General features: G+C 38.5%; 1 protein-coding gene across 3 annotated transcripts; it reads left to right on the top strand.

Annotated features, from left to right (window-relative positions):
- Nucleotides 1-17,799: 17,799 nt before the first annotated feature.
- On the top strand, nucleotides 17,800-50,039 carry Depdc1 (DEP domain containing 1). Of its 3 annotated transcripts, XM_004671378.3 has the most exons (12): nucleotides 17,800-17,925; nucleotides 20,367-20,632; nucleotides 26,706-26,862; nucleotides 27,778-27,896; nucleotides 28,305-28,435; nucleotides 29,656-29,703; nucleotides 42,461-42,601; nucleotides 43,852-44,673; nucleotides 45,079-45,251; nucleotides 47,544-47,720; nucleotides 48,754-48,939; nucleotides 49,648-50,039. In XM_004671378.3, the coding sequence occupies exons 1-12, from the start codon at nucleotides 17,878-17,880 to the stop codon at nucleotides 49,786-49,788; spliced, it is 2,409 nt and encodes an 802-aa protein (XP_004671435.1). In that variant the 5' UTR covers nucleotides 17,800-17,877; the 3' UTR covers nucleotides 49,789-50,039. The 3 variants fall into 3 exon arrangements, with proteins under 3 accessions (XP_004671435.1, XP_004671437.1, XP_044994675.1); XM_004671380.2 differs by lacking the exon at nucleotides 43,852-44,673; XM_045138740.1 differs by lacking the exon at nucleotides 47,544-47,720.
- The last annotated feature ends 22,050 nt before the right edge of the window (nucleotides 50,040-72,089 follow it).

The following is a 72,089-nucleotide window of genomic DNA, read 5'->3' as shown; positions in this document are numbered from 1 at the left end:
CTACAGGGAACTTCATTGGAACTGGGCTACTGGCATAAGGGCTGGCTACGTCCTGCTGCCCAGGCCCAAAAAGAGTTTAATCAAGGTTAAATTTGTAATAGACTGATATGCTTTGCTAGAGATATTGGATTACAAAATTAAAGATTTGTTTTTTCTTTGTTTTGGTTTTTCGAGGTAGGATTTCACTCTAGCCCAGGCTGACCTGGAATACCCTAAGAAGCCTCAGGGTGGCCTAAAACTCATGGTAATCCTCCTACCTCTGCCTCCCAAGTGCTGGGATTAAAGGCATACACCACCACGCCCGGCTGAGACGCAAGATTTTAAGCTAAAAAAAAACCTCAAACAAGTTAAAATTACAAGCACTGAGACAAATTTTAGGTTATGATGGTTCAATTTACATTGTTTTAGTCTCTCCTTGCTATTCCTTATACCAGTTAAAAATGTTTACTCTGTGCCTTTATATATTAGAAATGTTTAACTTGCTTAATTTTACAAATCTCAATATCTTAAATTGGTCAAGACTGTGGAGACCTTTAAAATTAAACTAAGTACAGTTTATAATATATGATAGTTATAAATCTATTGGGAGCCAGGGGCGAAATTTGGTAATTTAAATAGATGGCCCCCCTCCTGGCAGCTTGTGCCCGACCTCCCCTACTGGAAAAGGGTGGGCAATCCACCTTCTGGGAGACTTCCACATGACCCCCTTGGACTGACCCAGATGGGGACAGGGGAGATGTCCGCCATCTCGTGGTGACTGGGCTCGCTGACCTTTTCCCGCACCTACTGGACATTGGCACATGCCAGAAAAAAAAAATCTAAACATGCCATTAGTTATATGCTTCAATGTTTTGCCACTCTTGGGCTGCTTGATCAAATTAAAGCAAATAATGGCCCCTACTTCATAAGCAAGGCCTTTGTAGATTTTCTCCAGACCTGAAAAATCTCACATTCCACAGGCATCCCTTACAACCCCTGGCTATTATTAAAAGATATAATCATGGGCTTGAGAGATGGCACAGCAGTTAAAGCGCTTGCCTATGAAGCCTAAGGACCCAGGTTCGAGGCTCGACTCCCCAGGACCCACATTAGCCAAATACACAAGGGGGCGCATGTGTCTGGAATTCATTTGCAGTGGCTAAAGGCCCTGACATGCCTATTCTCTCTCCCTCTCTCTATCTGCCTCTCTCTCTGTCACTCTCAAATAAATAAATAAAAATATTTTTTAAAAAAGATGTAATCAAACTCTCAAGTCTCAATTACAAAAACAAAAGGGGGAATCCATACCCCCACACAACCAACTAAAAAGGGCCTTATTTACCCTAAATATTTTAATTTTTTCTAACAATTTATAATGTGTGATGGTTATAAATCTATTGGGCTCCAGGGGCACAATATGATAATTTAAATAAATGGCCCCAAGTATATTCAATTGTTTATCTTAAGGTGTGATGGTGGGTTTCAGATTTCAATCTAAAGATATACAAAGTGTGCCTAACAGGAGTTCCTAAAGTGTGCTGTGGCTTTAGGCTTGTACTTTTAATGTCTAACTATCCTTCATACTCACAGCTTTAAAGTAGTTCCTGAGAAAGTTCAAACTGTGCCTCCCTTTAAGATCTTGGGCTTGATCCTTACCAAAGATATATACATAGATACCTGTTAGATACTCTATATACTAGGGTTAAAAGTTAAAAGTCGTTTGGAGTGTCATGTAGATTTTCAATGGATTTGTGTTACTCCTAAAAAATATAACAACAACTAACAGCATTGGGAAAAAACATTTAAGAGATATTTGGCACAACGATAATATTTCCTTAGCTCTAATTCAGTTACATTCAGATTTTTTTTTTTTTTTTTCGAGGTAGAGTCTCACTCTAGCTCAGGCTGACCTGGAATTCACTATGTAGTCTCAGGGTGGCCTCGAACTCATGGCGATCCTCCTACCTCTACCTCCTGAGGGCTGGGATTAAAGGCGTGTGCCACCACACCTGGCCCAGATATTTTGTCTTTACAAAATAATCAGCTTATTTTTGATACAGCTAAAGCTTCTGATGACTTAATATCTGCTTTTAAGTCTGCCTTGCCTAGATGGAATTCTCTCACTTCTTAGATAGAAAGCTTTACTACTACAGGTGTTTGTCTTTTACTCATTCTGTGTCTATTGCCCATACTCGTTAAATGCCTTTTGAGATCCATTATGGATATCTGTGCAGAAATACATGGGATACAGCTACAGACCCAACCTCAGTTTCCTGAAACATTATCTTAAAGCCCCTGCAGAGGCTGGTAGTCAAAGACGGGTAAGATTCTCTTGAGTTAGGTCAACCTAAGACAGGGCATGAATGATGGAATTCATGTACCGATGACGAGTAAGGCCTAAATATCGTAGAGAACAACCTAAGACAGACATAGTCTTTCTGCACCGAGGCCTGGAGGGGCCCGGTTCATAAAAAAAATAAATTAATTAAAAAGGGGGAATTGTCAGGAGCCATTTTGGCTGGACTTGTATCCATAGCTCTGAGCTTTCAGCAGCAACACTTTAGCAAAACTATAGCACCTACAGTAAGCAAGATTATATATATTCAGTGTCAGGAAGCCGTTCTGGCAGCAAGACATTAGCAACTACATGTAAGCAAGATTATGTATATTCAGAGTCGAAGCCATTTGGGTGGCCTTAATAGTCTTTTATACTGAGAAGTAATTAAAGTACAAAAACTCTGTAACAGAAAGGAGTTTTTTGATAGAAACTTATGTGTAGCTCATAAAATTTTTGTCCATGGGCAAACTTTGTAAAAAGAAAAAGACCCATTTGGGTACCAGCGAGAGACCTAAAATATTTGTCCCAACAAGGGGACACTGACAATCACTTCTCTAGGGAGTGTCCCGCCCCTGAGGACTGTTCCTAAAATGGTCCTTTACCCTGCTAAATTAAATAACTCCCTCCCTTGCAGAGGCTTGCTGGCTTTGCCTCTGATCTGGGCCTCTCTGGCTAATTACAGTACCATTGCCTTAAAAAACTGCTCAGCCACCTTCCCCCTCCCCGTCCAGCTTTTCCCAATGTTTCCTCTGGGCATTTGGGCCCTGCCTTCCCCTAATAATTCCAGTATAGATGTGAGATACATTCATCCTTCCTTCTGTACTTTTAACACAACTGAGCCCAATGCGCAACACTGCCCGCCTTCTGGAATGGTTTATGTTTGAGGAGGCAAAATGGCCTATAACTTTCTGCCCAGCAATTGGACGGGCCTTTGTGCCCCAGCCACCTTAATCCCAGATGTAGATGTCATTTCTGGAAGCTAGATTCCCTGGCTAAGGTAGTCCTACAAAACAGGAGAGGACTAGACCTACTAACAGCCGAAAAGGGAGGCGTATGTTTGTTTTTACAGGAAAAATGCTGCTTTTATGCCAATAAATCGGGAATCGGCCAGGACAAGATTAAGAGGCTCCAGGAAGACATGGAGAGGAGGTGACGGGATCCCCCAGGACAACCTGCTGCGGATGGGCTTACATGACTTCTTACCCTACCTCCTCCCTCTACCTGGACCCCTCCCCCTGCTCCTCCTTCTCCTTATCCTCACTGTCGGGCCTTGTGTAATTAACAAAATTACACAATTTATTCACCAGCGGCTAGAGGCAGTAAAACTTCATCAGGTCGAGATATCATAGGCTGACAACTCAGGAATTAAGTTTCTCAGATGACCCACTGCCACCTACCCTGCCCTCCATGTGACCAATGACGGGTAAGATCCCCAGAGGGGGATGACCTAAGACAGGGGCCACGGTAACTAATGTTCTTACAAAAACAAAAGGGGGAGATGTTATGCCCTGAAAGGCCCAGGCGTGAGGCCTAGTGGAACTTCCTGAACCTAGCTAAAGTTTGGCGACCTGTCTCTGGCCAGCTATGACTCAGCAAGATGCCTAATGGCTTCTGGCCTGCTACCTCTGCATGGCAATTGTAATTACCATTTCAATAGTTACAGTTTACTATTGGCCCTTACCTCTTCCCCCATCCTAACATCCCCGCCTTCATCCCCAATATGATATAGGCAACTGCTCAGAGTAATAAAGCGAGTTGTTTCTGCATGGAAAAGGCTCCCAACTCAGTGTGGTTTTTCTCTGGTGGCCAGGAGAGGTTTCTGAGTTGTCCGACACTCATCATCCTCCTCAAACCCTAGGGAGGAACCAACAGGCCTGGTCCTTCCCTTGGCACTACCTGAGCGGGAAGGAGCCCCACACAAGTATGCTTGCTTCTTATCAGTCCATTAACATACATTTTGTAATGCTCAGAAGAGGCCTCTATTGCTGCTACTCTGGCTGAAATCTGAAATTCATTGGCCAAAAAGAAAAACAAAAGATACATAAGAACACAATCCCAGAACTGTCTTGTGCATGAATACAAAAACAGAATTAATCTATTTTACACTCACTTCATTTATTCATCCACTTTTCACAGCCAAACAATACTTGTTTTCTCTTACTATGATGTGCAAAAATATGGAGAAGCTAATGGTATGGCTTAAATATGAAGTGTTATCAAAAGGCTCATGGATTGAAGGGTTGTCCTCCAATGCAGTGTCCTGAAAATGATGACCTAGTCAATGGACAAATCCATCAATGGTTTCATACTTGAATAAACTATTGGAAGGGGTAGCGACTTTGGCAGCTGGGACTTGTTTGGGGAAAGTGGGTCTCTGTGGGTATAGCTTCAAAGGGACTATCTTATTCCTAGGCTCTTCTTCCTCTCTCTTCTCTCTCTCCCTCCCGCACTCCTTCTCCTCTCCTTTGCCCTTCCTTGTTTTTCTCTGTACCCTCCTCCTTCATTTTCCCTCTCTTTTTTTACATGCCCACATGACATGACCCATCACAGTGGAATATTATTGCTAAAGCAATAAGCCAAAATAAATATTTTCTCCTTTAAATTGATTAGCTCAGATATGTCATTACAGTGACAAAAACAAATTAATAAACCCAGAAATAAAACCTCCAATAGCAAGAAGAAGGGACAAAGCAAAATTTAGTAACAAACAAGTAGGACATTAAATTCATAATATGATACATGGCAGATACTTAGATCAAAACATTGCATGCTGCCTCATAAATATGGACATTTTCTGTTTCAAATAACAATTAATTTTTGTCTTGTCTGGAAAGTGAAGATAACATGAGTAATTACTAGCAAAAATGGGATTAATAAAGGGTAGGATAATCCATAATATGTGAGAAATACGAGCATTATCTGAGCATAAAATTTTAGGGCAAGCAAATAGATGAGTGGAGTCTGCAGTTAGGTCAGACAACATGAGGGACAGCTGCAATCACTTGCTTAGAAGATGGTGTGTGAATACAATAATGCATAATTGTATTAAATTTTATGATCAATTGTTTTCATTCACATGCATCTGATCATAATAGTACATTAATGAGGTCCTTGATAGTATGTGGAGTAGAAAAAAATCTAAACTTTCCCAGGCACTCTGAAATGGATCAATCAGCCATCACTATTTATAAGCCCTAGGTCTCAGGACCCCTTTCTCAGAGCGTCTCATAGGTCCAACAGAGTTTCCATCCCTTCTTCACTGGGGTAATCTGCACTTGGCCTTCAGTATTATCTAAGCTTTCTAAGTCATATGTCCTTCCTATGTATTCCCATAAACCTTAACATCTATCACAGTACTGAGGAAAATTTATAGTTAGATGTCACTCCTGTGCACTTCCACAAACCTTACATCTGTGACAACACTAAGTAGAAGTATTAGCTCATAATCCCTTCTAGCTTCAGTCCATGAAAGTGTTTCTATTATGATTGTTCTAGGTCTGGAAAAGGCCCTAGAAGGCAGTCAACAAATATTTTCTGAAACAGTGAATGGATGCTTAGATAGGAATGATAACATACCCCAAACTTAAAGAAAAAAAAATCTAGTCTAAAAGAAACGTGTTACTTGCTGATAGATATTCCTGAAGAATGTTAGAGGATTAATGGCCTTATGTTCCTTTCCATTTAATAATAGGTAACATATGTCCAGAGTAGTAGTTGTTCAGCTTTAAATAATTTCATTTAATATAAGGTCAGAAATGATCTTTACTCCCTCTATTTAACTATATAAAATTTCATTTTATATCTATGATAATTTATATGGATTTCCAACTTGACAGGACCTAGTACAAGATTATGTACATTAGGCTAGTCTCTGGACTTGTCTGTGAGGGACTATCTCAATTAGGTTAATTGAGTAAGGAAGATTAACTTTAACTGTGGGCCACACCATTTCATCGGGGTAGATCTTAAAAAAGTAGAAACTGAAGGTCAGCCTGGGCTAGAGTGAGACCCTACCTCAAAAAACAACAACAAAAAAAAAAATAAAATAAAAATGAAAAGTAGAAACTGAGGCTAGAGTGAGACCCTACCTTGAAAAACCACCAAAAAAAAAAAAAAAAAAAGTAGAAGCTGAGCTGAGCACCAATTTGTCACTCTGCTTCCTCACCGTGGAATGAATGTGGCCAGATGTTTCAAGCTTCTACCACCATGTCTTCCCCTGCCATCAGCAACTATAACCTAGAATTTTAAACTGAAATAATCCCTTCTACCCTGAAACTAATTTTTGTCAATTATTTTGTCCCAGCAACAAGATGCCTAATACAATATCATTTTATTTTTAAAGTTATTTTTTAAATTATAGGATAAACCTTGCACCTTTAAGCATGAAACGCTACAGGAGCTAGACGGTGTCCTTGGCTACAGAGACAGGTAGGAGAAAGGCCACCTTCCCCCTTCTCTTCTCTCCCTCCTTCTTCTCCTTCACCTTCTTCTTCTTCTTCTTCTTCCTGGCCTGGGCTAGACTGGCTTTTTAGGTTTCCTGGAACCTACAAAGTACTGGATGAATCAAGAACCAACAAGCACCTTCAACTTCATTTAAGTTCACTTGGTATGGGCAGGCAGGTATGAGTAGCATGCATTCTCCCATTCAATAAAAATTCAGTTCCCATTGGGACTGAATTTCCCAGCTGTGGAAATCCCCTCCTCCCAAAGGAACCTGCTTTTTCTGCTTTCTTTCCCTCTCACTCTGTAATAAACTTTATTCTTTTAAACACTTTCTTGCTTTTTAATTCTTTAGTTGGCAGAGAAAACAAACCCAACATCCCTAAAACAGCATCAAGGAGGAAAGGAGTATCATAAAAAATAAAATCACATATTACATTTAACATCTTAAACATAAAGTTAATGCAGAAATTGTTAGGGCTATTTGATTGAGAAACTCTCCATATTGGGTAGGATATTTTGTTTTGTGGTAGTTGGTTGCACATAATTCAACACTATTTCATTAGCTATACCAAAGCTTTCACATTGCTTTAACTAATAAGAACATAAAGATACAGAAATGATAATGTATACTTTTAGAGAATAAACTGAAGCAGCACACAAAACAGAACTTTTTAAAAAATAAATCAGTTACATATGAAGTCTTCTACAAATACTCTAAGGAGTGAAGAGCAATGTGAAGATTGTTATTCTATTGTGGACAACAAAGGACAATCCACTTACTGTCTGCAAGAGTATTTTATAAGAGAAAGTAATTTCCCTCATGAAGTAAGTTATTTTCAAAGCATAATTCATTCAGTAATGCTTAGGCTGGTAGTGGTAGCATACACCTGTAATCACAGCAATTGGAAAGCTAAGGCAAGAGGATTGTAAGTTCAAGAACTTGCCTGGGTTACATAAGGAGACTGTCTCAGGAAATAAACAAACAAAAAATACACTTAATTTTAGAAGCTGTGATAAACTCTGACCCATCATCAATCAACCATTTATTACTAGCTTACCACTGTACTATCACAGAGATAAATCTGAACAGAATGCATAGGCCAGCTGTTCCAGTGCTCTGAAAAGTGAATCATAAAGAGACTGGGGAAAACAACCAGAAGTCAAATTATCAATGCAATAGTGTGGTGGTTTGATTCAGATGTCCCCATAAACTGAGGTGTTCTGAATGTTAGGTTTCCAGCTGATGGAGATTTGGGAATTAACACCTTCTAGGGGCAGTGTATTCCTGGGGGCGGGCTTATGAGTGTTATAGCCAGCTCCCCACTTGCTAGCATTTAGCACACTCTCCTGTTGCTACTGTCCACTTTATGTTGGCCAGGGAGTGATGTCCACCCTCTGCTCATGCCGTCGTTTTCCCTTCCATCATGGAGCTTCCCCCTCGACCAAAATAAACCTCCTTTTTCCGATAAACTGCTCTTTGTTGGGTGATTTCTATTGGCAATGCGAACCTGACACCTGACTGTGTGGCTTTGGCCTTTTGGAGTTGATTTTCAAGAGGAATGTGGAAGGATTTGAAACCTTGGCCTAAGAGATGCCTTGCAGTGTTGTAAGTACAGCTTGATGGACTATTCTGGTCAGAGTTGAAATACCTGAATGCAGAAAGAACTATGGACTGTGAGGTTTGGCTTATGAGGGTAAGAAAGATCTTTGCTTGTACTGGGCTAGCAGTTTATGTGAGAAGCTTGCTGTTATGCCCGTTTCCTGAGAAATTCTGCAGAGTTGCTTTGCGTAGAAATGAAGTGGTGTGAGCAGAGGGGTATGGCGCAGAAAAAAAAAAATGTTTGGGTGAACTGCTGCCTATTCAGCTGCAATTAACAGATTATTGAGATTAGGCCAACTGACCTGTACTGGAGGGAGGGGGGCAACAGGAAGAATGTAGACTCTTTTGAATGGGCTTGAGTGTTCAAGGAATGTTCTGTCCTTCACAGTCAGCTTTAGTCCCCTATGGATTAACAAATGGCACTCTACCTGGTGTTGTGGAGTATAAGAAATACAGGAAATAGAGGATCATTGAGTTTGCAACATGGTCTTGTAGTTTGGAAATGGCCATGGGCAGTGTGAAGCAGGTTTGCTGAATGCCTGCATGGAGACCCCTTGGGGCCATGAGAATGAACCATGGGTTGCAGTGGAGACCCATTGGAGTTGCTGGGACTATGAGATGGCTTCCAAGGAGAGTTACTGGCCCTGGATGAAGTTTTCTAGGACTCTGAGTAGTCTAGCTGGAGGGGCAGAATTGGAATACCAGAGACTTGTTGCTGGTCAGAATTATTGAACTTGGAGATTTGTCACTGACTAGAGTTATTGGGCTTGAAGCTACAGTTTGTTTTTCCTGATTGTTTAAAATCTTGTATTGGCTGAATATTTCTTAGCTAAGCCCAGTGCCATTTTTTGCAGTGTGAATGTTTATTCTGTGCCATTATGGTTTTTTTTTGGGGGGGGGATTTTTGGTATTATGGTTCAGTTAAAAGATGTTGAATTATGGAGATGTTTGAATATCATTAAGATAAAAACTATGGGAACTTTTAAAGATTATGGGGGCCAGGGGCAGAATGTGGTGGTTTGATTCAGGTGTCCCCCATAAACTTAGGTGTTCTGAATGTTAGGTTCCCAACTGATAGAGATTTGAGAATTAACACCGCCTGGAGGCACTGTATTATTGGGGGCAGGTGCGGTTTATGGATGTTATAGCCAGCTCCCCCCTTGCTAGTGTTTGGCACACTCTCCTGTTGCTATGTCTACTTTATTTTGGCCAGGGAGTGATGTCCACCCTTTGCTCATGCCATCGTTTCTCCTGCCAATCATGGAGCTTCCCCCTGGAACCTGTAAGCCAAAATAAACCTTTTTATCCCAAAAGCTACTCTTGGTTGGGTGATTTCTACCAGGAATGCAAACCTGACTGCAACAAATGGCAAGGAGTTTAAACTTTTATTTGGCATCTCCTGACCTAGGCTGAATTCATCCTAAATCTAAGGGTAGGATTTGGCTTTGAAGTGAAAGCAGCAAGAACATTCCTCAAATTTGGGCTTAAGAAGCTCAATTTGTGGGAATAGGGTTTCCCAGAATCTAAGAGTATAAGAATTCTGATTTTCTTGCTTTTCTCCAATCTTTCATGCCTCTGTTTCATGTAACTGAAAGATGGATTGGTGACCATAGCTAATATAGCAAGGAGAGGACCTAAATGTAAAACTTTATCTTCATCCAGAGGAGCTGTGGTTCAAAGTCAACTAAACAACTTCTTCCTGTCTCTCCTGTGGTCTTGGTGCTTTTTGACCAAATTTGTATAGACTGGCACAAGAGTGAGGCACAGTGAAGTAAATATCCAGATTTCTAACCAAAAGACTAAAAAGTAAGACCCCAGTAAACAAGAGAATATAGGAAACATTGCAGGGAGTAAGGAGGTGGGGAAGCCACAATATACATTATTTATGAATGTTTGTGATCTGTAGCTGTGTTTTTGTGTATTTGACTCTGCACAACATATCAAATACCATAACAGACTCTTGTTTTAACTGCTGCCTGGATCCCACACTGGCCACAGTGAATAGTCCACAAAAACAGTCTGTGTGCTGAAAAACCTCACTTAGGAAGCAGAACTGACACTGAAACCACAGCCTGCCCAAGGCTATGGGTATTTATAGCCTAAACCCAACTTGATCAACTGGCTGCTGGAAAAAAAAAATATTAGTATTTTTCATAAAATTTTTGTTATTTTTTCTTTATTAGCACATAAGGGTGCATCTGTGTGAGTATTGCCAGGGTCTCCTACTGCTACAAATAAACACATGTACTACCTTTTTCATCTGGCTTTGCATGAGTGGCAGGGCAATTGAACCAGGCCAGCAGGCTTTGAAAGCAAGTGCTTTTAACCACTGAGCCATCTCTCCAGCCCCATTTCCCAGGATTTAAATAAGACCTCACATGTCATACTGCAAATGGCTCCCAACCTCCAGTGTTGTAAAAGCAAACTGACACATTCAGTCAAAACTAGTCTTAGAGTTTAAACTTGTAATATTTTCCCAGGATAGCAATGTTCAGTTTGTTAATGTCTTGTGGTATAGGGCAACAATGCTCAGTCACAGTCCCCAGTGAGTCACACAATCATGAAGACAAACAACAGATCCTCTAACTGCATACTGTGAAAAACAATGATACCTTGTAGGTTAGGTTTATTAAGTGTGTGCTATGGTTCCCATGAGTAATCCCCATAGCTCTTTATGTAAAGGTTTGGTCCTTTCACAAAATACTGGGGGGTACTATAGGCCTTTAGCAAGGAGATCCTTATAGGAGGTCCTTAGATCATTGGACCATACCTTCAAAGGGGGATATAGAACTATTTCTCTCTCTCTCCTTTCTGGTTTCAAGGGTATTAAGTACTCATTCTGACACACACTCCCACCATGAAGGGCTGCTGTCTCAGTGATCTAAATCAAGGGAGCCAAGAACCACCAGAGTCGTGAGGCAAAATAAATCTCTCCTTTCATCATGAGTAGCATGCATCATGAATTTATTACACTTAGGGAAATCTAACTAACTCAATATATTTGTAATTATTTTCAACTTAAGATGGGTTTATGGGGACATAGCCCCATTGTGAAGTTGAGTAGCATCTCTATTCAGAATGTCTAATGCATAATGTAAAATTATTTACTATAAAATGAACCAGAGAAATTACAACATAAGTGCAGAAGCAAACAGCATAAGCTTGTGCTTAAATGTTACCAATGTAATAATTGGTTAAGGCATTAAATCATCTTTAACAAAAATGTTCCATGCCAGACATGTATGGTGGCACACACCTTTAATCCCTGCACTTGAGAGGTTGAGGTAGGAGGATCACTGTGAGTTCAAGGCCAGCCTAAGACTGCATAGTGAATTCCAGGTCAGCCTGATCTAGAGTGAAACCCTACCTCAAAAAACCAAAAACAAAACAAAAATAGTTTCAATAAGTCAGGAAAAATAATCATGATGTAAAGGTAAAGATAGAAGAAACTGACATAAAACAGAATATGAGCCAGGCATGGTGGCACATGCCCTTAATTCCAGCACTTGGGAGGCAGAAGTAGGAAGATCACCATCAGTTGGAGGACACCCAGAGAATACAGAGTGAATTCCATGTTAGCCTGGGCCAGAGTGAGACCCTATCTCAAAAAACAAATACAAAACAAAACAAAAGAAAACAGAATATGTAAAGATGAACTAAATAGTAATTTTATAATTGAAAAATATGGTAACAAATTAAAATATATTAGATGAGATCAATACCATAATAAAAATAATAAAGAAAAGAGTGCAAACTCAATAAAATAATAGCCACCATGGAATGGTTAATCTTAATTGCCAACTTGAAAGGACTTACAATAACCATCTCGTAACCTACATCTTTGGGAATGTCTGTGGGGGTGTCTCCAAAGAAGCTTAACTAAATAAGGAAAATCTTCCCTGAATATGGGCAACACCATTTTATGGGCTAGAATCCTAGACTGAATAAAAGGGACAAAGTGAGCTGAACACCAACATTCGTCTCTGTCTGCTAACTGACTATAGTTTGACCAGCCAGCTTATGTTCCCATCATCATGCTCTCTTAACCATTATGTACATTTTGTTCAAACTGTGAGCCAAAATAAATCTTTCCTTAAGTTGTTTCTGTCAAGTATTTTGTCACAGCAATGAGAAAAGTAACTAATACAACTGAGTTGACCAGAAATAAAAAGATTTAACATTTCAATAGGGCCTCATGAATGTCAGGATTAATATTTGTGTTATTCAAGTCTCAAATATGAGATAAGACAAAACAGACTGATTTAAAAAAAAAAATAGTTAATAGCTAGGCATGGTGGCACACACTTTTAATCCCAGCACTGGGGAGGCAGAGGTAGGAGGAAGGCTTCAAGTTTGAGGCCAGCCTGAGACTACATAGTGAATTGTGAATTCTAAGTCAGCCTGGGTTAGAGTAAGACCTTACCTTGGAAAACCAAACCAAAGGAACAAAAAAAAAAAAAAAAAGAAAGAAAGAAAGAAAGACAGAAAGAAAGAGAAAAAAACTAAAGTAATCCTCCAGATTTTTGGAGAAAGTACATAAAGTTTTAGAAAAGCTGCAAACCCAAACAAGAGAAAATGTCTATATTCAGAGTTACCATAATCTAACCACTGAAAACTATAGACAAGTAAATATCAAGGCAGCTAGAGACAAAGGATGCATCTCTTCTAGGAAACATTTATTCAAATGACTACAGCTGTCTCATTGAAGCTAGAAGTAGAAAAAAAAAAAAAAAAATATATATATATATATATATATGGTGCTTATAGAAAAGCAACTTTCAACCCAGAATTCCATATTCATAAAATATCTTTTATGAATGAAGATGAAATATTCTCAAATAGGGACAAACTAAGAGAACTTGCTTTCAGCAGACTTGTTCTAAAATAATAGTGAACATACTTTTCCAGACAGAAGAAATAATAACTAAAGTGACCTGTAGAGTTCAGAATGAAAGAACTAAGTAGAAATAGAAAAGACCCTTTAGAGATTAAATTATTGTTGCCCTGTACAATTCTGTAAAGTACGTTTGATCTTTGAAATCAAGAATCATAGTATTGGCTGGAGAAATGGCTTAGCGGTTAAGCACTTGCCTGTGAAGCCTAAGGATCCTGGTTCAAGTCTCAATTCCCCAGGACCCACATTAGCCAGATGCACAAGGGGGCGCACATGTCTGAAGTTCATTTGCAGTGGCTGGAGGCCCTGGCACGCCCCTTCTCTCTCTCTCTCTCTATCTGCCTCTTTCTCTCTCTCTATCACTCTCAAATAAATAAAAAAGAAAAAAAAGAATGAAGAAAAGCAAGAGTGGTGGGAGGGGATTATGATCATGGTATATTGTGTATGTCTATAGAAGTTGTCAATAAAAAGTTAAAAAATAAAGTTTTCTATGAAAGGAAGATAATTGAATTATATCATCTAGTTTTTCTCTTACTGATAAGAAAAAAATCATCTAGTCACCAAATATTTATTAAAATATTACTATGTGACATACTACAGTAATGAGCATAGTAGATACATTTTCTGTCCTAGAGCTGACATTCTAATAGGTATAAATGAAATTCCATGGGCAGAGAAATCCAACAAGAATAATCTTCTAATTAGAAAATGCTATGCCTACTTATATTTAAGTGATGATAAGTTAATCTTACTTTATTTTGTGATAAGCATTATCAGTTAGTACTGGGTTCACTTATAAGAGTAAGTCAACAAAGACATAGTTCCTATGTAAGTCTACAGTAAGACAGTCTATGAGCATGATGGAAGGTCGACGCTATAACATCTTCAGAGAACCAGGCTTCTCCATCCTGTAGCCTGGATTTTCCCTTCCAAGCCCTCCCCCACACCACACACACATCATCATTACACCACCACCCCACTAACCAAAAATCTTTGTAAGATTAGTCCAGTGATCTTATACAAGTAGTTTGGAACCAGTTCTGAAAAATCCTAATGTAGGGTAATGAAAAACAGAACAGGTGACAAAAAACATGTGATCATGAGGGAAACAAAATTAAACATCACAACAATCAATATGGGTTTTTGTTTTTTTAAAGGATTTACATTTATTTTTGGATCAACACATGCCTGTAGATTGATAGAAAGTAAAATAGGATTTCAACTTAACAGGCAGAAACCTCTGCAGTGCTGATATTTTGGTAGGATTTAGACTAGTTAAGTGCAGTAGTGAGAAGGGGGAAAGTGTAGAACAAGGAGTTCAATCTGTAACTGACTGTGAACAATCAATTGAGATAACTCACTACCTTCGGATCAACCTTTTATATTTTTATTTATTTATTTGAGAGCAAAAGAGAGAGAAAGTACACCAGGGCCTCCTGCCACTGTAAACAAACTCCAGACACATGCACCACTTTGTGCATCTGGCTTTATATAGGTACTGGGTAACCATAGGAACTGGGAAATTGAACCTGGGACATCAGGCTTTGTAAGCAAACACCTTTAACTGTTGAGCTGTCTTGCCAGTCCTCAACATGTAATTTAAAACAATAATTTATTTACTTGAGAGAGAGAAGAGAGAGGGAGAGAAACAGACACAGAGAAAGAGAGAGAACAGGTACACCAGTCTCTAGCCACTGCAAATGAATTCCAGATGCATGCACCACCTTCTGCATCTGGGTTTACATAGGTACTGGAGAATTGAACCTGGGTCCTTATGCTTTGCAGGCAAGTGCCTTAACCACTAAGCCATCTCTCCAGCCCATCAATATTTATTTTTTTATATTTTATTTATTTATTTGTTTATTTTTGACAGAGAAAGAGGGAGAAAGAGAATGGGCATGCCAGGGCCTCCAGCCACTGCAAATGAACTCCAGATGCATTTACCCCCCCACCTTGTGCATCTGGCTAACGTGGGTCCTGGGGAATTGAACCTGGGTCCTTAAGCTTCACAGACATGTTCCTTAAACCACTAAGCCATCTCTCCAGCCCCCATCAATATTTAATTTTTTTATTTAATTTTTTTAAGAACAGAGATATGCAGTCAAATAGAAACCAAAACCAATTGACTTAAAAAAGGGAATTTGTGGGCTGGAGAGATGGCTTAGTGGTTAAGCGCTTGCCTATGAAGCCTAAGGACCCCAGTTCGAGGCTCGGTTCCCCAGGTCCCACGTTAGCCAGATGCACAAGTGGGCGCACGCGTCTGGAGTTCGTTTGCAGTGGCTGGAAGCCCTGGCGTGCCCATCCTCTCTCTCTCCCTCTATCTGTCTTTCTCCCTGTGTCTGTCACTCTCAAATAAATAAATAAAAAATGAACAAAAAAATATATTTTAAAAATAAGGGAATTTGTTTTTAACATACTTTATAGAAACTGCTAATGTGATAGTGATGATGCACAGTAACTCAGAAAGAGGGGAAGCACCTAAAAGTAGCTTTAGAAATTTTCCTGACAGGTGACTCTATATCTTACATGCCTTTTAAGGGCTCCTCCAGTCTTCTTTTTTTTAAAAAAAGAAAAAGTCAGTTTAGTTATTTACAGAGGAAGCGGGGGTGGGCAGGAATGCCAGAGACAACTCCAGATGCAAACACCATCTAGTTTTACATGAGTATTAGGGAATCAAACCACAGAGCATCAGGCTTTGCAAACAGGTACCTTTAACCACTGAGCCATCTCTCTAGTCCCATCCAGTCTTTTGTAAAAGTATAAAAGTTTGGACTTACTTTTAGTGTCAACCTTTAAAAGCCTCATAAAATACTAATTTTTAATTGATTATGTTTTTTTTTTTCCAGGTAGGGTAATTATGTTTTTATCAGGGTCATCTTAAGAGCACAGATAATATTAAGTTACTTATAAAGACTATGTGAGCAAGGCATGGTGGCACATGCCTTTAATCTCAGCACTTGGAAGGCAGATTTAGGAGGAATAATGCCATGAATTCCAGGCCACCCTGAGACTACATAGTGAATTCCAGATCAGCCTGAGCTAGAGTGAGACCTTACCTTGAAAAACAAAACAAAACAAACAAAAAACTTAGTGAGATATTCTATTTAGATGATTTTTAATTCTGGGAGGTAGATTAAAAAATATACAATAGATTATCACTCTTAAATTCTCATTACCACTTCATTCGGAAACGAAAATGACTGCAAAAGACAAGAAAAATCCTAAAACAATAATAAAGCCAGATTTTTAAAAAATGGGAAGCAGTACTTTGTAACATTGAGCATTCTACTACTTTTCCTTATCATGAACATAAAATAGATTGTTCATGTTTACCAAGCACTTTTTTGAAAATTCCAATACTTCTGCTTAGAAAATAAATATATCTCCACCTATCTTATACAGGTGGGAAAATTAAGGAACATTTCGTAGGCTGGTGCCTTGCCCCCTTCCTGGGACATTTTCCTGTATTTCTTCTTTTTTTTATGTCCTACCTATGTGGATAATTTCCAGATGTATTCTATGGTACCCTCTCAGCGACTGTGCTGAGATTTTATCACCAAACGGTTACAGATAGGTAAGTAAAGTAACAGAGAGGGTGTTCAAGTATGAAGCCTAAGCTCTGAATGAGATGTGACACTTGGGGTGAATTCCCCTCAATCGCAGGGCAGTACTTATTTTTTGCGTGGTGGTTGTTTGTTTTTTCGAGGTAGGGTCTCATTCTAGCCCAGGCTGACCTGGAATTAACTATGCAATCTCAGGGTGGCCTCCAACGCACAGTTATCCTCCTACCTCTGATTCCTGGGTACTGGGAATAAAGGCATGCGCCACCACGCCCGGCCTCCTTAGTTTTTGTCTTTTGAAAAATGATATTTGTTGCAGATTTTCAAGATTCCAGTGATATCTTAAATGTATGGTCATGATTTAAACGTAACAGGAGTAGTATGACGTTGTGGTGGTACACTTTCTTAAGAAAGCACCTGGGCCAAGCGTGGTGGCGCACGCCTTTAATCCCAGCACTTGGGAGGCAGAGGTAGGAGGATCGCCGTGAGATCAAGGCCACCCTGAGACTCCATAGTGAATTTCAGGTCAGCCTGGGCCAGAATGAGACACTACCTAGAAACCCCCCCCCCCCAAAAAAAAGTCACCTCGGCCCGTTTCATGCCTTTCCCAAGTCGCACACCACGCGCTGAGGCTCCATGCCAGGACTCGGAGAGCCTAGAAACGATTTTCCTTTCCACTGAGAACCGACCGCTGCTCCTGCTCAGGCGCAGAGCCCGGGCCTTGGAGCCAGGCACCCAGCAAGTTTATGTCCGCAACGCTGAGGTGCTGAGAGTCAGGAAAGAAGACGGTTTCTCGTCGCTGCTCCACCTCCAATCGCAACTCCCTCTGCCGGAGTCCACAGCGCAACCTGGCGCTGGGCGCACAGCCCCAAACACCTCCCGGCAGCGCCCGCCACAGCAGCCGTCGCGACCTCCTCCACCCTCGGTGACCAGGGCGCCGTCACGTGGTGCGGAGCGCGGCCAATCGGCGCCAAGTGCAGCTATTCAAATTAGCGGCCGCGGCAGTTGTGCGAAGTGAAGCGGCCGACCCTTCCCTCATGGAGTTCGCTGGGCGCTGACAAACATGGAGGGTCGAGGTGCGCCTCTCGGGCCTTACCGGGCCACCAAGCTGGTAAGAGTACGCGCAGGGACACGGCCGAGCGTCGACGCTGGGCATGGGTGAATCAGGGGCCTGGGTTGCCTGAGGGACGCGCCGCAGGGACCGGCAGCCTGCTTCACCCGACCCAGCGCACCGGCCTGAGAGGGGCTGAGGGCACCAGGGACCCGGCGTCATGAAGAGGAAGCCGAGGCAAGCTGCTGCTGCTTTTACCTGCTCCTCCACTCAGCTCTCTGCTTTTCAGAACCAAAGGACGCCTGCCAGGGCTGCATCACCCGGTGGCTTTGTGTGACCGCTCCTCTGTCTGGTGTCCTTGAGCCCTCAGAGGATCAGAAAAGCCATTTTTCATCTGTCATTTGCTGCACCTCAAATTTAGACAGTTATAAATGAGCTTCATATCTTGGTAAAATCACATGAGAGGCAAGCCCAGATAAGTCATTTTGGTTTATTGGACCTGTAAAACAAGTGTAGAATATGCTGGCCTCAATTCCAGTAAGAGCTACTTCAAACTCAAGCCACTTTTTAAGTACTTATCAGTAACCACTGTGCAAGGTCGCTGGATCGGTTTGTACTCATACAGTATTCTGTGCGTAGATTAGCAGTTCTATAGAACACTATGCTACTAGTTGTGTGACATTATGTGAAGAGATTTACTTAGCATCTATGAGCCTAAGTTTCCACATTGGTAAATTAGATCTATAACATATGACTACTTTAAGAGGTTTTTAAAGAAGATAATGTGTATGAAAATGTATGGAGGTCTGTAGAATAGATAAACAAGTTACAGCCCTAAATGCCTTTATTTACCAGTGTGGAAACTGAGGCTCAAAAGTTAACCATCTCAGCCGGGCATGGTAGCGCACGCCTTTAATCCCAGCACTCGGGAGGCAGAGGTAGGTGGATCTCTGTGAGTTCAAGGCCACCCTGAGACTGCATAGTGAGTTCCAGGTCAGGCTGGACTAGAGTGGGTCTCACTCTAAAAAAAAAAAAAAAAAAAAAAAAAGTTAACCATCTGTCTTAAAGTCACATCAACAATAAATGGAAGAACTAGAAAATGCAACTCTTCCTGGTAGGGTAATCTTGACATACTTTCTACTATTCAACAAGCAACTGGTGGTTATATTTACCATTATAAAGAATAGAATTTAGGACCAGAAAGAAATTAATGAGGTAGTCTTTTTATATTAAAAATTATAAAATTTTTTAAAAAGCTACACCATAATGTCTTGGAGTGCAGAGACACTTGGTACTTTGCTACTATGTATCCAGGCTAGTACACAGAGGTCAACTCAATGTAAATTTCATGAATAAATATAAGTAGTGGCGAGTGGGAAGAAATGAATAATCACATAAATTGGGTTGCAGATTAAATTTCTAATGTACGATTTTTTTCAGTAAAAAGTGATAAATATTTTTATTTAGTTGAAAGACAGACAATGAGGCAGAGAGTATGAGCAAATAAACTCCAGACATATGGGCCACTTTGTGCATCTGTCTTTAAATGGGTACTAGGGAATCAAACCTGGACTGTCAGACTTTGCAAGCAAATCTCCAGCCCTTGCTCCAGCCCTGTCACCACCACTTCTGTGTTCCAGTGTTAGAGCTGTCATAAAGCCAGAAATGTGGTTGATTTGAAGCTAATTTAGAAAATATCAGGATTTTTTTTAATTGTAGGTATGTCACAGGGTCATGAACTAACATGCAGTTTATTAATTTACCCTATCTGTTTTCACTACAGGAATTTTTATTTAAAAGATACTATAGTAAATTCCTCCTAAATACTTAGTATTAAAAATACTACTATTATGACTACTGCTGCCTGGAGTGCTTTGGGTTTTTTTTGGGGGGGGGTCAGTACAGTGATTGAAAGTACAGATTCTATAGTCAGTTACCCACCGGTTCTGTTGTTTTGTTGATTAGTTTTTGTTATTTTTGATGTTGGTATTGAATCTAGAGCCTTGTGCATGGATAGCAAACAATCTTGCCTTTTTTTCCACTTTAAAAAAAATATTTATTTATTTATTGGATAGAAAAAGAGGCAGATAGAATAGGCATGCCAAGGGCTCCAGCCACTGCTAATGAATTCCAGACATATGTGTCACCATGTACATCTGGCTTACATGGGTCCTGAGAAATTGAACCTGGTCCTTAGGCACGTGCTAAGCCATGTCTCCAGTCCTTTTTCCACTTTTTTTTTTTTTTGAGACAGGATCTCTCAAAGCTGGCCATGAACTTGGTTCCCTTCTTGGTTTTATTGAGATGGGGGTCCATATAGGCTATCCTCAAACTTGTTATGAAGCCAAAGATACCTTGAACTCCTGATCCACCTGCCTCTACCTCCCAGGTCCTGGGATTACAGATGTGTACCACCATACCCAGCTGTCTAGTGTATTTCAACTCAATAAGAGATTCCATTTTTTGCTTAATTTTTTAAAATATCATTCTTCTTTTCACAGTGGAATGAAGTCACCACATCTTTTCAAGCAGGAATGCCTCTAAGAAAACATAGGCAACACTTTAAAAAATATGACAATTGTTTCACAGCAACAGAAGCAGTGGATTGGCTTTACAACCTACTGAGAAGTGATAGCAATTTTGGTCCTGAAGTTACAAGACAACAGACTGTTCAACTGTTGAGAAAATTTCTTAAGAACCATGTAATTGAAGATATCAAAGGCAGATGGGGATCAGAGAATCTTGATGACAATAATCAGCTATTCAGGTACTAAACAGATATATCACTATGAGACAAAATTACTCTGAAGTTCTAGCTCACTTTTATTATGCTTTTAATACAATTGTAGTTCATTAAGAGTCTGACTGCCTCAGGCTGTCATAATTGCTTTTATTCTTATACAATCAGAATTATTTGTGATATGTCCATTAACTTAGGTCATTAGATTCTAATGTCTATGATTTTTTTTATTACATTAATCCTTTTTAAAAGTTATTTATTCATTTATATTACTCATATGTTTATGTATAAATATGTGAGTCCATGTGTGTGTGCATGTATATGGAGGCCCAAGGATAACCTTGGGTGTTGCTGTCTTCCTATTTATTTATTATCAAGAGAGCAAGAGAATGGATAAATATGGGTACCCCAGGGCTTCTTGCTACTGCAAATGAACTCCAGTCACATGCTACACTTTGTGCATCTGGCTTTACAAGAGTACTGGTGAATTGAACCTGGGCCAGCAGACTTTGCAAGCAAATACCTTTAACCAGTGAGCTCTCTCTCTTAACACATACATTAGTACTTTTCAAATGAATGCATTAGAAATTGATTCTAACAAAATAACCTAAGATTGGTAAATTATAAAAGAAAGTTTATTTTTGATGTATGTTTCTAGGCAGCCACTTCTAGAAAGGACATTGTGCAGCATTATAGCATGGCAGAAAAGTAGTCAGGTGGCAAGCACATGCAAAAGCCGCAAAATATTAAAGGTGCTCATGTTTTGGTGATTATTAATCCAGAGCTAGAATTTCCTGGAAACATTAATCCAGCTCAATGACCTCATCGCCTTCTGGTCCCACTACTTTCCTAGGGTATGGTGGTTTGATTCAGGTGTCCCCCATAAACTTAGGTGCTCTGAATGCTAGGTTTCCATCTGATAGAGATTTGGGAATCAGCACCTCCTAGAGGCAGTGTATTGTTGGAGGCTGGCTTATCGTTGTTATAGCCAGCTCCTGCTTGCCAGTGTTTGGTACACTCTCCTGTTCCTGTTGTCCACCTGATGTTGGCCAGGGGGTGATGTCCACCCTCTGCTCATGCCATCATTTTCCTTGCCATCATGGAGCTTCCACCTCGATCCTATAAGCCAAAATAAATCTCTTTTTTCTCACAAGCTGCTCATGGTTGGGTGATTTCTGCCAGCAACACAAACCTGACTGCAACAGTAAAATTAATACTGAGAGTGGTGTTGCTGCTGGACGCTTGATTGTGTGGCATTGGCCTTTTGGAGCTGATTTTTAAGAGAAATGTGAAAGGGTTTAAAACCTTAGCCTAAGAGATGCCTTGCAGTACTGTAAGTACAGCTTGACAGACTATTCTGGTCAGAGTTGAAAGACCTGAATGCAGTAAGAACAATGGACTGTGAAGTTTGGCTTATGAGAGTTAGAGCTTTGCCTGGACCTGGCTAGCAGTTTGTGTGAGAAGCTTGCTGTTATGCCCGTTTCCTGAGAAATTCTGTAGAGTTGCTTTGCGTAGAAATGAACTGGGGTGAGCAGAGGGATATGGCACAGAAAAAAATCTCTGGGTGAACTGCTGCCTGTTCAGCTGCAATTCAGAGATTACAACCTTTGAGATTGGGCTAACTGGCCTACACTGGGGCAACAGGAAGATGTAGTGCTCAAGGAGTTCTTCAAAGTCTGCTTTCTCCCCCATGGATTAACAAATTTGCACCTTCCCTGGTATTGTGGAGTATAAGAAATGCAGGAAAGAGAGGTTCATTGAGTTTGCAACATGGTCTTGTGTTTTGGAAATAGCCATGGGCAGTGTGAAGCAGGTTTGCTAGATGCCTGTGTAGAGACCCTATGGGGCCATGAGAATGAACCATGGATTGCAGTGTAGACCCAGTGTAAATGCCAGAACCATGAGATGGCTGGTGAAGACAGTTGCCAGCCTCAGATGAAGTTTTCCAGGGCTGTGAATAGCCTAGCTGGAAGGGCAGAATTGGAACTTCAGAGACTTGTCACTGGCTAGAGTTGCTGTACTTGGAGCTATAGAGTTTGGTGTTTAAATCATGTTTTGCTTGAGGATTTCTGTGCTATGCCCAATGTCATCTTTTGCAGTGTGAATATTTATTCTGTGCCATCATGGTTTTTTGTTTTTTTTTTTACAAATTTTTTAAATTTATTTATTTGAGAGCGACAGACACAGAGAGAAAGACAGATAGAGGGAGAGAGAGAGAATGGGTGCTCCAGGGCTTCCAGCCTCTGCAAACGAACTCCAGACGCGTGCGCCCCCTTGTGCATCTGGCTAACGTGGGACCTGGGGAACTGAGCCTCGAACCGGGGTCCTTAGGCTTCACAGGCAAGCGCTTAAACACTAAGCCATCTCTCCAGCCCCCATCATGGTTTTTTTGAGGTTTTTTTTTTTTTTTTTTTTGGTATTATGGCTCAGTTAAAAGATCTTGGAGTATGGGGATGTATGAACATCATTGGAATTGATAAAAACTATGGGGAATCTTAAAGTTGGATGAATGCATTGCATTTTATATCATGTATGGTTATCAGTTTATGGAGTCTAGGGGTGGAATGTGGTGGTTTGATTCAAGTGTCCCCCCCATAAACCTGGATGTTCGGAATGCTAGTTTCCCAGCTAATGGAGATTTGGGAATTAATGCCTCCAAGAAGCAATGTATTGTTGGGGGTGGGCTTATGGGTGTTATAGCCAGCTCATCCTTGCCAGTGTTTAGCACATTCTCCTGTTTCTGTTGTCCACTTGATGTTGGCCAGGGGGTGATATCCACCCTCTGCTCAGGCCATCGTTTTCCCTGCCATCATGGAGCTTCCCCATTGAGCCTGTAAGCCAAAATAAACCTCTTTTTCCCAAAGCTGATCATGGTTGGATGATTTCTACCAACAATGCAAACCTGACTGCAACATAGGGAATAAAATTTCAACATAAATTTTAGATGGAATAAAGCATAGTACCTTTGTACCGAAGGTAATTTGCATTATATGAGTAAATTTCAATAAAGATAGTCCATTTTGTATTAACACTCTACTAGTCTTTACCCTGTAATTACGTCTCAGTTACATTTATGGGCTCCTTTGTAGCACTCGACCTTTCACTGGTACTTATCTACAAGTCTGGGGCCTTGTCCTCACTTTAGCTTGCTCCTTAGATGATTACATACCTTGCCTTCAGTTGCTTTTCCTATGACTTTCAGACTTCCAATAAATTTCTCTTTGATAGTTGCTTTGATTTATTCCTTCTCCCCTTTAAAAATCATTTAATTGTTAAACCATATACTTCCTAGTAGTTCTCTGATCTGTACACTTCTCATCAGTTTTATTATCCTTTCTTACCTGGATTTCTGCATTACTCCTCAACTAGTCTGTATCCCTCGAGTCTTTTATAATGGGAAAAGGAAAAGTGCCTGCAAGTGAAATTTACTAAAAATATGAAAAAAATCTTTCTAGACAAAATTAAAATAAATAAAACTGTTATTGAGGGGCTGGAGGGATGGCTTAGCAGTTAAGGCATTTGCCTGCAAAGCCAAAGGACCCAGGTTCAATTCCCCAGGACCCATATTAGCCAGATGCACAAGGGGGTGCATGCATCTGGAGTCATCTGCATTGGCTGGAGGACCTGGCATGCCCATTCTCTCCCTCTTTCTCTGTCAAATAAAAACTAAAATACCCTGTTCATAAATAAGATTTAGTGTTATGTATATAACAGTTATTCCCAAACTGATATATAAATTCAATGCATTTTCATTCAAAAGCCCAATATATTCTTTTAGAATTTGACAAGCAGATTCTAATGTTCATCTGGTAAAGGGCCATAGCAGTTCTGAAGGACAAGGAAAAGAGAATTTCCTTACTTGGCATCTGGCCTAAAAATAATTAAGTGCTGAGAAAAGAAGTCCATGCAGATGGGAATTCCATAGAAGTTATACATGGCCAAGCATTGTAGCATGCATCTGTAATCCTAGCACTTGGGAGATACAGTGAAGAAGACAAGGGAGTCCAACAGTTTAAATACCTCAATATGAAAAATAAAACTCTTGAGAGACTATAAGAAAGAACTTACATTATAGCAAAGAAGAGCTTCTAATATCACTAAAAAGCATAAATTTAATGCCAGATAAAAAGATACCAAGAAGTAAAAATACACTAGACTACATACTGTTTACACATATACTTATTAAAAGCATAATAAGAAAAAATAACACTGCTGGAGAGATGGCTTGGCAGTTAAGGTGCTTGCCTGCAAAGCCTAACAACCATAGTTCTATTCCCCAGTACCCACATGTATCTGGAGTCCATTTGTAGTGGCTAGAACGCCTTTCTTTCTGTCTGTCTCTCTTCTATCCCTCTCTGCTTGCAAATCAATCAATAAATAACTTTTTACATTTGAAAATAAAAGAATAACACTATAGATCTATGATTTCCCCTAAGGGACTGGGGGTGCTAAAAAATTAAATAAATAAGTTCTTTTACTTAATAATGAAAGGGCCGGGCATGGTGGTGCATGCCTTTAGTCTTAGCACCTGGGAGGCTGAGGTAGGAGGATCACTGTGAGTACAAGCTAGCCTGAGACTACATAGTGAATTCCAGGTCAGCCTGGGCTAGAGCAACACCCTACCTTGAAAAACCAAAAAGACAAAACAAAAACAAGAAGAATTAATTCGGGCTGGAGAGATGGCCCAGGAGTTAGGTACTTGCCTGCAATGCTGAAGGTTCTGGGTTTGATTCCCTAGTAACCATGTAAAAACAGATGCACAAAGTGCTTGCACGCATCTGTAGTTCATTCGCAGTGGCTAGAAGCCCTGGCACACCCATTCATTCTCTATCTCTACCTCTTTCTCTGTCTGTCAAATAAATAAATGAATGAAATATTTTAAGACTATATAAAAATTGAACTTTTAGGCAAATATCAGCAATTACATTACTTAATGTTTATGCACATAGATGTTACTACAATTAGAACAAACACTCATAAGGTAGGAAATATATTTAACTAGATGATTTGTCAATGGATTTATAAAACAGCATTTTAGACCTGTTTGTGTGAAAGGAAATTGATCCATAGCAAACCTGTTATCCATAACTAAAACTAAATTATTCAGGGCTGGAGAGAAAACTTAGTAGTTAAGACACATGCCTATGAAGCCTAAGGACCTGGGTTCAATTCTCTAGGTCCCATGTAAGCCTGATGCACATGGTCGCACATGCATCTGGAGTTCGTTTGCAGTGTCTAGAGGCCCTGGAGTGCCCATTCTCACTCACTCTTTCTGTCTCTCTCTTTCTCTCTGTCTCTAATAAATAAATAATAAAAATAAAATCTTTTAAAAAAAACCTATTCAGGGCTGGAGAGATGGCTTAGCAGTTAAGCACTTGCCTGTGACGCCTAAGGACCCTGGTTCAAGACTCAATTCCCCTGGACCCATGTAAGCCAGATGCACAAGGTGGCACATGCATCTGGAGTTTGTTTGCAGTGGCTGGAGGCCCTGGTGTGCCAATTCTCTCTCAAATAAATAAATAAAATAAGCAATAAATAAATAAATAAAAGGCCAGGCGTGGTGGCACAATCCTTTAATCTCAGCACTGAAGAGGCAGAGGTAGGAGGATTGCCGAGAGTTCGAGGCCACCCTGAGAATACATAGTGAATTCCAGGTCAACCCTGAGCCAGAGTGAGACCCTACCTCTAAAAAAAAACTTATTTAAAATATAGTAAAGAAAGCAAAAACCTTAAAATGTTGTAAAGGCTTAATGGCAATATTGATTTATATAGAATCTTCACTACCTGGTAATATAAGTAAGTCAGACTCTGATTTTTAAAAAATATTTTTATTTGTTTATTTATTTGCAACCAGAGTGAGATAGAAAGAATGGGCATGCCAGGGCCTTTAGGTGCTGCATATAAACTACAGATGCATGTGCCACTTTGTGCATCTAGCTTTATGTGAGTTCTAGTGAATCAAACCAGGGTCGTTAGGCTCTTCAGTCAAGTGCCTTAACCACTGATCCATCTCTCCAGCCCCAGACTCTGGTTTTTAATATAGCTTATATTTGAGTTATTTATTCTCATGTTACTTAATTACATATTTCTTTTCAACCAGATTTCCTACAACTTCTCCACTTAAAATACTTCCAAAAAGATATTCAGAACTGAGAAAAAACAGCATAGATAACTTTTCCAAAGATAAAGATGGTATTTTTAAATTACGAAACTTATCTCATAGAACTCCTAAGAAACATGGATTGCATTTCTTCCAGGTAAAATGTCCTTTTGTTAACCACTAATTTAAATATCATTACTATATATATGATATCATTAAAAGTAAGTGGTTCTGATCCTGGTGATGTGGCCTAGTGGTAGATCACTTGCATAGTTGGCACAAGCCCTGGGGTCAATTCCCAGCACTCAAAGAAAAAGAAAGGTAAATCATTCTTTATTATTTGAAGCCAATACTGATATATCTTCGCCTACATTAAATCTGAAATATTTGTGGTAATGATATTTTTGTAATTGAATTCTTTTGTCAGGTTATTCTTTTTCTATTGGGTTAGTCAGCTTTCAAAGCAGAAAAGTCAAACTTTAACTTTTCAAAGAGGTGTTACTCCATATTCATTTGGCTCTATTGCTTTTGGGACTGTGGAGGGCATTGTCATGATAGGAAAATGTGAAAGAGAAAACTACTTACCCTATGCCATCTGGAAAGTAAAAGACAGAGGAAGGGACTGGGACCAAGAAACTGTCCCTCTTCTGAGGCCATACTGCCAATATTTTAACTCCTTCCCTCCTCCTAGAATTCTTCAGCTCCTACTAGCTCCACAGGTGAGAGACCAAGAATAAGTATTAAAAGTAATATCCGGGCTGGAGAGATGGCTTAGCGGTTAAGCGCTTGCCTGTGAAGCCTAAGGACCCCGGTTCGAGGCTCGGTTCCCCAGGTCCCACGTTAGCCAGATGCACAAGGGGGCGCACGTGTCTGGAGTTCGTTTGCAGTGGCTGGAAGCCCTGGCGTGCCCATTCTCTCTCTCTCCCTCCATCTGTCTTTCTCTCTATGTCTGTCGTTCTCAAATAAATAAATAAATAATGAACCAAAAAAAAAAATTAAAAAAAAAAAGTAATATCCTAAATTTGAGTATAACAGATTAAATCAAAATAATTTTCTTTTTTCCCCCACCCAGGAAAATACAGAGAAAGTAAATCATGAATCTTTCTATGAAGATGAAGAAAATTCAGCTGACAATAGAGAAATAAGCCAGGAAGATGTTGAAGAAGTTTGGAGATACACTATTATGACCTAGTAAGATGAAACTGAGCTATAATCAAGTTCCTGAGACATTCAGATAATTAGGTGTTTTCACCCAAATGCAAAGGAATAAAATCATTAATTTTTAAAGCTTAGAACTTAGTCTATATCTATGTTTAGTAAATGCCCTTGCCATAGATCTAGTGCAATAGAAATAGAATGATTTTGGCTTTCTCCTTGAATTAAAGTTATAGTTTGGGATCTACATTGGAGTCCTTTGAATGGTGTTGGGACAGGTATATTTAAAAGCTGATAGTAGATAAAATACTTGGGAATTTGTTTTAAGACAAAATACTCTCATGGGTTGCAAGTCATATTCATTTACAGTCTTTTCCTTTTACTTTGTGGGGAAAAAAGTTTATATTCTTTCTTCTATTTAGCTATATTCTTTCTTCTGTTAAGCTTGCAAACCATTTTAGGTGTGACATCCCTAGAAGAACTCATAAATCCAAACCAAGTTATTCCTCAATATATAATGTACAACATGGCCAATACAAGTAAGCATGGAGTAGTTATACTACAAAATAAATCAGGTAGGTATTCGAGAATGGAATGTTTTCAAACATGATTACCAAGGTTATAACTATAGAGAAACACAGAAACAAGATGTAGAAAGTAGAACTCTTTGATTGAAGCTCATTGTTTTATCATCATAGGGATTTTCTTAATAACAATGTAATAATATTAGACAAATTTTATTCATGCTATTATAAGAAATTATTTAGCTGTAAATTGGATTAATGTTTTTTTAATTATGTAAATATCCAAAAGATAGGCAAACAAAAACTACTGAGAGCCTACAATATGCCAGATATTTGGTTGAAGATTTACTGATGAGCAAGGTAGAAATAGTGGCAGTTAAAAGGTTATTAGCAGGCTTCAAATATAAAATATTCTAATATTCAATATGGTGCATTTCAATCATAGGTCTCATGCAAATCAGTAATATTCAAGTAGCATAGCAATAGACAAAACTCAAGCAGGAATAATAGAAGATATTGGGGTAAAATTAAGCATTAGGAATTTATATCCAAGCATCCTCTCCCTCCAAAATAATTCAGTCTTGATTTTGAGATAGATAACTGGTTTTTTTTTAAGATTTATTTTTATTGATTTATTTATTAGAGACACCGGCGGTGGAGAGAGAGAGAATGGGTGTGCCAGGGCCTCTAGCCACTGTAAACAAACTCCAGACGCATGCACCACCATGTGCATCTGGCTTACATGGGAACTGGAGATTCGAACCTGGGTCCTTAAGTTTCTCAGGCATGCGCCTTGACCACTAAGCCATCTCTCCAGCCCTGATAATTGTTTTCTTGGTTTGGTTTGGTTTGGCTTTTCAAGGTAGAGTCTTGCTTTAGCTCAGGCTGTTCTAGAATTCACTATGTAGTCCCAGGGTGGCCTCCAACTCACAGTAGTCCTCCTACCTCTGCCTGCTGAGTGTTGGGATCAAAGGCATGTGCCACCACACCTGGCTAGATAACTGTTTTTATGTATGGTAGACATAGTCAAGCTCAAGGTATTTATAAATTTTTTTATAATTTTTGTATCTTAAAATATTGACCCTAAAGTTCACTGTATTCTAATTTTTCATCCTAGTATTACATACACACCCCTATATGTACATGTGTACATATGTATGTATATGTGTGTATGTATACATATGCATACATATAATTATATACAAGTGAAATGTTTTAAAATACTATTACAAAACTGATTTATTATACATTGTTTACATTTTTATATCTAGATGACCTTCCACACTGGGTATTATCTGCCATGAAGTGCCTAGCAAATTGTAAGTTAAAATATATGTGTGTGTGTATATATTATATTGATAATATATTTTAAATTTTTTCATTAGTTATATATACAGTGTGTATACAGCCATGTTGGTACCATCATTAGCCTCCTCCCTTTCCTCCCCCCTCCAAAGGGGCCCTCCTAGTTGGGGAATATGGGTCATGCATTTGGGGTTAGTCATCAGTTATGAGGAGGAGGCAATGCCTCTGTGCATAATGTTCCAACATGTGACTCTAACAATCTTCCTGCCTCCTCTTCTGCGAATTTCCCTGAGACATGTTGGGTACATTTTAGGTCTACTTCAGTGATGAAGTTATGGGAGCCTCTGTGTCTCTGGATATCTGGTTTGGTAGGACTTGAGTGTTCTCTGTGTCTATCTCCTTTACCCCTGTACTAGTACCAGGTTCCCCAAGATAGCAGCACTCTTGCTCATTTCCCCAGTTACTCTATGGTTTCAACTGGGGCCCTAATGAGGTACAATGGGCTGATTCTCTCCTCAGGTTCTGTGTCCATCTGAAAAAGAGAAGAAAATTCTCCAATTGAGAGTGAAGTCAGCACCAGATAAATAGGATAACCATTATTATTTTAGAGATAATTTGATAGGTGTAGGCCCTCTTGTAGCAATGATTGGTAAGAACTTGATAATGGAGAGCAGGCTCGCTTTTGGATATGGTTCTGACTTGTTTCCCAGATGCAGCTATGGGTTCCATTCCATTGAGCAGATCCGTTAGCCAAATCAAATGCAGTTGGTTACCCACCATGGCTGTGTGCCACTATTGCACTTGTGTGAGCATCACGTCAGGTTGTTTGCTGCTGAGTAGCTTAGACCATGAGTTGCTTGGACAGATGTTGGTCATTTTCCCCCAGTCACTCATATAGCACCTTCTGGCAGTAGACAAGCTAACTCTGGGGACTGACTCTCTTCCAGATTTCAGCCAGGTCACTACATGTTCAGTACCAACAGCATATGGTGACTTCAGCAGTAGGGTCTTAACATTAATCTTTTGAGGGTTATCAAGCACTCTGACAGAAATCTGTCTTTTGGGAAACCTTGTAGATCTCTTTGATCAACAGTTCATTGTGGATGATAACTGTATGCTGATACTGGGAGTTACAGGCCAACTCCAAGGGAAAAGAAGGAAGAAAAAGATAGGTAATGTAAAAGAGAGAGACAGAAACAGGAGAAGATTAAGGTTAGTCTTTGTCATACCCTCTCCAGGGCTCTGTGATTCAAGTGTTCCCTCTAAGGACCTGATGAAGGTTCAACCATTTAGTCTGTCTTTTAGAATATAGAATTTTATGGTACCATTGCCTTTTGGGTCCAGTTTTGTCCCTCCCCTCATCCTTACCTTCCCCTCCCCACCACCCTCCTTATTGTATGGTCTTGAGATGCTTATTAGGTATGTCAGCATCTCAGGCAGATTCAGGTTAGGAGCCACAGATGAGTGAGACCATGCTACAATTATCTTTCTGTGATTGGGTGAGTTTGCTGAGAATGTTCTGTTCAAAGTTCATCCATTTTTCTTCAAATTTCATTGTATCATTTTTCCTTACTGCTGTTTAGAATTCCATCATGTAGACATACCACATGTTGGTTATCCATTTATGTAATGATGGACATGTGGGTTGATTAGCTATAATGAATTGAGCAGCTGTAAACATGATTGAGTAAATCTCTCTGAACTGAGGCAAGGAACTTTTGGGGTGAATGCCCAGTAAGGGAATAACTAGGTCTGTTGGTACCTCTGTAGTCATTCTTTTCAGGAGTCTCCAAATTGATTTCCACAGTGGTTGTACCAGTTTACATTCCCACCAACAGTGAGTGAGGGTTCCTATTTCTCCACATTCTCACCAGCATTTGTTTTCATTTGATTTTTTAATGTTTGCTATCCTTAGAGGGGTAAGGTAGAATCTCACAGTTGTTTTAATTTGCATTTCCCTGATGATTAGGGATAATGAACATTTTCTTAAGTCTGTGTTTTTCATTTCTATTTCTTCCTCTGAGAACTCCCTGTACAGTTCTCTGCCCAATTTATGAATGGGTTGTTGGACTTTTTATTGTTTAGGTTTTTGAATTCTTTGTAGATTCTAGAAATTAGGCCTCCATCAGTGTATAGCTGACAAAAATTTTCTCCCATTCTGTGGATGATCTATTGACTCTTCTTATTGTATGTTTGCCTGTGAAGAAACCTTTCAGCTTCATGAGATTCCAATGATTGAGGGATTGTTTAAGTTCCTGAGCTACTGGGGCTTTCAGGAAGTCTTTTCCAATTCTTATATCATGGAAAGTTCCTCCTGTTTTTTCTTCCAGTAGTAGCAGAGTTCCCAGTTTCATATTGAGATCTTTGATCCATTTGTACTTGATTTTTGTGCATGGAGAGATGTGTGGATTAAGGTTCATTTTCTTGCATATAGTTATCCAGTTTGTCCAGCACCATTTGTTGAGGATGCTGTCTTTTTTCCAACCTACATTGTTAGGGCCTTTGTCAAATATCAAGTAGCTTGACTCAATTTACTTGACCCAAAGTCCAGTTCCTCGACTCTGTTCCATTGGTCTATAATTCTTTTTTATGCCAATACCATGTTGTTTGTATTACTATGGCTTTGTAATATAGCTTTAGATCAGGTATGGTGATGCCTCCAGAGGTATTTCTTTTACTAAGGATATGCTTGGATATACAAGGCCTTCTGCCATCTCATATGAATTTTGAGTCATTTTTTTCTATCTCTATGAAGAAAAATGTTGGCATTTTTATTGGTATTGCATTAAATCTGTATATTGCCTTTGCTAAGATTGTGATTGTTACAGTGTTAATTCTGCCTATCCAGGAGTGTAGGAGGTCTTTCCACTTTCTCAAGTCCTCCTCAATTTCTTTCTTGAGTATTTTTATGTTTTCATTGTATAGGTCTTTCACATCCTTGTTAATGTTATTCCAAGGTAATTTTTTGTTGTTGGTGGTGGTGTTGCTATTGAAAATGGGACAATGTCGCTTATTTCTTTCTCTGTATCTTTGTCTTTTGCATATAGAAAGGCTACTAATTTTTGTACATTGATTTTGTATCCTGCTACTTTGCTGAAGGAGTTAATCACCTCTTTAAGAGTTTTGAGATGGAGGTTCTCAGGTCTTTTATTTATATAATCATGTCATCCGCAAAGAGGGATAACTTAACTTCTTCCTTTCCAATTTGTATCCCTTTTATTTCTTTCTCCTATCTTATTGCTTGAGCTAGGACTTCTAGTACTATGCTGAAGAGCAGAGGTGAGAGTGGACACTCCTGCCTTGTTCCTGATCTCAATGGTAATTCCTTCAGTCTCTCCCCATTAAGTATTATTTGGGTTTTAGGAGCTTTATGTATATAGCCTTTACTATGCTGAAATGTAGACCATCCATGCCTATTCTTTCCAGTGTTTTGATCATGAAGTGATGTTGTATATTGCCAATGGCCTTTTCTGCATCTTTTGAAATGATCATGTCATTTTTGTGTTAAAACTTATTTATGTGGTGTATTACATTAACAGATTTCTGTATGTTGAACCACCCCTGTATTCCTGGGATGAAGCCTACTTGTTCAAGTTGAGTAATGCTTTTGATGTGTTGTTGAATTCGGTTTGCAAGGATTTTGTGTAGGATCTTTGCATCTAAGTTCATCAGGGAAATAGGCCTATAGTTTTCTTTTCTTGTGGCATCTCTGCCTGGCTTTAGTATTAGGGTGATACTAGCTTCATAGAAGGAAAAGGTGATACTAGCTTTCCCTGTTCTCTCATTGTGTGGCACAGTTTGAGAAAAATTTGTTTCAGTTCTTCCACAAAAGTTTAACAGAATTCAGCTGAGAAGCCATGTGGACTCTTCTTTTTGGAGAATTTTTTTGATTACCTATTCAGTCTTGATGGTTGTGTTAGGTTTGTTTACGAAATTAATCTGCTCTCAGTTTAGCTTTAGTAGGTGTTATGTGTCCAGGAATTCATCCATTTTCTTCATATTACCCTGTTTTGTGGAATAGAGGTTTTTGAAATAAGTCCTGATGATTCTCCCAATTTCATTTATATCTGTTGTGATTTCTCCTTTTTCATTTTTAATTTTGTTAATTTGAAACATCTCTTTTCTTTTTCATTTTTAATTTTGTTAATTTGAAGTATCTCTTTTTGCTTGATCAGATTGGCCAGGGGTTCGTCAATCTTGTTTTTTTTTCCCCAAAGAACCAGCTCTTTGTTTCGTCAATTTTTTTTTTTCTTTTTCAAGGTAGGGTCTCACTCTGGTCCAGGCTGACCTGGAACTAACTATGTAGTCTCAGGGTGGCCTCGAACTCATGGCAGTCCTCCTACCTCAGCCTCCGGGTGCTGGGATTAAAGGCGTGCGCCACCACACCCAGCTGTTTCATCAATTTTAATTGTTTTCTTAGTTTCCAATTTGTGGATTTCTGATCTGATCTTATTTCTTTCTGTATGGAACTTTTTGGGTTGGATTCTTCTTGTTTTTCCAGTGCTTTTAGGTGGATGGTTAGGTTATTGATTGGTGATCTCTCTGTCTTTGTTATGAAGGTATATAGTGAAATGAATTTTCCCCAGAGGACCTCCTTCATTTTGTCCCATAAGTTTTGGTACATTGTGTTCTCTAGAAATGTTGCAATTTCATTATTTATTTATTTATTTGAGAGCGACAGACACAGAGAGAAAGACAGATAGAGGGAGAGAGAGAGAATGGGCGCGCCAGGGCTTCCAGCCTCTGCAAACTAACTCCAGACGCATGCGCCCCCTTGTGCATCTGGCTAACGTGGGACCTGGGGAGAACCGAGCCTCGAACCGGGGTCCTTAGGCTTCATAGGCAAGCGCTTAACTGCTAAGCCATCTCTCCAGCCCAATTTCATTTTTTATTTCATCCACTACGCATTTATTGTTGAAAAGTGTGTTTTTTAGTTTCTAGGAACCAATAGGATTCCTGGAGCATCTTTTGTTGTTAATTTCTAGCAATACAGCATTGTGATCTGATATTGTGCAGGAAATTATGTCAGTCTTTCTTAATATATGGAGGCAGGCTTTATGGCTCAGTATATGATCTATTTTAGAGAAGGTTTCACTGGCTGCTGAGAAGAATGTGTAATCTGTGCATTTGGGGTAGAACATTCTGTAGATGTCCATTAGGTCTAATTGATCTATGGTTTTGTTGAACTCTCTTACCTCCCTTTTAATTTTCTGTTTGGATGATCTCTCCATTGCTGATAGTGGAGTATTGCAGCTATGATGGCATTGGTGGTTATTTCTGTTTTGTTGTCAAGTAGACTTTGTATTATGAATTGTGGCGCACCTATGATTGGTGCATAAAGATTGATGATTGTGATATCCTCTTACAGGATCATTCACTTGATAAGTAAGAAGTGGCCTTCTTTTTCATTTTGATTACTTTTGGATTGAAGTCTATATTATATCTGATATTAGTATAGCTATGCCTGCTTTTTTTTTTTTTTTCTGAGGTAGGATGTCATGCTAACTCAGGCTGACTATGTAGTCTCAGGGTGGCCTCAAAATCACAGCAATCCTCCTACCTCTGCCACCCCAGTGCTGGGATTAAATACATGCCCCACCACACCCAGCTTGTTTCTTCTTTTTTTTTTTTTAAGAGTTTATTTTTCTTTATTTATTAGAGTCAGACAGAGAGAGTGAGAATGGGCACACCATGGCTTCCACCCACTGCAAATGAACTCCAGACACATGTACCACCATGTGCATCTGGCTTAAAGCGGGACCTGGGAAATCAAACCTGGGTCCTTGGGCTTTGCAGACATGCGCCTTAAGTGCTAATCCATCTCTCCAGCCCATTGTTTCTTATTTCTATTTGCTTGGAATGTTGTTTTCCACCCTTTCACCCTGAGACTGTGTCTATCTTTAGTGGTGAGGTGGGTTTCTTGAAGACAGCAGATTGAGGGGTCTAATTTTCTGATTCACCATCTTAGCTTCTGTCTCTTGATGGGTGAATTAAGGCCATTAATATTTAGGGTAAGCTGGGCATGATGGCACACACCTTTAATCCCAGCACTCAGGAGGCAGAGGTAGGAGGATTGCCATGAGTTTGAGGCCACTCTGAGACTCCATAGTGAATTCCAGGTCATCCTGAGCTAGAGTGAGACCCTACCTCAAAAAAAAAAAAAAAAAAAATAGGGTAATAATAGCTAATCTCTGCCATATTGTGGTGGTGTATGTGGTTTATTGTTTTCTTGGACTTTGTAATTTTTGTGACTTTTCTGAGGTTGGTTATTTGATTCTTCTGCGTGGAGAATTCCCTGAAGTACTCTCTGCAGGCTTAGTTTTGTGTTCATATAGTTGTAAAGCTGAGTTTTATTGTGGAACATTTTTCTTTCACCATCTATTATGAGGGACACTTTTGCTGGGTAGAGTAGTTTGGGTTGGAAGCCTTAAGTTCTTAGACTTTGCAGTGTTCCACTCCAGGCCTTTCTGGCTTTCAGGGTTTCCATTGAGAAATCTGAAGTAATTCTGATGGGAATACCTTTATGTGTAATGTGTTGTTTCTTCCTAGCTGCTTTTAAGACTTTCTCTTTGTTATCAATGTTTAGGGTCTTAATGATAATGTCTTGGAGAATTTCTCCTTTGGTGTAGTCTGGTTGGACTTCTGTTAGCTTCTTGTAACTTTGTGGGACTTTCTTTTGAGAGAGGGGGAAAGGTTTCTTCGATAATTTTGTTGAATAAGTTATCCATGTCTTTGGTCTGAATTTCTTCCCCTTCTGGTATTCCTGTGGTCCAAATGTTAGGATGTTTAAGGGTATCCCATGGTTTCTTCATGTTATCTTCACACACAAAAAAAATTAAACTTATTGAAACTTTTGGACCCACAAACTGTTTCTTCTGTTTTGTCTTCCAGTTCTGAGTTTCTATCCTCCACATGGCTTATTCTGTTCTTGAGAGCTTCTATTGAGTTTTAGGCTTGTTTAATTTGTTTTATATTTTCTACTGCTTTTTTTTAAAAGATTTTATTTTTATTTATTTATTACAGACAGAGAGAAGGAGAGAGTGTGTGTGTGAGAATGGGCATGCCAGGGCCTCTAGTCACTGCAGACGAACTCCAGATGCATGTGCCACCATGTGCATGTGGCTTACATGGGACCTGGAGAATTAAACCGGGATCCTTAGGCTTCACAGGCATATGCCTTAACCGCTAAGCCATCACTCCAGCCCTCTACTGCTTTTTTTATGTATAGTTTCCATTCCTCTGTTAAGTTCCTTTTTCATGTCATTTTCTGATTTTCTTAATGCTTCTTGGAATTCATCCTTGCATTTACTTATGTCTTCTTTGAGCTTAGCCAGCTGGTTATTGAGGTCCTTTTTTTCCCCACTCTCTTTCAGATCACTTAACTGCCTTGGAACCCTTCCTGGTTCTTTTCTATTAGGTCTAATCTAGCAAGGATAGCATTCATACAATTATTGGCCCTTTGTTGATTTTCTGAAAATTCTGCTATTTGCTTAACCAGGGTTGCATTGCTTATATCTTCATTATGGGGTTCTGATCCTATTGTGTCTTCTATGTTTTGATTAGAGATATCCATTGTGGGACTGGGCAATCTTGTTGGGATTTACTTGCTTTTTATTTTTCATGTTATTCTTTTTGCACTGTAGTCTGCCCATCACAGTGTAGGATTTTTATTTAATTTAGGAGGAAGCTATAGTCTACCCTTGATGTATCTTCAATGATTCTTCCCTTTTATGTCTGCTTTGACTAGGCTTCTGATGGTAATGGGGCCTGCCTGCTCAGAGGGAAGGAGCTTGTGAGGCTCTGGTGGGGGTCCAGAGGCCTGATGAAAGGTCTTGTTTGATGATTCAGGGTATGAAACTCATGGTCAGGTGGCCCAAAGGGACAGGGTTAGGGCTAGGATTATAGGGCAAAGGGACAAAGCAGACTGGTGTTGTGGCTGGGCTGCTGAGTGGGGGAGGATGGGAATGCATGGTGGTTCTGCAAGGCTGTGGGGTGAGGAGATGGGACAGCAGTTTCCTTGGGGCCCTGTAGCAGGGGGTGGATGGGACTGCTGGGTCCTGGGACAAGGCAGGGCTGGGATGTGGGACTGCTGAGGATCAGGTGATACCCCACCAGGTGATTGGGGGGGGGTGAAGGTCCCCTGTGGTGGGAAAACCTAGGGAGCCTATAAAAGGGAAAGCATAGGGAGGGGGAAACACTAGCCTGCTGGCTTGGGTCTGCACAAGGGGGAAAGGGGGTCTGTGGAGAGAGGAGCAGTGTTCTGCCATTGAGGTTCCCTAGGGAAACACTAGCCTGTTGGCCTGGGTCTACACATGGGTTTGGGGGCCGGGGGGGGGGGGGGGGGGGGTGGGGTGGTGAGTGGGACAGCATTCAGGGGTGGAGTGCCACAGTGACAGGACCGCCCAGGGCAGGAGTGGAGGGACCCCTACTCTGCTGGACTGGATCAGCACACTGGGGGTGGGGGTTGGATGGCATTCACTTGGGGAGCTCTGCTTGCCTGCTGGTCTGGGTCCGTTAGCCTGCAGTTCATGCACTGCGGTGCGTGCAGGAGGAGCCTGGGGCTGGGGTTGCTCCTCCCATGGCTGTTTGAGGGAATTGGGGGACTGGTGGGCTACCTGAGAGCCTGGGAATCAGCCAATTCCCTACTTTGGTCCTTCATGCCCACCCAGTGGTCTACTAGAATCTGGAAACCCCTAAAAAACCCATTGAACCCTAAAGGTCTTACCTTTCCTTCCCTGGGAGGTGAGGCATGGTTAGGCAGATGCTATATTGACCAGAAGTCCTTATATTGATAATATTTAACAAGAATCAAGAAAATGTTTTAAATTCCTGACAGTCCTAATAAAATTAAAGTGTATTACTTCTTTTGATGTTTAAGTGATATTCAGATAGAATTGATTATATTATGAACCTTTAATGTTTTCTCTGCAGAGATTTTGTGATTAAAGCCCGTCATTTATTACTTAGTTGACATAAATCATACAGGACTTTGAGATAAAATCTAGACTACAGTAATTGCCACATCGAAGTCCAGAGGACTAAAGGAATAGCTTGGAAATAAAGCAGGATATGGGGCTGGAGGGATGGCTTAGCAGTTAAGCACTTGCCTGTGAAGCCTAAAGACCCCAGTTTGAGGCTCAATTCCCCAGGACCCACGTTAGCCAGATGCACAAGGGGGCGCATGCATCTGGAGTTCATTTGCAGTGGCTGGAAGCTCTGGCGCACCCATTCTCTCTCTCTCTCTCTCTCTCTCTCTCTGCCTCCTTCTCTCTGTCGCTCTCAAATAAATAAATAAAAATAAACAAAAATTAAAAAAAAATAATGCAGGATGAGTGGATTAGGTTAAATCAGGAATGAAACCCACTTCTATCCTTTTGCTACCTTTTCCTTTTCATATTCAGTTACTATATAGAAAATATTGATAGGAAAAGATATATTTGTCCACATGTCATTTTTTAGCATTTTATCAGTCAATCTGAGTATAATTTAATACAAACCCTAATTGCTTTCAAAATAAATAAATATATATGTATATATATATATGTATATATGTATACATATATATATAATTTTTTTTTTTAACCTGCAAGCAGAGAGAGAAAATGGGTGCACCAGGGCCTCCTGTCACTACAGACCAACTCCAAATGCATGTACCACTTTGTGCATCTGACTTTATGTGGGAACTGGGAAATCTAACCCAGGCAGTTAGGCTTGGCAAGCAGTATCTTTAACTGTTGAGCCATCTTTACAGCCCCCTAAAATAAATTTTAAACATTTTCAAAGGTATATGTAAGTCATCAAAAGTTAACTTGAGCCGGGCATGGTAGCAGATAACTTTAGTCTCAGCACTTGGGAGGCCAAGATAGGAGTATCCCTGTGAGTTCGAGGCCAGCCTGAGACTACATAGTGAATTCCAGGTCAGCCTGGGCTAGGGCAAGATCATACTTCATAAAACCAAAATAAATAGTTTCATTTTATTTTAACAATTCTAGTGCCAGATGGCATTTTCTAGTTTTTATGCAAAATTAGTATTTTTTTTTAAATTTTCCTAGGATTCTATAAATGTTCAGGATTATTATCCTTTGTTATACATTGGTAGCAAGATGACCAAAAGTAACTAGAATATATAGCAGTGAAGTCACAGAAACATTTTGCTTATGAAGTTAAAGATTCTGCCTTATCATAAGCATAAGACTTTTGAATTTCTTTTCTCCCCCTAATGTGTGTAAGGTATATGTGTGTACACACACACACAGGTACATAATACTCTGTGTGCACATGTGCAGAAGCCAGAGAAAGCTATTTTGTCTACCCTCCTTTATCACTTTTCCATCTTATTTCCCTGAGACAGTCTCACTGACCCTGCAGCACCCCATTTTTTTTTTTTTTTTTTGGTTCAATTTTTCACTAAGCTCCAGTGATTCTTGTGTTTCTGCCCCAAATACTGTGGTTACAGGCATGTGCAAGCATGCCTGGCTTTTTAATATGGGTGCTGGGGATCCAACTCAGGTCATTATGCTTATTCAATAAATGTTCCTACCCACTGAGCCATCGCCTAAACCCTGTTACGCAACTACCCTGTTCTGTCAGTCCTTGGCTCTAATTAAAAACACAGATAAGCATAGTAATAGGTTATTTCCTATCCCTCTTCAAGGACTTGTGTTTTTTCCTCTCCTCCCAGTCCATGTTATCATATCTAAATGATAGCCAACTTATATTTTTCTGGATTTTACTGAATAAATGTATTTAACCTCAGGCCCTACTAAGAGTAAAATCCTATGAAATACAGGATACCGTACCTAATTTTTTGGTTGTTGTTGTTTTTGTTTTTGTTTTTTTTCCAGAGAAGAAAATCTAGATCTCTGAGCCTTCTGTTAATGTGAAGAAGCTAGAACTCAAACTTAAATTTTCTAGCTATAAATTCATTTCTAGCAAACCTATATTTTCTATCTTGGAAAACTTCCTAATGACTTTTTAAAATATTTTATTCTGTATATTATAACTATTTCTTATGCCTACCTTACAAAAATATCTACTCTGGGCTGGAGGAATGGCATAGCAGTAAGGCGTTTGACCCAGGTTCAATTCCCCAGGACACACGTTAGCCAGATGCACAAGGGGGCACACACGTCTGGAGTTTGTCTGCCATGGCTAGAGGCCCTGGTGTGCCCATTCTCTCTCCCTCTTTCTCTGTTAAATAAATAAATAAATAAAAAGAAAAATATCTACTCTACATAAAATCAGTATTAGCTGCTAAACTATTGTGTATGTATACTTTGCTTTTTCTTTAATCATTTTGCATATACATAAGCATACACTTGTATAGTCATATAAAAGCTTGTAAGCAGAGAGGCAAAATACTTTATTTGGGTTTAAGAAAGGGGATTTTTTTAGCTTGACAGATAGTGACAGATATGATCTGAAGTACATATTGTACCAGGAAGACTCTGCAGAGATTCCAATTTGATTGAGCCTTCTTTTGTGAGTTATGACCCAGAAGACTTACAAGGAAGATTCCCAAGCCAGTGTTTAGAAACCTGAAGTTAAACAACCTGAAGCAAACATTTCTATGATATAAATTCCTAATTCCTGCTTGGTGGATTCTAGGAATTTATAATCTTTGTAAGTTAGTTTGATGATTCTGGTACATGTAATCTATGGACCATGAATTAAATATAGATAAAACTAAAAATCCTAGCCTTTGCTTTGGCATTAGATTGTTCTAAGTTCTAACTTCTAGCTTAGCTTTTTCATCTTGGCAATTACTCTGAGCCTCAGTTTTCTTAACTATAAAATAAGATCAGATTAAACTTTTGAGCAAAAAATAAATAATTATTATTGCTTTAAAAATAGTGTCAAGCTTAAGAAATGACAGTTTCAAGACACTATTTAAATTTATTAAGTATTCTTCATTATTTGCATCATCTAAATATCTTTGCTTTGCAAAATAAATTGGATTAAAATAGACCCCCTAGACTGGAGAAATGGCTCAGTGGTTAAAGGTGCTTGTTTGTAAAGCATGATGGCCCAGTTTCAATTCCCCAGTACCCATGTAAAGCCAAATGCACAAAGTGGCACATGCATCTGGAGTTTATTTGCAGTGACAAGAGACTCTGGTGTGCCCATTCATTCATTCCCTTTCTCTTTTTCTGTCTGTCTGTCTCTCACACACACTGTGTGTGTGTGTGTGTGTGTGTGTGTGTGTGTGTGTCTTTCTCTCCTTGAAAACAAATAAGTAATTTTAAAAATCAACCTCCCTAATGCTTTTTTTATTTTTTTATTTTTTTGTCCATTTTTTATTTATTTATTTGAGAGTGACAGACACAGAGAGAAAGACAGATAGAGGGAGAGAGAGAGAGAATGGCGCGCCAGGGCTTCCGGCCACTGCAAGCGAACTCCAGACGCGTGCGCCCCCTTGTGCATCTGGCTAACGTGGGACCTGGGGAACTGAGCCTCGAACCAGTGTCCTTAGGCTCTTAGGCAAGCGCTTAACCGCTAAGCCATCTCTCCAGCCCCCTAATGCTTTTTAAATGTATTAAATTTTTTCTTTATAGTGTTTCAAGTATTAAAATTTTAAAAACTGATAATTACCATTAAGCACTTCCAGTAAAAATATCATGCACAACACTTTCAGCTTTTAGATTGGGGCAGAATTTATTGTTAATTACAGCTCCTCCATTAAATACAGTTTAAACTTCTTAAGTGTATTTTCTAAATTATATTTAAATTAAAATATATTTTTTTCTTTTTCTTTTGCCTCCCACTTCTTAGGGCCAAGAAATAATGATATGAATAATCCAACTTATGTTGGATTTGAGCGTGATGTATTCAGAACAATTGCAGATCATTTTCTAGATCTCCCTGAACCTCTGCTTACATTTGAATACTATGAATTATTTATAAACATATTGAGTATGTATGGATTACTTATTATTTTGATTATTTTCATTCTATTAAAATTTTTTAGGTTTTCTAAAAAGGCTTGAAAGCACAGTAAATATAAAGGTGATATTGTGATTGTTGTTGGGTTGTCTACTGATTCAAATACGTTCTACAATTCAGTGTAGTTCTGATTCAACTCCCAAGAGTTAGCTCAAGGATAGAGGACTATCCTCACTCCTTATACCATCTACTGTTGAAGTCCCTTGGTCAGCACAGTTCTGCCAAGCCAACTACCAACTTAGAAGTTTATTCCAAACTCTCTCTAGGTCAGTAATTCACTAAACTTATAAAATTCAGCCTGTATTTGTCAGTTTGTTATAGAAGACAAAACTCCATAGTCCAGAGGAGGAGATGCATGTGGAGGGGTAGAAGTGCATGGAACCTTTATGCCCTTGGCAAAAAGACACCCAACATATTGGCATGTTTGCCCACCCAAAGCTGCCTTGGCTCCATTGTCAGAATTGAAGGTTTTATCTAGGTATAACTGAGTAAATTACCAGCATTTACTGATTGAACTTAATGTTCATCCCCCTTTTCTTCCCATGAGGTTATAAGTGAGGCTTATACCTTGGCAGCCACTTTAACACAAACTCAAGTATGTTCAAATAGGTGCTTCATGAGTAACAAGAATTTCATCAGTCATGAAATTTCAAGAATTTTAGGAGTTCCATGCCAGGAACCAAGCACATAAATATAGATACAGTTAGTTTCCACATCCTTGGATTCAAACAGCCCAAAATGAAAGTTATTTTAAAAAGAAAAACATGTAGCTGTACTGAACATATACAGAATTTCTTCCCTTGTCGTTGTTCTCTTAACAACTCAATAACTTTACATGTTTCACATTATATTGGATATTAAAGTAATCTAGAATGATTTAAAATATATGAGAAGATATGCTTAGATTATATGAACATATACAACCGTTGTCTTATAATTAAGAGGTTTCTAGTGCTTGTAAAATGAAAGCAGTTAGATTAAGTATGAATTGGCTGTTAAAATATTTTGCATTATTTATATCATAAATGAGAATGCCACTCGTCAGTCTTGCATGTTTATAATTGAACGCTGCATGTATCCTAATGAAGTGACCTCTTAAACAATTGCTGTTGGTACTCTGCTGTTTGTATACCTTATGTTTTAACTTTACTATTGTTTTTGTTTTATTTTTGTCCACTGTCATGCAGTTGCATCTTAATTTTTGTTTCATTTCCTGGTAGTTGTTTGTGGCTACATCACAGTTTCAGATAGACCCAGTGGAATACATAAAATCCAAGATGCTCCACAATCTTCAGAAAACCTTCATTTAAACAATTTGAATTCCTTCAAATCAACTGAGTGTCTTCTTCTTAGTCTGCTTCACAAAGACAAAAGCAATGAAGAATCTGATTCTGCTAAGAGACTATCAAGGAGTGATCAAGGATTTCAAGAAAGATTTGTCAAGAAAATGCAGCTAGTTAACTTAAGAAACAGAAGAGCCAGTGCAAATGACATAATGGGAGGAAGCTGTCAAAATTTAATAGGCTTAAGTAATACACATGCACTGTACTCTAGCATCAAACCAAGGTGCTCTTCTTTGGAAGGAATTGTAGATATGCCAGGGAATTTAAGTGAAAAGTTGTCCAATATTTTCCATCACTCTGTTCTTAGCATAGAAGGACCAAATAAGGAATTTTTAGTATCAAAGCCAAAACAAGAGGAAAATATTCAAAAGTCATTCTGTATTGGTTTTAAAAGAACCTCAACTTTGACTGTTGAAGACCAAGAGGAGTTATGTAATGGGAAATGTAAATTAAAACAGCTTTGTAGATCTCAGAGTTTGCTTTTAAGAAATAGTACAAGGCAGAATAGTTATATCAACACACCAGTGGCTGAAATTATCATGAAACCAAATCTTGGACAAGGCAGTACAAGTATGCAAACAGCTATAAGAAATGAAATTGGAGAGCCTAGTACCACAATCAATAAAAGACTATGCAAAAGTGCAGTAGAACTTTCAGAGAGCTCTTTACCTCAAGCTTCTATGTTGACTGGCACACAAAGTAAGGTTGCTTTTGCTGCATGTAATACTAACTTTTAGTGCTTACTATTTTGTTTACCTGGCCTTTTTTCTTCTGTAATTGCTTTATTTTGGTCCTCTAAAAAAAAATTATAAAAGACCTTTGTTATAGCATAACCAACATTTATTCTACCCTGCTCCATTTCCTTCCACTTCACTTATTCTGTCACTTTATTTATAAGTAAAGGATTTTAATATTTAGTAATAGGTTGTGAAAAAATAATGATACTCATACTTTTCAGGCATGTGGAAATTTCTACACATAGTTAAAATAAATGAAATACAAAGATGTTATATTACCCTCAATATAGAACTGTATATGCTAGTCATATGAAACCTATTATCATTGATGATTTTTTTTTTGGGGGGGGGTGATTTTGCCTTTTAGGTTTGCTGCAACCTCACTTAGAAAAAGTTGCCGTCAGTGCTCTACAGTTATGTTGTTTGTTACTTCCCCCACCAAACCGTAGAAAGCTTCAACTCTTAATGCGCATGATTTCTCGGATGAGTCAAAATGTTGATATGCCCAGACTTCATGATTCAATGGGTACAAGGTCATTGGTAAGTTTAATTGTTATGGAAAAAATAAGCTCTGGTTGATCAAGTAAAACCAGAAAACCAAACTATCTGAAAGTATTACCCAAGTGACATTTTCTTCTGAAAAGTTGCTATTCATGGGGGAGAATGGCTCTTAAAAATCTAAATTTTCCTAGCAGCAAACAGTGGCACACTTGTACATCCTAGTATTCATATGGACAGAGAGCTTTGTAGTTCTGGGTCCAGTCAGAACATATATTTCTTTATGCCCATTCTATCTGGGAGAAGGACAAGAAGATGTAGATGCTATCGAATGTCTAAAGCCACTACAAGTCTGTGAAGTACACATGAAGTCTATGTATAATTGGTCAAAGTGTTTCAGAGGCAGTGGACAAATAATTAACTTGATAAATTATGGTAGTAGGTCATTGCGGACAAGAACTGTCTTTCTCCCTCCCTTCCTTCATTCTTTTCTCTCTCCTTCCCTCCCTTTCTTTCTGTCTTCTATTGTCTTTTTGAGACCTATTACCTCCTTAGACGCCATCAAAAATTTATAAAAGGTTCTCATAAGGAACCTGGACCTGTGCTGTGTTCTCCTTATTATTATGAACAGTTCATTAACAATAATATAACTGATATAAAGAACAAAAAAATGTTCTTGAATAATTCTGGCACTATTGGTGTAAGAATTTAGTAAGGGGGTGGAGGGATGGCTTAGTGGTTAAGGCATTTGCCTGCAAAGCCAAAGGATCTAGGTTCAGTTCCCAGGACCCACATTAGCCAGATGCACAAGGTGGTACATATGTCTGGAGTTTGTTTATAGTGGCTGAAGGCCCTGGCACACCATTCTCTTCCCCCCCCCCACCACCTCTTTCTCTCTGTCAATTAAATGAAATGTTTAAAAAAGAATAGGAGGATTTAGTAAGGGATATTTTGGTGGACATAAATGAAAGTGTGAGAATTGGAGTTTTATACATTTTGGTTTTGAAGTTACTAAGCCAAATAAAGTTTACCTAGCAGATAATTGGAATTGTAAGCTTGGTGAACCAAAAGATCAAGGCAAACAGTTGTTTTTTGAGTTCTCCACATATCAATGGTAGTGGAGGCTACATACCAGTAGGCAAATGCTGAACAGGATGAGGCAAAAAAAGCATCGTGAAAATATAGGACTAACTTAGTAATGGATAAAAATGTAAGAAAACAAAAGGCTAAGGACTGAACCTTAGAACTAGAAAGAATATTTTAGTTCAGTAAATATGCTGATCATCTACCATGTGCATATACTTAAAGTAGGATCCAAAGACTCCCGTTGCTTTAGAATGAGGGATGTATGTGTTACAATTATGGATATGAAAGTAATGAGCTTTGAGACAAAAAAAATTTCCCGGGAAGGAAAGGTACATATTAAACTGCTATTTAAAAGACTGATAGGGGCTGGAGAGATGGCTTAGCGGTTAAGCGCTTGCCTGTGAAGCCTAAGGACCCCGGTTCGAGGCTTGGTTCCCCAGGTCCCACGTTAGCCAGATGCACAAGGGGGCTCATGCGTCTGGAGTTCGTTTGCAGAGGCTGGAAGCCCTGGCGCGCCCATTCTCTCTCTCTCCCTCTACCTGTCTTTCTCTCTGTGTCTGTCGCTCTCAAATAAATAAATAAATAAATAAATAAATAAATAAAATTTAAAAGACTGATAGATTAACTATTAAAAACTATTTTTAAGAGGGTTTTGTTGTTGTTGTTATTGTTATTTTGTTTTGTTTTTTTTTCGAGGTAGGGTCTCACTCTAGCTCAGGCTGACCTGGAATTCACTCTGTATTCTCAGGGTAGCAATCTTCCTACCTCTGCCTCCCAAGTGCTGGGATTAAATGCATGCACCACTATGCCCAGCTATTTTTAGAGTTTTAAAAGGTAAATAATGCCACCCTGCAAGCTCTGTTGAATGTGTCCCATGTGTTATATCTTCTTGTTTGTTTTTGTGAAGTCCATTTTAATAAGTTCTTGTTCTTAACCTTGAGGCTTAAGCATTATATCTGTTTGACATTGATAGAACCTAAGGTGAATAAACTTGTGGCAAAATTAAAGAAAAACCCAAGACTGATATGATATGATATGATATGATATGATATGATATGATATGATACGATACATAAGTACTTTTTAAAGGATTGAAACATAATAGAATTCTTATCTCCTAACTGTAACATTATTTTCACATATTTTAAACTAAAGTCTGTTATCACTTTATCCCAGTACTTCATGTAATGCTACCTAAAATTTACATTGTAATTTATATTTCTTAAATTGATGCCTTCACATTTCCAGATGATACATACCTTTTCTCGATGTATACTATGTTGTGCTGAAGAAGTAGATCTTGATGAGCTTCTTGCTGCAAGATTAGTTTCCTTCTTAATGGATCACCATCAAGAAATTCTTCAAGTTCCCTCTTACTTACAGACTGCAGTGGAGAGACATCTTGACTACTTAAGAAAGGGTCCTGTAGGTATTTTGAGTCTTGTGAAAAAGTCATCTCAAATTAGCCCCATCAAAAAGAGAGACTATGAACTCATGTAACAGTCTTCAAAAGCCCATAGTCTATTCATGTATTCACTCTGTATTCTCAGGATGGCCTCGAACTCATGGCAGGCCTCCTACCTCTGCCTCCCAAGTGCTGGGATTAAAGGCATGCACTATTCATGTAGCACTGGAAAACTTAGCTTTCTTTCTCTTACTTATTTCCATCTTGGTCCTGTATGGACAAAGGGCTCCTCCATGTGGAGAACGTGGCTGATGAAAGCTCATATACCACACAACCTTGGATTTCAGATCCAAAGGAGAAAGTCATCCTTTCACCCCAGTATACAGTTATGATTGGTCCAATCCTAATGAAATATACATCCTCTGGATGTTTGAGTATGATTAGAATGGATAGAGAACCTTATCTGATTGGCTCTATATAGTTATATTAGATTTAGTCTTCTAAAAGGATGAGGTTAGAGGAAATAAAATGGGCAGGAACTGTTGGAAAAGGGGAAAAAAAGAATACCAGATAGCCAAAAGCAACAAACACTACCATCCATATGTGTTTCTGCTTTTCCTCACATACACCAATGTAAAACTGTCCTGGCTTACCATGAATATACTGTCCCTTGCATTTTCTGACCATGCACTTGGATCTCAAAAACAGTGGATGAATACTTTACTACTCAGAATATTAAAATATCATTTTATACTTTCTGAATACAATCTATGTTTACAAGGTAATAGTAGCTACCTTTAAGGCCTATTGTATGCTAAGCACTAAAAACAGATCAAAGAAAGTTACAGAACTTGGTAAAAGTACAACAGGTGGTTTTGGATGAAGCTGGTATTTGGGTCCTTTTGACTTGTTACTTACTACTTGACTATGCAATACAGTTACTACAGCAAATGTTTGATGCCAAAATGACAGATATTCCTACCAAGAGAATTTTGCCAAGGAAAGGCATAATCAGAATTGACAAATTTTACTGTCTTATTTTGTTTACTGCAGATTAAAAATCCTGGAGATGGGCTAGTTGCTCCTTTGCCAACTTACTCTTATTGTAAGCAGATCAGTGCTCAGGAGTTTGAGGAACAAAAGGTTTCTACATCTCAGGCTGCAATTGCAGAACTTTTGGAGAATATTATTAAAAATAAGAGCTTATCTTTGAAGGAAAAACAAAAGAAACTCAAACAGGTAAGACAATAAGCAACTTCTAAGTTACATAAATATTTTCTAATATTCCAGTACTATTAGTGATTGCTATAGTTAATGGCATTTGGAATCCTATTTAATATAATGAATTGTATGTAGCTTTGGATATATAAACTACATGTTGTCTTGCGTTATAGGTGTAAATAAAGCTATTAAAATACATGCATACTTAACTTGATTTTACTGTTTATCCTAAATTTTAAGATAATAATAATCCTTTTTTAAGTTGATGGTGTTTTGTGTAATTATAGCTTGAGTAACCAGGGAAAACATGTAAAATCTGGATTGTGTATATCTCTGAGTGACTGACAACTACCATTTAGAAATTTTAGCTCTAAGGCAAACCCAGCAGCCACGTGATTCTGGCAAGAACAATTCTAAGCCTGGGGAACCCAAAAGAAAAGTGAACTGTACAAATCCTTGTGATCTTCATGAGTTTTACTAATGAGAGGGAAAAATGTGTTTAGAATCAGAATCTTGGTGCTAGAAAGGTTGATATGGAGTTTAGGATGAGAGTGAGCTTAAAAGAATCTGAGTGTTGCTGCTAGGTAGGGTCAGGTAGGTGTTTTGATGTACCTTTCACAAATGTGAAAAACAAGTATAAGGAAGGGTAAAATGAAAGGATATTTCACTGGCTTCATCTTGGAAAATCATGTTCAGTAAGTTCTAATTCTTCCCCTCATTTTTAAGTTTCAGAAAGAATATCCCCTGATCTATCAGAAAAGATTTCCAACCACAGAGAGTGAAGCAGGACTTTTTGGTGACAAACCTACAATCAAGCAGCCTATGTTGAGCTTAAGAAAGTCAAAGTTTTGCAGTCTAAGATACTGACTTAGAGATGATCCAATACTGACAAAACTAATCAATGAAATCAGACCTGAAAAATTAGCTACTAAAAAGGAAGTCTGTTATTAATAGGGTTTCCCTTGCAATGACATTATGTGAGGAGGTACCAATATAGTCTGTCCATGACTGCCAAGAAGCTTCCTGATCTCAGCTGAGATTACCTAACCATAGGTGATACACCAGATTTTCTAGCAGTTATCTATAAAAGTCATCATAATTGTGTTGATCCAGATTAAGCTGGAGTTCTATTTTTCATGTGCTATAGGTTCTAGCTGAAGAAACAGTTTGGGGTTGCTTCTTTGTTTCTAAATGTGAAAATGTGAAAGACACTTGAAGTTCTACTTCCCACCTCTGAAAGGTGCATTCTTGTATCATCCTTTTCCTCCCCCCCCCCACCCTCTGTGTGTGTGTGTGTGTGTGTGTGTGTGTGTGTGTGTTTGAGACAGTCTCACTGTGCTGCCTGTTTTGGAGTCTTCCTGCCTTGAACCCTAAATAAGAGGATTACGGAAGTGTGCCACCACACCTGTCTTATGCATATGTTTTTTGTTTCTCTTTAAATATTATTCCAATTGCTTCAGTCATTTTTCCAGAAATCTCTTTTGAAATCTTGTACTTATAATCCTAGAAAATAGAAATAGAAAAGCAGTATAAGGCAGTTGTAGTCATTCAGAAGGAATTATGTAACAGATTGTATGTGCCTTTTATTGTTTTCTTGATATAGAGTCACTGATGACTGGGTGTGGTGATGCGCACCTTTAATCCCAGCACTTGGGAGGCAGAGGTAGGAGGATTGCCACGCGTTCAAGGCCAGCCTGAGCTAGAGTAAGACCCTATCTGGAAAAAAAAAAAAAAAAAAGTTTTCCCTCCAAGCATTTATTTTCCACTCAAGTATTCTGTACCTGTCATCAAGTCCTTCAAAACAGACTACTTGCTGACATCAAGGCATGGAAACCTTCAGCTGTAGATGCTTGCTGAGAGCAATTTTCTAAGCTAGTGTTTGCAAGCTGGTTATACTATAGTAACCTACTGGATACCCAAGGCCTGGCTTATGCCAATCAAGTCTATAGTTTAGGGTGTTACATAGGCATTAGTACTTTTGCAGTAGGGTCTCAGTATGTATCTCAAGCTGACCTAATTTTGCTATACTTCTGCCCCACCCTCCCAAGTGCTAGGTATGTGCCATCATAGTTAACTAGGTAGTTTTTATAAACTCTATAACCCATTTCAGTATTCAACTAACTTTAAGAATCATTACCCTAAATACCTTTACAGACATAAATGTCAGGATGGTGGTCCTCTACTTTCATTTTCTCATTGTAAGAAAATGCCTAGTATTAGTGCCTCTTATCTTGACACAGGCTCTCCAGAGCCTGCATGATTGAATTGGTACATACTGAAGCAATGTTTCTCCTTTTTTTTTTCTCAAAAATGTTTAATATCTATTCTCATACATGTAAGGAAGTACATTATGCAGGAAAGAGCCTCCCTATTTAATCACTTCTGATTTCTCAAATGTAATTTATATTATTGATATATAGATTTATATGCTACTTAGCATTACTATTTTCATTACATATTTGAACAGAAAATGATAACTATATCTTTGGCCCAGAAAATGTGTCTATAAAATTACTGGGCCAAATAGGAATTAGAATGTTTCTTAAGTTGTTTGCATGTTAAATGCTTCCTCTTAAAAGGTTTGTGTTACTATGAATTATTTACTAAGTTAGGATTTAAAAAAATGTGGATTTTGTGACAATTAAATTTTACTTTTAGCCAGGAATGGTTGTGCACACCTTTAATCCCAGCACTCGGGAGACAGAGGTAGGAGGATCACAGTGAGTTTGGGGCCACCCTGAGACCACAGAGTGAATTTCAGGTCAGCCTGAGCTACAGTGAGACCCTACCTCAAACCCCCCCAAAAATTAATTTTGTATTTATTGCCATTAAATGTATATAAATATTATTATAATAGCAGCAACTTTCATTTTTGATCAAAAATAATGGTAGGAGATTTATGATCAAATAAATTATGTACAAATATGAAAAATGTTAATTTTTTTAAATGCAAAGTTTCAGTCTTTATTTGTTTGAGAGAGGAAAAGAGGCAGAGAGAGGGAGAATGGGCACACCAGGGCCTCCAGCCACTGCAAACAAACTCCGGATGCATGCGCCACCTTGTGCATCTGGCTCATGTGGGTCTTAGGGAATCAAGCAGAGGTCCTTTGGCTTAGCAATTAAGGCGCTTGCCTGCAAAGCCAAAGGACCCAGGTTCGATACCCCAGGACCCACGTGAGTCAGATGCACAAGGTGGCACATGCATCTGGAGTTTGTTTGCAGTGACTGGAGGCCCTGGCATACCCATTCTCTCTCTCTCTCTCTCTCTCTCTCTCTCTCTCTCTCGCTCTGTCTTTCTCTGTCAAATAAATAAACAAGTAAATAAAAATCAAATGTGATAAAAAGGCTCAGTATCACTATCATCACTGAAATACAAATAAAAACCACAGGAAACATCATCTCTCTCTAGTTATATTGTAATCAGAAAGACAAAATGTTACAAATGCTAGAAAGGACAAAACAAGTTTCTCAAAAAACTAAAAATAGGGCTGGAGAGATGGCTTAGCGGTTAAATGCTTGCCTGTGAAGCCTAAGGACCCCGGTTCAAGGCTCAGTTCCCCAGGTCCCACGTTAGCCAGATGCACAAGGGGGCGCACGCGTCTGGAGTTTGTTTGCAGAAGCTAGAAGCCCTGGCGCACCCATTCTCTCTCTCTCCCTCTATCTGTCTTTCTGTGTCTGTCGCTCTCAAATAAATAAAAAAATAATTTAAAAAAAAACTAAAAATAAGACTCCCATAACTTCCAGCTATTTGGGTGTATATACAAAGGGAATGAAATCATATTAAAGAAATATCTTCATATGCCCATGGTTATTATAGTAGAGAAATATTTGAAATCCACCAAGATGTCTTCTAGTGGAGGAATGGATTAGAAATATGGTACACGTGCATAGCAAAAGTATTGTTTAGCCATAAAAATGATGTATTCTGGGGCTGGAGAGATGGCTTAGCGGTTAAGCGCTTGCCTGTGAAGCCTAAGGACCCCTGTTCGAGGCTCGGTTCCCCAGGTCCCACGTTAGCCAGATGCACAAGGGGGCGCACGCGTCTGGAGTTCGTTTGCAGAGGCTGGAAGCCCTGGCGTGCCCATTCTCTCTCTCTCCCTCCACCTGTCTTTCTCTCTGTGTCTGTTGCTCTCAAATAAATAAATAAAAATTTAAAAAAAAAAATGATGTATTCTGTTATTGGTGACAACATGGATGGAACTAGGGGGCATCATGTTAAATAAGCCAGGCTCAGAAAAATGCCACATGGTCTCATTGATTTGTGGTAGCTGAAAACATTAATAACATAAAGTAGGGAATAGAGTAGAGGTTATAGAAACTGAGAAGGATAGTAGACTGGGAAAACTAGGCAGTAGATATCAAGCTACTGTTGGGGGGAACAATGGCTCTAAAGCTATATAGCTCAGTAGCAACTCTAGTCTACAGCAATGACACTGCAAATTAACAAGAACAATGTAGAGGTTCCTATCACATAGAAAGGATATTTAAAGAACCAAGGTCCCAATTACACTGATGTGATCCCAACACATTGATTACATAAGTTACACTATATCCCATAAGTAAGCACAAATGTCTCAATTGGGAAAAAAAAAAAAAGTCCTGTGCTATCCAGAAATACTGTTTTAGATTTGCCATCTTGGCTGGGAGTTGTCAAGGTTAGTAAGACTGTTCCTAGTGCCAACTACCTCAGGTCATGATCCTCATAATACTAAACCATCTATCTTTGTGTAGAACTACTTGAAAACAAAACTTGTAAGGAAGAGAGCTATAGAAGTGGGGTGGAGCAAATAAATTTGGATCACCTTGACTAATGCTTAAGCTGAACTCTGGTGTCAGGATAGTCATTCTGAATTGTCCCAAATTAAGTGACAAGGCCAAGGTTTCTCCCCTGTGTCATGGCTGACTACTAAGGGAATGAATGATTTTGCACTGAATGAAGCTCAGAGCCCCCAACACATGAGGGATTCCCTAGCATTAAAACAAAACAAAGACAGGAATAAAAACAATGGTGTTGATGTTTTTAGTGACTTATTTATTATTCCTTATTAAAAAGAAAGATTATTCAGTATTGAAAATAGTAAATCATTTCCTCAAGATACAACTGAAAATTCTGGAGTATTGTCCCCAGATGTTTATGTGTCTTAAAGTAAGGCTTAGATGGTTCTCTAGAGTTAGAGATTAGCCGTGATTCTTTCTGCTCATGTAAAATGTTTAAGACTTATATACACATGTGCTCACTATCTTTTTGGTTTATTACTTGGGAACCCTAGATTTCATCCTATCTTGCTTTTTCCTGAATGCCTGATTTGACAGGGAGCACCTTGAGTTCAAGCAGAAAATCCAAACATCTCCCAGGGTAACTGATAAGCATGTTGCTTCTCATTTCTGTGTTCTATCCACTGCTGGGTTGAATGCTACACTTATTAAATGTCAATGCCAACCCAAAATACAACAAATTACACAAACTATAAATTCAGGTATTAGCTGAAATATATTTTTTCTGATTATGCATTTTTAAGCAAGACATCTATGATCTAACATCTTGGTGATGCATGGGCAGCAGTGCCATCTGCAGGCCTCTGATCAGCTCTTCACTGTGAAAATCTCTTGATAAAAAATTAGACTCTACTGAATATTCATGGCTTTATATGCCAAATGCATAGTGATATTAATCAGAAATTTAAGGGCAAATTTGCAACTATAGATCCTCTTCAGGGATTTTTTAACTACTTTGTTAGTATCAGGTCTATATTTATAATCAAAATATTATAATCAAACATATATATATAATATATATATTATATATATAATAATATATAATAATATATATAATAATATATAATTATATAATATATTATATATTATAATATATATATTATAATAATATATATAATATATATATATTATAATAATATATAATAATACAATAATATATATATTATATATATATATATAATCAAAATATTAACCATAACATACAGGACATAGGATAGATGTGAATGAGCATACATGTCTGAAATAAGCTATAGATTCTGATTGAGGCACCACTATTTACCAGCTGTGTGAAGCCTTAAAAATCTTAATTAGGCATACTGACACAAGACTGAGGCAGAGACAGGAGGATTGTCATAAGTTCATGGCCAACCTAGCTACATTGTGAAACTCTGGCTTAGTAAAAGAAAAAAACCTTGATCTCTCCAAGACAGTTTACTTGTTAGATGAACGTAGTTCCTCATCTTGTTTGAAAGTCACAAGTGTATCTACCTAGCCTAGAATGTACAGTCTGCCCTCACTTACTGATCCCTTTCCCCTAAAACTTAAGAAAACAAACAAAAAAGATATCTCAAGGTCTTATAGTGCCTTTGTATTAAGCTTAAATAAAAAGTTATATCTCTACCTTTTGGGAGAAAAATAGTTTGAAGGAACTCTCTTCCTAGGCAATATGCCATCCACCCTCATCTCTGTATCTTCTAATGTTTAACTATGAGCTGAGGTTGTAGTTCAGTGGTAGAGGGTTTGCCTAGTTTACAAGCCCTGGGTTCAATATGTAGCACAGCAAAAATAAAATAAGCAAACATATATGTTAATATCTGCATAGAATATTTCTGCAAGACATAAGAAATTGACAAATAGTACAATGAATTTTATACATATGAAGATATCTTGTGTTTTAATATATTTACCTGTGGTACAATTTACTTTCAGTCATATGCAATATTATTTTTAAAAAATAAACACCTGTAAAAGGAAAATATATAAGATTATTTTTATATTCACAATAAAATGATGATGTCCTGAATTGGATATGGTAGCATGTACCTGCAATCCCAAAACTGCAGAGGCAAGATCACAAATCTGAGGCCTGCCTAGAGTACATAGCAAGTTCCAGGCCAACCTGGATTTTATCAAGAGCTGTATATGAGAAAATAAATAATGGTGCTGGCGAGATGGCTTTGTAGTTAAGGCACTTGCCTGCAAAGCTGAAGTACCCAGGGTTAATTCCCCAGTGACCATGTGTTACAGTCAGGTTGACATTGCTGGTAGAAATCACCTGACCAAGAGCAGCTTGTGGGAAAATGAGGTTTATTTTGGCTTACAGGCTCAAGGGGAAGCTCCACAATGGCAGGGGAAAACAATGGCATGAGCAGAGAGTGGACAAACAGCAACAAGAGTGTGCCAAACACTGGCAAGGGGAAACTGCTATAACTCCCATAAGCCCGCCGCAACAATACACTCTCTCCAGGGGGTGTTAGTTCCCAAATCTCCATCAACTGCACACCTAGCATTCAGAACATACAAGTTTATGGGGGACACCTGAATCACTACCACACCATGTAAGCCAGATGCACATGATAGTGCATGCATCTGGAATTTGTAGTGGCTAGAGGCCCTGTCTCTGTCAAATAAATAAATAAAAATAAAATATTTTTTAATAAATAAAGACAGAAAAGAGAAGGCTTGTATTTTTGTTTTGTTTTCCTGAAAGTTTAACACATACTGGAAAAGACCTGGACACAAGTTTTCTCAATGATTAGAAGAAAATAAACTACCCAAAGTCCACGTAAGGAAGCAGAGGCTGAATAAGACATGGAGACATTCCCCTACTGTGATGTGTGGTAGACTGAGTTCTACAAAACACTCAGCAAAATCTCTACCTTGAGGGAGTTCACTGATGATTTGGAAAGCTAACATAGGACAGTTTCCCTGGGAAACACAAGACATATTTGACCTGCCTAACCAAATACTTAAGGTGTATTCTATGCATTAATTACACTAAGACAGTTCCGTACAGGCTGAGCTAGCAGAAATGCCATAATATCTCTGCCCTCTGAAAGATACTAGCTAGAAAAATTAGTAATTATTTTATCTATTGTATCCAAAGACTCATGAAAATCAATTCACTTTTGTTAACATTTCCTATGTTGCTGTGTTCATAGTATCACTGTCCAATCATTCCCACCTTTCACGTGATGGATGAATGAATAGATGAATGGATGATAGACAATGTTGTAGTCAGGTTCACAATGCTGGCAGAAAACACCTGACCAAGAGCAGCTTGTAGGGAAAACAGTTTATTTTGGCTTACAGGCTCAAGGGGAAGCTCCATGATGACAGGAGTAAACAGTGGTATCAGCAGAGGGTGGACATCACCACCTAGCCAACATCAGGTGGATAACAGCAACAGGAGAGTGTGTCAAACACTGACAAGAGGAAGCTGGCTATAACAACCATAAGCCCACCCCCAACAATGCACTGCCTCCAGGAGGAGTTAATTCCTAAATTGCCATCAGCTGGGGATCTACCATTCAGAACACCTAAGTTTATGGGGGACACCTGAATCAAACCACCACAGATGGACAGATGATAAATGGTGGATGGATAGACAATGGATGGATCTTTGTCAAGCCAGAGGCACCAGAGTCTGTCATGAAAGGTCTTTGCAAATATTTCTGAAAAGCCTTCATGAAACCAATTAGTGTTTTGACTCCTCAGGAAAAGCTGTCAATTCTTATTTCTCACGACTTTGTATTTGTTAATTTGCTAAAAATTCACTTTTTATCTTGTAATTTGTATTTTATTTTTTATCCTTTTTTTTTTTGCAAGCTGAGAGGGACAAAGAGAAAGAATGGACATATCAGAACCTCTTGCTATTGCAAATGAACTCCAGATGCATGTGCTTCTTTGCACATCTGGCTTTGCGGGCACTAGGGAATCCAACCCAGGCCAGAGGGCTTCAAGAAAGTCCCCTTAACTGCTGAATCATCTCTCCAGCTCTAAAATTCAATATATTATATTCAATATTTACAGACATGCTCAGAGTAGTATAATGTATAACATGACATGCATGTTCCCAGGTAAGGTCAAACAGCGTGAGACTGACATCTTGTTTCAGCTTCCATACTGTAAACAAACATATCTTTCAGGATCTGTTTGCTGCTGCTTTTCCTGATGCTCTGCTTTTATTGTTGTTTCTCAGCTCAGCATTTAAAATTAAGGTCCCCAATCCTAATGCTGAGCAATGCAGGCAGTATTGTGCCTTAAAGAGAAAATGTGTTAAATAAACTTCATTCACTGAATTGTAATAATGTTGACTGTGATTTAATATTAATGAGTCATACATATTTATTAAATATCTTTAAATAGAAACACACATAAAACTATTGTATATTGATTGATAAAAAATAATATGAACACATATTTACAATAAGCTAACCCTGTGTTTCACCAAGGGCTGAAGCTTGGTATTCACTAACTCTGTTTAACATGACATAAAACACCACTGCTGTGAAGAATGATAATCAACTGAACTGCCATGTTTACACAACCATGGAGATTATTGTGGTTAAATTTTTTTTTCCTGAGAAGTTTCTGTATGTCTCCTGAACATGGTGATGGACAACTATACTCCCAGCACTTTGGAGGCTGTGGGAAGATTGCCATGGGTTCTTGTTCAGCCTGAGCTACAAAATGAATACTGTACCAGCAAGGACTACATATTAGGACCCTTTCTCAACCCTTCTCCAAAACAGACAAGAAGTTCTGTGTTTCCAAAGTTTATAGTTACTAATGTGCATGGATTTTAATAAAAGGAACAGTTTTTCAAACTATGTGCATCATTACAAAAGTGTGTAGTATGAGTGAGAAGCAGTTGGATCTGGATTTGAGTAACTCCCTACCATTTGTGAGTTGGGTATATGTCAGATAAATTTACTAAGTTTGATTTAACCTGTACACTATGATAGAATTTATGCTTTTAAAAATAAGCTTAACTTCCACAGCCTATTTCAACATTTGTAAAATAGTGATAATACTGGCAACCCTGGAAAATTATGCTGAGGCTTAGGGAAAATAAATGTAAGTTATCTAGTTAGATATCCAGAACACAATGCTCACAATAAAAATGCAGCTATCTATGTTATAGGCTTTCCCTAGGGTTGACTCAGAAGACCAAGCTACAGGGGCTCGTTGGAACATTATGAGAAATGATTTTTTTTTTAAGTTCTTGCCTTCTACTGTGCTTAATCATGTTTTAGACCTTCATAAGACAATTATAGTGATTTTGATCTCTACTTATATATGCCATCAAATACCAGGATATAGACTAGGAAAATTTAGCCATAAAATATATCATTAAAAGTACTTCCTTTTAATCAAGCCGCTTCATACATGTGCTCTGGTTCCACGCCAGCCATTCTTGTGTGTTATTCAAATACATGGCTTCCATTCTAGTAGTAAATCCCCACATTCCAATTCATTCTCTCCCTCCCTCCCTTTTTCCCTCCTTCCCTCCCTCCCTCCCTCCCTCCCTCCCCCTCTCTCTCTCTCTCTCTCTCTCTCTCTCTCTCTCTCTCTCTCTCTCTCTCTTATACAGAGAAAATTAAAATAGCTTACATAGCTGGAGTTCATACAATGATACCCAGGATATAGGGCCTTAATAAACTGGTTTTTAATTAACACCTGGGGCTCAACAGTTACTAGGTAAAGCTTTGTCAGAAGTTTTCTTATCTACTTGAAAACACATCCATCAAAGAACAGGATTGCTTTCTTACCAAAATGTCACTAACCAAGAAAGATTAAACTCATAGCAGAAAAGACTGAAATTAAACACTAAACACCATACCTGGTGCCAGAAGTACTTTATACTAGGCCATTATTTGTTCTTTGGGTACATTAATCTCCTCCTCCCAATAAAAGCATGCACTGCCCCTCAAAATTACCTACAAACGCTCATTTCCTTTCTCTGAGAAAATGAAAATTTTTAATTCATTGGACTCACCTTTCAGGATGCCTCTGTGCATGTAAATAAATTTGTACATTTTTCTCCTGCTAAGATGTTGGTTCATCATATGGAGAGGGAGGGAAAATTTCTTGTACCTCCACAATTACACAGTGTTAGTCTAAAGCAGTCAATAGTGTTAGGTCAGGACGGAGTCACCAAGATCAGCAGAATGGTGATAGAGGCATAGGAAAGTGGATTATCCACATTCCTCAAGAAACCACCCAGTCTTTATCCCCTCTTTGCCTTAAAATGCCCCAGGTCATGGTTACATGGTCACTGTTCTGGTGTCACACCCTAGCTAGTTTAAATGGTGAATGTAATGATCTTCCCTAAAGGGAATTTTCTATTCAACTTAACGAGTTATGCTTCCTTTCTCCCCTTCCCCCAACTGAACAAACCCTATAAAGCTCACTACCTTAAAACTCAGGTTGGCTGTGCTCTCTTGAGAGTCAGCCCTGACAGCTCATGCTTTTCCCAAATAAAAGCTTTCATCTTTGCCTCAGAGTGATTTGTGTGGTCTGGGTCATTCCCAAACCTTACAAATAGTATCTATTACACAAATTTAGACATTTTCCAATACAAATCTATTTCAAAATAAAAACTCATATGTCAGCTAAATTTACTAAGTTTGATTTAACCTGTACACTATGATAGAATTTATGCTTTTAAAAATAAGCTATACAAATGGAAGGTCCCCTTAACTCAGTAAATCTCTGTGTCCCCTAACCCCACAGATGTGATTCATTAACCTAGGATGCCCTGCTCCTTTGTAAAGGGCATTGGAACATCACTCCCTGAGCTCGCAGATGCTGCCCCTCCATGTCAGCAGTATCCCACTCCTGCCATCAATAAATAAAATAGCTTTGCTAGCTGCTCTGTGTCCTGGAGTCCATCCACATTTTCTTGTTTGGTCTTGTTTCTGCTCTTATGCCAATTCTGCTTTTCTGTCCCTATGTGCTGCATGTCTTCTGTCTGTGCCCTCTTTTATCCTCCTGCAGCTCTCAGGCATGTTAGAGAATCTGTTTTACTATGAAAAATTATTTTCTTTGCCACCAGAAAAACTAACTCCTCCAAATGTTTTTTGTTTCTCTCTCTCTCTCTCTCTCTCTCTCTCTCTCTCTCTCTCTTTCACACCCTGGAAGCTAGCAACAGGAAACAGAAAGTAGCTCTTCATTCCAGAACATTCTGGGCCACAGCTACACAGCAGGGATCAAAGCAAGCACACATCAAAAGCACCACTTGCTGAGAAGAGCCTCCCTGAAGCTTCAGTGCCTGGGGCTAGCTCTCAGTCTGTACATCTCCCCTCATCCTCCCTCTGTCTGCTGTTCCTTCTTTACATTCTGCAGAGAGATCCCCTCCTTACCAAGCTTTCTGAACTCAAGACAAAAACTTCCTTCTATTTTTCCTCCTACAGTCTTCCTCTCATTTAAAAAAAAAAAAAAAAGCTACTAGGTAAAGTCTCACTGATGCTGCCTTGTGCCTTTACATATCCTGTACTGTGCTAAGCGAAATGAATGTCACTCCCTGCTCTCAGAAAGTTTCTGGACTAGTGGAGAAAACCAACTCTTATAGTCTTCATACAGAGTGATAAATGTAGAGGCACACACAGGGTTTTGTAAGAATAAATATGGTACAGGATGACAGTATCTCTCAGAAACGTGTAATCATGGGGTGAGAAATGACAGGTGTGTTCTGAGGGGAGGGTAATAGAAGTAGACCATGTCTTTGCAATGGAGCATTACTCGAGATAGGCCTGGGAAGAAAGAACACATAAAAATTTATCTGGGGCTGGAGAGATGGCTTAGCGGTTAAGGCACTTGCTTGCAAAAGGAGATGGAAGCAGAGATATAACTGGAGTTCTTAGGCAAAAGTGCCAACTCTGGAAAGAGCTAGGTTCAGCCACCCATCGAGATATGCCAATTAAAGAGATTAAGTAAAGGTGAAAAACAGGTAATGAATTTGTATAGTGATTTGCCATAACAGCAAATGGAAATTAGAACATTTTCTACAAGCGGGAACCTGTGTCTTGTTGGCTACTGTAAATACATCTGACTCAGAGGTGCTCACAATGAGGCACCCAGGAAGAGAAACTGAAACCCAGCAGAGCACTTCACAGTGAACACAGCATGACTGTTTTACTTTTTAAAAAATGATGCAATGTACTTGTTCCATAGTGCTCAAAGTTACACCAGGCATAAATAAAATGGGACATATAGAACCCATCTTTCTACAGAAACACATAGTCATAAAATTTGAGAAAAGAAAAAAAACTGCATATATTAAACATGCTACATTATGTGGTAGAACATATGGATTTTTAAGAAACTCTAAATAAATTTGATCCTTTAGGCCAGTAGTCTCTGGCTGTGCACTCAGCACTGAGGATCCTTTATGACGATAATGGAGAAGCACTGTTCAGGATGGAAACACACTAGACCTGCAGAATGACACTCCAACTGCTATCCAGCATTCTCCCCTCTTTTTTTTTTAATTTTTTTTTTTGGTATTTTTATTTATTTATTTGAGACTGACAGACAGCGAGAGAAAGAGTGAGAGAGAGAGAATGGGTGCACCAGGGCCTCCAGCCACTGCAAATGATATCCAGACACATGCACCCCTTGTGCATCTGGCTAACGTGGGTCCTGGGGAATCGAGCCTCGAACCAGGGTCCTTAGGCTTCACAGGCAAGCGCTTAACCGCTAAGCCATCTCTCCAGCCCCCCTCTCCCCTTTTGAGAAGACTTTCTGAACACTCCACAGCTCTCCCACAGACACCCTTTTTTCCTAATGTTTCAAAAACTGATTCACTTCTGCTTCAGTTCTGGTTTTGTTTTGTTTTTTTTTTTTTTTCATTGTTGGGCTATTTCTCATTCTTTCAGGTTAAAATCACCTGTATGGCCTTTCACAAACTTTAACCCCTTGGGGTCTTAATTTCTTCCTCTGCAAACTGAAGAGTTTCCACCAAGAGATCTTTAAACTCAGTCACCAACTTAAAATTCTATGATAATATATTCAGTAGAATTAGTTAACTGCTGGTAGGTATGGTAGAGTAGCCAATAGGCAAATATTTATTTCTTAGTATCTGCCCTTAATAATTTGTTTTAATTTGTATAGTGTGGTGCCTGAGTTACTAAGATGAAGGCTTGGGCTCTTGCAGGCCTAATAAGCTAATTAACCTAGTGACAAATACAAAAAGATTTATTCAATGTGGGTCACATTAGGAAGAGGAACAAATAAGAAGGCCCATTAACTCCATCTCACCCCATGTCTGTCTTTAGCATTGTGACATGAGAATTAGATTTAACAAGAGAAGCGGTCTATATAACTAAATAGCCCTGGTCAGTGTGAGATCTGACCCATCATTTCAGCTCAAGTCTTTCCTACAAGGTGGTCTGATAAGTTGGTCTGAGTATTTTGTTTTGCTTTTTACAGGAATTCTGAAGTGAGTAAAATATTACTATATTAAAATAAAGAAATTGAGGCACAAATTAGGAAAAAAGGAGACATGGCCCCAGAAAAAAAAAAATGACCTCAGAAAATACACATGTGATTCTGGTGAAAATTAACCAGAAATTAATAGTAACCCAAACAATCTGAGAGTGTAGAAACTTTACAAAGACTCCTGTCACTATAAAAACTCAGAGGCTGAAGTACCAAGGAAAATTACTAAGCTGCCCTGAAATTGATAGAGATATTTGTACATTTACAAACATTGATAATTAAAAACACTTTAAATCATCTTTAATGGGAAAAATACCTCTATATTACTTTTTCTTTCTTTCTTTCAATTTTTTTTATTAACAACTTCCATGATTATAAAAAAATCCCATGATAATACCCTCCCTCCCCCCACTTTCCCCTTTGAAACTCCATTCTCCATCATATTCCCTCCCCCTCTCAATCAGTCTCTCTTTTATTTTGATGTCATGGTCTTTTCCTCCTATTATGATGGTCTTATGTAGGTAGGGTCAGGCACTTTGAGGTCCTGGATATCCAAGACATTTTGTGTCTGGGAGGAGCATGTTGTAAGGGGTCCTACCCTTCCTTTGGCTCTTACATTCTTTCCGCTACCTCTTCTGCAATAGACCCTGAGCCTTGGAAGGTATGATAGAGATGTTGCAGTACTGAGCTCTCCTGTCATTTCTTTCTAGCACCATGATGCCTTCTGAGTCATCCCAAGGTCACTGCCATCTCAAAAGAGAAGATCCTCTACGAAAAGTGAGAGTAGTATTAATATAAGGGTATGAACATTTATATTACATTTTATTTTAGTTCCACAAGTAACTATCAAGTAACAATTACAGAGAAGGCAGAGCTGTTTGATTTCAACCATTTGAACCTGTCCTAAGAATGACCAGTGTCATCCAACAGTCTCAGCTTTGAGGCATGGTTTGACTTAACAGACCAAAATACTTTTTTGTCCAGATATTCCCTTTTAAACTTTTCCTTTCCAAAGACAACCAGTCCTCTGCAGTGTTCCAGCTGACATCCTTGTTTTAGGGATTCTTCACTGTGCATGTCCACCAAAGCAGACCTAAGGACTCAGAGCCTACAGGAAGATTTCCATCCTTAACAAGCCCCTTGGTAATTCCTATGAGCATGTGTGTCTTAACTAGAATGGCTTTAACCACAATCTGTCCTGATTGGCTAACCTCATCCTGGTTTCAGAACTCAGGAATTCATGGTTTCCATAGAGAGAAGTAAACATTGCTGGTAACTCAGTCTGTGGTCTTTTATTAACAGGTTACATAAGTAACATTTTGTAAATTTAATTTCCCAACATGTAAAATGAGAGATTTGTACAATCATCTTCTAAACTCTCTTTATTAAAGTTGAGTATCTTGTATTCTGAGAGTAAGTTTAGCCAAACAAGTCAGTGCAATGGCTGAAATGTTTATTGCATTGTTATTGCTTTTCTACAGTGATTGGTTAAGTAATCCACTCATTTCTATAAACATCACTAATATTTTCCATTTAATCTAGTTTGAATATGGGGGTAGGAGGAGGAAGCAGGAATGCCCTGCCAAGCCTTGTTTCCTGTGCTTCTCTTCCCAGGCTCTCTGAGGTCTAGTGACTCCAGTAACTGGCTAATAGTTTTTACCTATTTCAAAGTAGAAGCATTCATTTGATAACCTTCAGAAAATAAATGGCACCCCTGTTTCTTACATCCCCATTTCAGTGTTTTAACTTTACCATTTCTTTCAAACCTTTCTGAATTTTATAGCCATATTAGGTCTTTTAAAAATAACATTTAAAATGTAATCAGTGCAACTGGTACCTTCCTAAACCTAACTTTTAAAAAAATTTTAACTAACAAATGCAAAACAAAATATTAGTTACTCAAAACCTTGTCCTCAAAAAGCAAAATGTGAATTCAACAGGAGATAATTCAGACAAAAAAAAAAAAAGTTTATTTAGAAGTACAAATACAGCACAACAAAGTGTCTTTAACACTAAGATTTTTAGGATAATTGCCTCGCCCTTTACAGGCTGAGCAGTTATGATTAAGCTAAAGAGGATTTGCATAGGAAAGAAATTCTAGCAAATCTGATTGAATGTAAATTTCTACACTTAGTGGCAGATGCCAGGAAAAGACACTAGCAGTTTTGTAGAATATTTTACAATCTTAATGCACATTCTTGTGCCATTATCAGCAGTGGGAGTTAATCAAGGAAGCTTGAATAGTAAACTATTACAATCTACTAATTTGTTTTTCTCTCAGCTTTTTTTTTCCATATACAAGATAAGCAGATTCTAGAAAAAACCAATTCAAGACTTATTTGGGCATTAAAGGGCTATTTTCTGCTATCTGGCCTTTTTTAATAATTATATTTGATAATTTATCAAATGTTTGACCGTTTCATTATAAAATAACATTAGGCCCTATAATTTATACAGGATCTCACCACATTTCTGTTTCCATAAGAATGTTTGCCCTTTCCACATGTGGCCTGATTCTATTTGATGATCAGATGTAAGAAGCAATTTACTCTTGCAGAGATCTCCAAACTAACCTCTCTTCTGCAGACATGATTAGAATTCCAGGTTTAGTCAATCATGGCCTGCACAACTTGGCCTGAGCTAAAAGATATTCCAGATAGTCTTAAAAACGACACGCTTTCTAGGCATGGTAGCAAACGCCTTTAATCCCAGCACTTGGGAGGCAGATGTAGGAGGATCACCATGAGTTTGAGGCCACCCTGAGACTACATAGTGAATTCCAGGTCAACCTGGACTGGAGTGAAACCCTACCTTGAAAAACCAAAAAAAAAGAAAAAGAAATGACATGCTTGAGCATTTTCTACACTGACCAAAGTCCATATGATTATGAAACCCACTGTGTCAAACAGGATGCTTACAGGACAACTGTTGGGAAATGAGAATTCTCTTTATCAACCATGATAATAGCATCCTTGTGAGATGTAGACATAACTATAAAAGCAGTTTACCTTGTCTTCTTTCCAGCTATACTGCCATTGTCCTTATATTGAAAGAGAGCAGAACACATGAGAGTTTCATTCATCTACTTCCGCCCCTTTAGACAGGGTTTCAGATACTAGACGAAAAAGCAAGGATACTGTTGCTATGGCCACGGTCCATGATTGCCTGATCCCCATTTTTGCTTCCCTATACCACAACTGTCTAACATATTGTGAAGTGCTAAGTAATTCTCACCTCTGTGGACTTAGAAAATACTATTGTTCATTTCTTGATATGAGAAGACAAAATGTTTGCAAAACTTAAAGATGTCATCAGATTGATATTAAAACTTGGAAAAAGAAAATGAAATAAAAATTGAAATAAATAAAATAAATATTATGTTATGCAGCATTAAGAACTATAAATTAAAATCCAGTGTGAGCAAATTAAAAAAAAAAAAAAAACTAAAAAACTTGGGCCAGGCACATGCATGCCTTTAATCCCAGCACTTGGGAAGCCAAAGTAGGAAGATCTTTGTGAGTTCAAGACCAGCCTGAGACTACAATGTGAAATAAAGGGCCGGGCATGGTGGCTCACGCCTTTAATCCCAGGACTCAGGAGGCAAAGGTAGGAAGATCACCATAAGTTCAAGGCCACCCTGAGACTACATACTGAATTCCAAGGCAGCCTGGGCTAGAGTGAGACCCTACCTCAAAAATCAAAAAAATAAAAATAAAATAATATAAACAGGGAATATTGCACCAGAGAGATAGCTCATTGGTTAAAATCACTTGCTTAGAGAGCCTCATGGCCTGGGTTTGATTTCCCATTTGCAGTAGCAGGAGGCCACTGGTGTGTTCTCTCTTTCAAGTGAATATTTAAAAACAAAAAACAAAAACAAAAAAAACTTGAGACAATAGCTTTTCATAGCTGTGACATACTACAAAGAAAATTGATTTAAAGAAAGATTTTTTTGGCTCACAATATCAGAAGTTTCAGTCCATAGTCACTTGACTTCATTGCTTTCAGGCCTATAGTGAAGCAGAAGAGCATGGTGGAGGAAAGCTCCTTACTTTGTGGCAACCAGGAAGCAGATAGAGACACAAGAGATAAAAATCAAACACTTCCTCCAGCCAAGACCCACCTCTGTTCAAAAACTGGTGTAATTAGTATCCTGTGATCAACTCATAAGCCTTTTGGAGTTATATCACACCCAAATCATAGCAAAATATATACTGATCAATGAATCCACAGATACACTACTGTCAACTTGTCTTAGAAACAAATGTGCTGGCCAGTTTTTGAAAAATAACTCCCTTGATAGTGTTGTTACAGAAAATGCATACAATTCATTCATTCATGCATTAATTTATTCACTCACTGATTCCTTCTCTATGTTTTCTACTATGCAATACTTTTTACTATTTCTACTATGTGGATGAAAGGATAAGTAATATACCCTAGTCTTGCCAGACGTTATATTTATCTGGAGAAAGACGATCAACCTGCTGCAGTAATAGGGGGAGCATAAAGACATGTTGTAACATACACCATATGTTGTTATTGTTTTGTTTGGCTGCTTATATTTTCTGTCTTCTGACCAGGATGAAGTTTGATGGAGAGAGACTTCGCTTTGTTCCTTTCTCTCTGTCTCTCTCAATCTCTCTCTCTCTCTATCTATCTATCTCTATCTCTATCTCTATCTCTATCTCTATCTCTATCTCTATCTCTATCTCTATCTCTATCTATCTATGTGTGTGGTGTGTGTGTGTCTATTCCTACTTTATAAATAATGATCTTTCTTCGGTTTTAGCCTTATATATTATAGAATTTCTATTACCACTATTATCATATCTAACAACTTCAGCCATAAAGTTCCATTATCATACATCTACTTCCAGAGATGCAGAAGATATCCCCCTTCAAAAACAAAAACTAAGCTGGGCATGGTGGTACACACCTTTAATCCCAGCACTCAGGAGGGTGAGGTAGGAAGATGACAAGAGATCAAGACCATTTGTTAAAGACACTGTCTTTTCTCCAAGGAATATTTTGGCATTTTTGTCGAAAAGCAGATGGCTGTAGCTGGCTGGATTTATATCTGGCTCCTTTGTTCTGTTCCACTATCTATGTGTCTGTTTTTGTGCCAGTACCATGCTGTCTTGGTTACTATGGCTCTTTAACATATTGTAAAATCAGGAATGGTGATACTACCACCAGTCTTATTTTTGTTGCTCAAAACTGTTTTGGATATTTAAGGAGTTTTGCACTTCCAAATAAATTTTAGGATTTTTTTTTTCTAAATCCATCTACAATGGCATTGGAGTTTTGATGGGGATTGCATTATATGTACAGATTGTTTTGGTAAGATTGACATTTTTACAATATTGATTCTTCCAATCCAAGAACATGGGATGTCTTTCCATTTCCTAGTATCTTCTGCAATTTCTCTCTTGAGTGTTTTAAGATTTTCATTGTAGCGATCCTTTACTTCCTTAGGTTTATTCCAAGTTGCTTTTTTTTTTTTTTTTTTGAGGCAATTGTGAATGAAAGTAATTCCCTGATTTCATTCTCAGCATGTTCGTTGTGAGTATATAGAAAGGCTACTGATTTCTATGTGTTAATTTTGTGTACTGCTACATTGTTTAAAGTGTTTATAGCCAGGCATGGTGGTGCACATCTTTAATCCCAGCATTTTGGAGGCAGAGGTAGGAGGATCACCATGAGTTTGAGAGGCTACCCTGAGACTACATAGTGAATTCCAGGTTAGCCTGGGCTAAAGTGAAACCCTACCTTGAAAAAACAAAAACATAAACAAAAAACCAAAGTGTTTATCAGCTCTAACAGTTTGCTTATAGATTCCTTAGGCTCCTTCATACAAATAATAATAACTTGATCTCTTCATTTCCAATTTATATACACTTTATGTGTGTCTCTTGCCTGATTGTTATACCTAAGATTTCCAGTACTATAATAAATAAAGTGGAAACAGTGGATACCCTTGTCTTGTTCCTGACATTACTGGAAAAGCTTCAAGATTTTCCCTATTTAATATTATGTTGGCTACAAGTTTCTCAAAAATAGCCTTTATTATGTTGAGATATGTTCCTTCTATTCCCAGTTTCTGTAGGACTTTTGCCATGAAGGGATGTTGGATTTTGTCAAATGCCTTTTTTGCATCTATTGTGATGATCGTGTAATTTGTGTCCTTTATTCCACTTATATAGTGTATTACATTTATTGATTTGCATATGTTGAACCATCCCTATATCTCTGGAATAAAGCTTGCTTGCTCAGAGTGAATAACTTTTTAAAAATTTTTTTGTTCATTTTTATTTACTTCCAGCCACTGCAAACGAACTCCAGAAGTGTGCACCCCCTTGTGCATCTGGATAATGTGTGTCCTGGGGAATCGAGCCTTGAACCAGGGTCCTTAGGCTTCACAGGCAGGTGTTTAACTGCTAAGCCCTCTCTCCAGCCTGAATAACATTTTTGATATATTCTTATAATCTGTTTTTCAGTATTTTTTGAGAATTTTTACATCTATGTTCAGGAGGAAGATTGGTCTGAAATTTTCTATTTTGTTCTGTCATTACCTGGCTTTGGTATCAGGGTAATGCTGGCTCCACAGGAGTTTGGTAGTATTCCTTCCTTATCTACTTTATGGAAAAATTTGAGAAGCATTGGGGTTAGTCCTTCCATGAAGGTCTGGTAATATTAAACAGTGAATCCATCTGTACCTGACCTTCTTTTAGTTGGAGATTTTTTTATGTATATAACGGCTTGGAATTCCATGCTTGTTATAATTCTGCTTAAATGGCTTATCTCATATTAATTTAAATTTTGGAGGTCATATAAATCTAGGAAATCTTCCATTTCTTTCAGATTTTCAAACTTGGTGGAGCACATGTTCTTAAAGAATGTCCTTATGATTTTCTGAATTTCACTGGTATCTGTTGTAATGGTGTCTTTTTCATATCTAATTTATTAATTTGTGTCACTTCTTTCTTTGTTTTTGTCAGATTTGGTAAGGGTTTATTAATCTTATTTATCCTTTCAAAGAACCAACTATTTGTTTCATTTATTCTTAGTATTGTTTTTTTGTTTCTATTTCATTAATTTATGCCCTAATTTTGATTATTTCTTCCCATGTACTGATTTTTGGTTTGTGTCAAAGCATGAAGTTTTTTACTAGTTACCTTTCTATTTTCTTCCTTTTTAGAATTTTTTCTTTATTTATTTGAGAGAGAAGCAGATGAGAGAAAGAGAGAGAATGAGAGCACCAGGGCCTCTGCCACTGAAAATGAACTCCATACACATGTGCCCTCTTCTTCATCTCACTTTGTGTGGGTACTGGGGAATCAAACCTGAGTCCTTAGGCTTTGCAGGTAAATGCCTTAACCATTAACCATTAGGCCATGTCTCCAGCCCCATCTAACTTGTATGTATACATATCTAATATGTATACATATTATTTATTTATTTATTTGATACAGAGAAAGAGGCAGAGAGAGAGAGACAGAAAGAGAGAGGGAGAGAATGGGCATGCCAGGGCCCTCAGTCATTGCAAACAACCTCCAGATGCATGTGCTCCCTTGTGCATCTGACTTACGTGGGTCCTGGAGAATCTAAGTGGGATCTTTTGGTTTGCAGGCAAATGCCTTAGCCACTAAGCCACCTCTCCAGCCCCCTATCTAATTTCTTAATGTAGGCAATTGAAGCTATAACTTCTCTCTTAGGATTGCCTTCATTATGACCCATAGGTTTTACTTTATTGTGTTGTCATTATCATTTCATTCTATAATTTTTTTAAATTTCCTTCTTGATTTCTTCAATGGCCCATTCATCATTCAATAGTGTACTGCTTAGTTTCCATGATTGTATGTATGCTCTATAGTTTTTCTTGCTGTTGATTTGTAGTTTAATCCCACTGTGATCAGATAGAGTACAAGGAGTTATTTCAGTTTCCAGTATTTGTTAAGATTTGTTTTGTGTCCTAATATATGGTCTATTTTAGAGAATGTTCCATGTGCTGCTGAAAAGAATGTGCATTCTGCAGCATTTGGATGGAATGTTCTATAGATATCTGTTAGGTCCATTTGTTCTTTGACCTCATTTAATCCAGATGCTTCTTTATTTATTTTTTTTGCTGGGATGACCTGTCAATTGATGAGTCACCCACTACCATTGTACTCAGTGTTATGTGTGAACATAAGTCTAATACACTTTTTTGATGAAATTGGGAGCACCCTTGTTAGGTGTATATGTGTTTAGAGGTGTAATGTCCCTCTGTTGAAGTGTTCCTTTAATTAATATAAAATTTACCTTTTTGAATCTTTCCTAACTGTTAGTTTGAAGTCTATCCTGTCAGATATCAGGATAACAACACCTGCTTGTTTTCTAGGTCCATTTGCTTGAAATACCATTTTTCATCCTTTCACAGTAAGATAGTATCTGTCTTTTATGGAGAAGTGAGTTTCTTGGATGCAAAAAACACAAAGGTTCTGGCTTTTAATCCAGTCTTCAAGCCTGTGTCTTTTGATTGGGTCATTGAGGCTATTAAGAGTTATTATTATCTGGGCATGGTGGCGCACTCCTTTAATCCCAGCACTCGAGAGGAAGAAATGGGAGGATTGCCATGAATTTGAGGCCACCCTGAGACTCCATAGTGAATTCCAGGTCAGCCTGGGCTAGCGTGAGACCCTACCTCAAAAAACAAAACAACAACAACAACAAAAAAGTTATTATTGAAAGGTGTGTATTTATGCTTGCCATTCTTCTTGTTTTGCAATGTTTCTTGGTTTCTCCTTTACTCTCTGGTATTAACTATTATTTGAGTATGGTATATTTTTTTCCTGTTTCCTCATGTTTCCTTCATATTTTTCATTGTGAAGAATCCCTTCAAGTACTTTCTGTACAGCTGACTTAGTGGTCATATATTTCTTTAGCTATTTTCATTGTGGAATGAC

Source organism: Jaculus jaculus, chromosome 19 (genome assembly GCF_020740685.1).
Source record: "Jaculus jaculus isolate mJacJac1 chromosome 19, mJacJac1.mat.Y.cur, whole genome shotgun sequence".
NCBI classification, from domain to species: Eukaryota; Metazoa; Chordata; class Mammalia; order Rodentia; family Dipodidae; genus Jaculus; species Jaculus jaculus.
This window is presented reverse-complemented; position numbering and strand designations above follow the sequence as displayed.

Excerpts from the sequence above, each read along its gene's own strand:
- Depdc1 (XM_004671378.3), top strand. The coding sequence starts at position 17,878 with ATGGAGGGTCGAGGTGCGCCTCTCGGGCCTTACCGGGCCACCAAGCTG. Across the intron at positions 28,436-29,655 it reads TATACTACAAAATAAATCAG|ATGACCTTCCACACTGGGTA; the intron begins GTAGGTATTCGA and ends TTTTATATCTAG. Across the intron at positions 42,602-43,851 it reads ATTATTTATAAACATATTGA|TTGTTTGTGGCTACATCACA; the intron begins GTATGTATGGAT and ends ATTTCCTGGTAG.